The sequence below is a fragment of the Hypanus sabinus genome, chromosome 16 (assembly GCF_030144855.1).
Source record: "Hypanus sabinus isolate sHypSab1 chromosome 16, sHypSab1.hap1, whole genome shotgun sequence".
Taxonomy (NCBI): Eukaryota; Metazoa; Chordata; class Chondrichthyes; order Myliobatiformes; family Dasyatidae; genus Hypanus; species Hypanus sabinus.
In genome coordinates this window covers 43,773,350-43,845,438 of record NC_082721.1, presented here as the reverse complement: position 1 = coordinate 43,845,438, position 72,089 = coordinate 43,773,350, and the positions used below count along the sequence as shown (strand labels likewise).

The 72,089-nt window shown below is 42.5% G+C and overlaps 1 protein-coding gene and 1 pseudogene across 1 annotated transcript; both read left to right on the top strand.

Moving 5' to 3' along the window:
• The first annotated feature begins 38,599 nt into the window (after nucleotides 1–38,599).
• Nucleotides 38,600–41,003, top strand: LOC132405833 (immunoglobulin lambda-1 light chain-like). The gene is made up of 3 exons (XM_059990824.1): nucleotides 38,600–38,702; nucleotides 38,807–39,163; nucleotides 40,313–41,003. Exons 1-3 carry the CDS (start codon nucleotides 38,654–38,656, stop codon nucleotides 40,633–40,635), a joined length of 729 nt encoding a protein of 242 aa, XP_059846807.1. The 5' UTR covers nucleotides 38,600–38,653; the 3' UTR covers nucleotides 40,636–41,003.
• A 25,482-nt stretch (nucleotides 41,004–66,485) lies between these two features.
• LOC132405897 (general transcription factor II-I repeat domain-containing protein 2-like) lies at nucleotides 66,486–67,371 on the top strand (annotated as a pseudogene).
• Nucleotides 67,372–72,089: the final 4,718 nt, after the last annotated feature.

Genomic DNA, 72,089 nt, shown 5'->3' with positions numbered 1-72,089 from the left:
ACCACGCCGGCAGCAGAAGGGAGTACCCCCGCTATGGACTTCCATGGCACTGCCCGACTCAGCCTCGCTGACGCAGCACACAATGGAAGCTCCGTCGAAACCAGCCTTGCAGACGCAGCACACACCGAAAGCGACCACAGTCCGTCGAACCTCTGAGCCGACGACCATCCCCTCTGGCACAGATTCTCTGAGCACCATCCTCTGCCAAGCGTAATAAGACAGCCCCGCCAGCCATTGGCAACGCGACCCCAAGGACTGTGTGCCTGTTCTTCCCAGCTGAGTCCCGGACCTCGCAGCAGCAGCAGCAACGAAGAAGGTCTTCCTGGAATTTCCCGATGCTTCTCTGTGCTTCCACATCCGTTTTCATTCAATTATGATTGCGCACGGCACCACACTTCACAAATAACAGATAATCAGTTCTGGAGTGGCCGCTGCAAGATGCGTCGCACCGCCATCTTGGATCCTGGATCCAGGCGGCTATCCCTGCAGAAGTGAACTACAACATTGGAAACCGAGAGCTGCTTGCTGTCAAGTTTGCTCCGGAGAAATGATGACACTGGCGTGAATGGGCCAAGAATGCTTATTGTACCATCAGACCAAAGACACTAACAAATTCAAGAGGACAAGAGACTGACTTCCAGGAAGGCCAGGGGGTGTCTTTTCTGCAAATGCTTTAATTGTGTAAATTGCTTAATTAATTGAAAGGTTCTGAAATTAAAAGGTTTTAAATTGATTTTAATAAATGATGCTTACATCATGTTAAATAGTAAAGTTACTAAAGACCATAAGCTAAAACAATAGAATGAAAATATAGCATAAGACAGTTTTATTCAAGTTATTGAAAAATACATTTTCTCATAAAAGACAAGATCAGGCTGAAATATAGGCCTAGCATGTGAAACCTGTCCTTATATTCTGCACACAAATACTCAATTCTGTGTCGAACTTGAGATAAGCACACATAGATTTCACCTTGAATGGAAATGAGACAATCTCAATCCTTGTCCTTGATGCTTGACAAACAAGAAAAAGCTTGCTCATACATATAAGAAGTTGAGAACCGCAGCAAAGTGTTCATTGTTTCCCTATGGCTGCGGGATACAGTTCTTCCACTGAAATCGAGAACTTGTTCAGTGGCGGGACTGCGCAGACTGCATCTCACAAAGTTCCTCTTCTCTCAACGTCAAGCTCAAGGCTGAGCAGATGATTTAGAGGAAGGGCCTCGCACCCAGTCACACACTTGTTTTGAAAGAGAAGCAAAATTCTGTTCAGTTTTGCTCTGCAGTTCTTCCAGGTGGTTTTCAATAAGACTCGAGACTTTCTGATCCTTCCTCACGCTCAAGCCCAAGTAGCAGTGGAACCTTTTCATGATTTCCTTTTGCAACCTGATCTTCAAAGATTTACTTCCCTTTGAAATCCAAGAAACTTGTCACTTGATGTCAAACATTTTAAATAGGGCAGTGCAGAGACTTGTTCAGCTGGTTTATATGACGAAAAACATCTGATAATTAGGCTAGTTTCTGTGGCCATTCTAATTCTTTAAAGCACTCAGCAAAATCTGGCTGAATATTTTCTTGAAAATACCATTGCAGTTCACCGTTCAGATCAAACATCCTGTTGATACCTCTAAGCCACCGGATTTCTATATGTAACACGAGATTGGTCTGCTCTTTGTCCCGGTTTTCACACAGTATTTTAAACATTCTGGAGTTAATAAAGCTAACAATTTTTCCTTAATAAAGTTAACCACTTTTGGAACATCATCCAGAACTTCATTTCATCTTCAAAACTTTTTGACATCAGTACATCTTTCTGACGAAATCAGTGCATTTATTTTTGTTCATGGACAAGAAAAACGAAACTCTCAAGGCGGGAGCCATTGATGGGGCAACATCAGTACTGGCGCCAATACAGTTTCCCCAAGACAGGACATTTGTTTCCAGATATGAAGACAAAACTTTAAATATATCTTGTCCTTTGCAGCTGTTTGCAACAGCAATTATTTTCTTGAATTTCACCATCATCGGAAATCTTACAATCATTATTACATAATATTTTAGTGAAATCTGTTGGCTCATCAACCTGGATAGAGAAGCTGTTGTTTTTCAGTTTATCACACAAATCCTCTTCAGGATCATGTGACATGCAATCAATATGTCGAATTATCATGCTGCTTGAGAGTGGCGGCATTCTTGCCCGAACAAAAAAAAACATGCAGGAACCCATTTTCAAGTTACTATACAAAAGTTTGGGCACCCCTTGTCAAAATTTTCAGTTACTGTGAATAGCTAAGTGAATAAAAGATTAACTAATTTCCAAAAAGCAAAATGTTCTATTCAAAAGGTTCAAAGGAACATGTAAACAAACCTGATACATTTTGGAAACAAGTCCTGTGGACTGATGAAGTTAAAATAGAACTTTTTGGCTGCAATGAGCAAAGGTATGTTTGGAGAAAAAAGGGTGCAGAATTCCATTGAAAGAACCCTCTCCAACCGTTAAGCACAGGGTTCGATAGATCATGCTTTTGGCTTCTGTTGCAGCCAGTCGCAATCGGGACCATTTACAGGTAGAGGGAATAATGAATTCAATTAAACTCCAGAAAATTCTGGAAGCAAACATCACTCTGTGTGTAAAAAAAGCTGAAGATGAAAAGAGGTTGGTTTCTAAAACAGGATAATGATCCTGAACACACCTCACAATCCACAATGGACTACCTCAAGAGGTGCAAGTTGAAGGTTTTACCATGGCTCTCACAGTCCCAACATCATTGAGAATCTGTAGATAGAACTCAAAAGAGCAGTGCATGCAAGATGGCCCAAGAGTCTCAGACCAATAAGCCTTTTGCAAGGAAGAATGGGCTAAAGTCCCCCAAACAAGAATGACAGAATGCTTAGCTGGCTAGAAAAAGCATTTCCAATCTGTGATACTTGCCAAAAGGGTGTTACTAAGTACTGCCATGCAGGGTGTCCAAACTTTTACTTCGGGCCCTTTTCCTTTTTTGTTACTTTGCAACTGTAAAAGATGGAAATAGAAAAGTTTTCTTGCCAAAAATATTAAAGAGATGTATCATTTTTATCTTCATGCCATTTGGAAATCTGTTTATCTTTTATTTGCTCAGCTATTCACAGTAATAGAAACATTGACCAGGGATGCCCAAATGTTTCCATGCCACTGCATGCAGATTAAAGTGCTATTCTCATGCACACAAAGGACATGCTACGTAGTAGTCAACAACATTTTTAAGACCAAGATCCCCTACCTCAGCCTCAGTAAAAGGCAAGATCTAAACCGGATCAAAGAGTTACACGCAGGCTCACTGGGGCAGAGAAGACCGGAAGTAAAATCCCACAACCCGGAAGTAGAAATAATGTATAAACACCAGGGATACCCACCTTTTTTTGCACCGCGAACCGGTTTAATATTGACGATATTCTTGCGGACCGGCCGTCAGGGGGCAGGGTGGTGTTAAACACGATGGGAATACAGCGATACTCGAAGGCAGTTCCTTATGTCCAGTATATCCCGCAATTTAGTTTTCATGGCTCTCAGCACTTAGCTGCTGTCCCGCTTGCTCACGTTTTTTTCCGCTGGCAAAAAGCTCAACGGGTTTGTCTTTAAATCAGGGTGCTTGGGCTCAAGGTGCCAAAGCAGGTTTGAGGGCTTCATTGCCTCATTAGACAGTCTCCGGGCCCGAGCTCCTGCCTCCCGTCCGTCCGCCCGCCCACTGCCAGATGCCTTGGTGTTGGCCAGCTGCGGCTTGCTTTGGGTGGGGTGAGAGGAGAAGGTAAGGACCGGAGGTCCACTTTCCGGGGCCGCGGCAGTTGCAGACCGGAGTGACCGACTGAGCGAGTGAGGAGTGCGACAGGATGTACGCCTGCCCCCCTTGTAGGATCTATCGGCTAACAAAACTTTGTTTCAGTAGACCGCAGCGAGGTAGGTGCTCTGATAATTACGAAACCCTGAGCCCGAATTAGGTCGTCTGTGAATATTTTAGCATGGGGTTCCCCACAAACATTAGGTGTGGTGAATAGGTTTAGATGCAGTGCCCATCTGTCTGCGCTCCAGGCCGAGAGCAACGGCATTTTCCGCCGGCTGCGCGAGGCGGCCAGTTACCCGAGGCCACTGCGTTTAAGTGACTGATGACCTCGCGTGTTTTCAAGTTCAACAGTGGGCGTGACAGGGGATGAGGAAAGGGGCAGCTGACTCATATCGTTTCCTCGCAGCCCCGTGTTTGTGGACCATTGAAGTGCACTGTGCAGTGCAGAGGAGCTACACGCATGCGCACTGGGCAGAAAGAACAGAACTAAAACCCCGTAACCCTGAAACAATCTCTCAACTGTATTTATGTATTTCTTTTTTCTTTTTTTTTGTGATCTATCGGGAAAGTCTCAAAGATCGACCAGTGGATCGTGATCGATGGGTTGGCGATCACTACGCTACAGGCTGTAGTCCCTCAGTTCGCTAAGGCTGCAATGGCTTTCAGGTGAACAGTCAGTCTGAAGAAAACAATGATCCTCCATCAGAAGCCCCCTCATGGTATTTACAGCACATATGGGATCAACACTGAAAACCACCCTGCCTCCACGGTTGAGCAGTTCAGCTACCTGGGCAGCGACATTTCCAAGGACGCTATGGCAGGAAGGGTCAAAAACAATCGAATTGCCAGAGCTGCCAGTGCCTTTGGACACCTCCAGGAAAGTGTGTGGAGGAACCACCAGCTCCAGCTGTCCACAAAAATCCATATGTACAGGGCTGCTACACTGCTATACGGCTCCCAAACCTGGGTCTTTTATCACGAGCAAATCTGGTTGATCGAGTGCTTCCATCAGGGCTGCCTGCAATCCATCCTAAGTATCAGCTGGCAAGATCCTGTCTCCAACAACGAGGTCCTGGAGAAGGCTCAATGTCCATTTGTTGCTCAGGTAGCTGCGGTGGCCAGACTACGTGTCTCCCAAAGACAACTCCAGGTTATCTAAATCAGTACTCTGTGGAGAACTCTCTTAGGGCCAGAGTGATAATAGTGTCCCGCGTAAGAGGTACAATGAACAACTTAAGCAGCAGCTCCTTCCGGCAAATATCGAGGACAAAGAGTGACAGCAGCTGACTTGTGATAGTGTCCGCTGGAGAGCGCTGGTCCAGACAAGAATATTGCAGAATCCAGAAGTGTGGCTGTTGAAGATAAGAGGAGGCGCAGGAAGGATCCTATTACCCAAGCACCCGCATCCCAGCTGCTCTCGTGTCCCTACTGCTCCAGTCTGCAGATCCACAATTCAACAGTCAACAACGATGGTGCTGTCGCTCCTGAGGACTCTTCTTCCCTCCCGATCTTTGCAATTATCGAAATAGCCAACATCATTGAGCGTGAAACCTTTTCAATTTCTCCTACTGCACCTGGTCTAGCATTATACCCACGATAATTTTACATGCTAACATTATTAGGTTCTCAGCAACTGTGTGGCTTTTCCTTTTCCAGATATTAAGTTCTGATAATAAATAACTTGCTTCCTGACCCTTTTAATGATTGTGAATTTATTAAGAAAAGTTTTATTGTTTTTGTTCTGAGATTCCAATAACCAGCTCTTTTACATGTCATAAGGCTGTGATTCATGGTTAAGTGTCGTTTCAATGTGGCTGCAGCCATTGCTGAATTTATAAGTTGTTTGCCATAGATGAGGCACAATGGAATATGACAGCTTGGCTCACCAAGCCATGTAAAACCCATTAATAAGGAGCTTTATGGCAAAGTTGGACTTTTTTGTGTGGGTTGTTGCTCAACTGCAATGAAATTACTCAGAAGATTGTAATACAAAAATCACCAAATTGGCCCGTCAGAAATGTCTGTAAGTCAGACTGGTTAATAAGCTATAAAAATTGGCGAGTCAATTCAATTCTCGGACTACGCACTTCACGCTGCTCATTGGCCTACTGTCCTTCCCTCCGTGCAATACAATGCTCACCAATTATCAACGGCCTCCCCTATCTTGAGTGAAAAGCTGAGAATGGAGTCAACCAAATAAACATGGTCCTACTGCGTACTGCCATACTGGACTGAGAAACCTCTAATGAGATTGCAAACAGGGCTGCTCGGTCACTGCTCACCACCATAAGTGCTAGTGAGGAATTGGGGATATATAAAAAATCATTTTTAACCGATGTAACCTCTAGTTAAAAGAATAATTGGGACTGAATAGGAGTTTTTGAACTGAAGTAAGCACTCTTCAGCAATTAGCTAAAACCGGCTTATACTGATTTTCCCCTGGTTAGCAGAGAGACATAGAGAGTATGATAACATTGTACATTGTACCCTCGCTTGAGTAGGGAGAAGAGGACTCACCGATAAGGGCAGGAATGAACTTCCATCTGTAATTAAGTCAGGGCCTAGCAAAGGGAAGTCAGGGCCTAGCAAAGGGAATAACTCATAAGGACTGGACAGCACATCAATCTGTAACTAAGCCTTGATCTAGCAGACTCTCTTATCTGTAACTAAGTTTCACACCAACAGACTTGGTGGGCAAAGCATTTCAAAGGACACATTGCAACAGTAATGTATGGGGCTTACTATGTGTTAATATACAGCTGTAACTGGAGAGAGTGGGTCCACATGTCAGATGGTGGCAGTACTTATGTGCCTTCCCTTTGAAAACTGGACCTCAAACTCCTGCAGGAGGGTGCGCTATAAACTGTTGTAACTATAAGAAGGTGGTCTCCCGAGTTTTATTCAATTTCAACTTTAACACCAGCATTGCACGTCAGGCAGTTCAAAAAACGATGGTTTATTTTTCATTTATTACCATCTCTCACAGAACCTGAGTGACCTCTCATGGAACCCCGGCTGGAAAAACTTGATCTAGACCATTCTAGCAAAGTAATTCTTATTGATAGAATTCCTACCCCTCTTAAAAATGAGGTAATTTGTGGACACAACCATTGTTAGATAGGAGTCTCAATGTTGATGCGTGAAAGGAATTGCAATGCAATTTATGAATACAGAACCCAATAGTATATCTATAAAAATGAGAAGATGCTGTAGAACAAACAGTAGAGAATGAGCAAGGTTCTGTACCCAGAGAAGTGCATTATAGAAAACAGGATGGAAAGCGAAAACACGCCCTATTTGACTCACTACCATCACATAATCCAAACATTGTAACATTTCATTTCAAAGAGCCAAAGCTCCTACCTAGAGAGAACACGTTTCTGAGCAGCAAGTGAGTTTCCAAGACCAAGCTTTGGAAAGTTATTGTTTACTTAAAATCAACATAATTTTCAGAACCATCCACGATGCCGCTTGGCCAATTCTGCTTTAAGGTTAATGCCTGTCACTCTTGCCTCGACTCCAGAACTCAGTAATTAGTCCATACTTCTATCACATTTCTCATGACCACATTTGTACACAGAACACTCCAGGCACCGATACATTATTTATGGGTGTTGGTGACAAGCACTTCCATGCTTGTGCTGATAATCAGTTTCATTCTGATGGGACAGTACTCAGTATGATAGGTATCTCACCATTTTTGTGTCAGGCCAGACAGACGCAAGAAAATCTGCAGATGCTGGAAATCCAAAGCAACACACACAGAATGTTGGAGGAACTCAGCAACTCAGGCAGCATCAATGAAGAAGAGTAAATAGTCAATGTTTTCGACCGAGACCCTTCATTGGAACTAGAAGACAATGGAAGAAGTCAGAAAAAAAGATAGGGGACCAGAGGAAGAAGTTCAAGCTGACAGGTTATAGGAGAATCCGGGAGAGGAGAAGAAGGTAAAAAGCTGGAAGTTGATTGGACAAAGAGATATGGGGCTGGAGAAGGAGACATGCAGACTGTAACAAAAAAACAGCGAGCTATTGGGCTCCCTCTCTCTCTTTGTCATGAGAAGAACCTGTGGATGTTGATGCATTGGGATGAACAATAGTTTCTTGATGCACAGTGGATCATGGTCTCATTGGGGGCTTTGTGATGTTTTGCATGGCGGGTGGTGTGGGAGGGTGATGCTTTTGCTGAGGCCGGTGGGGCAAGGGTTAATGATTTTGCAGCTGCATGTGTGTGGGAGGTATGCGTGGGGTTCCAATGTTTTCCTGTCATACATTCTTTGCAGATTTTCTTTTGTTTCATGGATGTCTGCGAAGTGTAAGAATTTCAGGTTGTATATATTTTCTGATATTAAATGGAACTATTGAACCATTGATTCTGATGGGAGAGGACAAAATATCATGGAAGAGCGAGAAGGGGTGAGCACTAGAGGGTGATGATGGGGCATGTCAGTAGATGTTGAGAGCGAGAAGTAGGAATGGGCAAATGAGGAAGAGGGCAATTAGCAGAAGTTATAGAAATTGATGTTTGTTCTCTCAGATTGGAGGCTAATCAGTTGGATTAGATGAGTTGCTCTGACAACCTGAATATGGCCTCATTGTGGCAGTGGAAGAGGCCATGGACTGACAGGGTGAGAATGGGAAGGAGACTTGAAGTGGCTGGCCACTGGGAGAACAAGCATTTTGTCACAGACGGTGTAAACGTGCTTAGCGAAGCAGTATCGCAATCTACGTCGGGTCTCACTGACATGCAGGAGGCTACACTTGGAGCACTGAATACAGTGGAAGTCCACAAAAAACTTGTACATGAAGTGTTACCTCACCATTATAGATTGTTTGGGGCCTTGAAAGGCCGTGAGGGGTGATGTGTAGGGGCAGGTGTTCCACTTGTTCCACTTGCAAGAGTAAGTTCCAGGAGGGAGATCAGTAGTGATAAAATGAGTAGATAAAGGAGTCATGCAGGGAGCAATTTCTGTGGAAAGTGGAAAGTTGAGTGGGGGTGCATGCGAAGGGAAACATCTGCTCAGTGGTTTAATCACACTGGATATGGTGTAATTTACGGTGAATTATGTGCTGGACATGGAGGTTTGGAGGGCACAGATAAGAGGAACTGCATCCCTGCTGTGGAGGTGGGTAGACAGTGTACTCAGAGCCATAGAGCTTAATGTCATTGCGAAGATCAAGAGCATGTGATGTTCCAGTAATGTAGGTATATATGCACTGAACTACGGGGCAGAAAAGAGAGTTGCGAGATGTAAACACAAGTTCAGTGAGCATGAGTAGGCAGAAACAATGGGTCTACCTCGAGAGTCAGATTTATGGAACTCAGGAAAAAGTTACAAACTGTAGGTGCGGGGTAAGGCAATTATGAGAATGGTGGCAGTGGATGGGTGATCCCTGGAGTAAATAAGGACGGTGTGGGAGACAATGGCCTGGTGCTCTGTAGCGTGGTCCAGTTTGAAGGATAAGTAAAAGGAAGTGTCTGAGAGTGGTGACTGAACTAAGGGGGGTGGGGTGTAGTGATCAGTTGGCCAGACCTCTACAGCACTGCCCTCCCACCATTTATCTACCAGTGTGATGATGTTGGGATTTGTGTGGAGAGAATGGAGAGCCGTGCATTGAAAGGGAGTGAGGTGAGAATTGGGCAGAGGAGTGTTAAATACAAATTGGTTAATGTCCAATCAGCAGTTAGTAATAACAGGATCCAGAGCAGGTGGAAGACCAGAGTGGGGTGTTCAGGAAGAAGATGTGTGTTGGAGTTGGAAGAAGGGTGTGATTAGTGCGGGCTGTCAAACAAGAAGACACGGAGGCCGAGGCGATGGCGATGGAAGAAAAGCTCGATATCGTGGAGGTGTGGAACTCACTGATGTGCGGGTGCAGGGATACTGAGGCAAGGCCCTTACTGAGGACAGAAAGTTCTGCTTCAGAGAGGAGAAGGTTGGAGGGAATTGTGAAGAACCGGCAGTGATTAAAGCTGAAACCGGGCAAAAGGTGCATAGAAAGATGAGCACTTGAGTTGAAAGTATTTCTTTGCCTGGTCAAAATCGAGGAATTTTTTACTCAGACACATCTTCTCGTACTCGAAAAGGACTGCAGTGGTTTAAGGAGGTGCCTCACTACCTGACCAGCATTCATCTTCCACTGCTTGGTATATGTGGAATCCGCTGGTGCAACTTACTGAATTGGAGCCTTAGCTTCAGGAGTGCTTGGAGTTAATCCAGACAAATGGATTGGACCAGAATGTTCCTTGGGTAAATGGGGAACTATCAGGAAGGACATGGCAAATGTAAGGAAGATTTCTCAGAACAATTACTGACACATTTCACCCCACCTGAGCGTGCAGATGGAACATTTGTACAGGAAGTGATTCACCGTTCATCTCTGTTTTCGTCACCATTTCACACCTCACCCACTGCACCCACCAGTTTAAAATTCACGTGATGCAGATGCAGGAAATTTGTAATAAAAACTGAAAATGCTGGAGAGTATTCTTTCACCATTTTCAGACATTTTTATTCCTTTTCCCTTCAGGGATCATTAAAAAAAAGCTAACTCTTTCTGATTACACTGATATGAAATAAATTCCTGAGTATTAACATCACTTTCGTTTTATTTCATCTATCAAGTTTCCAGTGACTACAAATGGTTCGCTTTACTATTAAGTTTAAATTGCTCCTTCCGTGGTTGTTATTTTGTATGGCAAGTCTCTCTGTTCATGAGCCAGGGAGGTATCAATTTTCGCCCAGCATCCATTGCAACATTGGTGTCCCTGAGTTGGCATCACCTGGTGCCGTCCTGGAAGTATGCAAGTCACCAGAGTGCTTTAACGGTTTTATCCAGGTTACAGAGACATTCTAAGGTTATAGGTATGAAGTGGAAAGCTTTTTATTTGTTTGCTATATACTGTGTTCAAGTTGAGTTCAGGTTGTGATTAGTTGTAGGTGAGTGCAATAAAATGGAGAAGCAATGTGAAGAGAGTTATGTAATGGATGTATACATCTGAAGTTACAGATAATATCGTTACTATTTATTGGTTTATTTGGGGAGCACTGGAAAATGAGCCAGACAGCCATAAATTTGTGCATCAACTCCATTATCACATTTCAGTGTCAACAGTATGTGGCGTACAATGCTTATTGGTTTATCATGTGGCAAAGTTTCTGTTTCTGAGAAAACTAGAGAACGTGGTGTACATTTACTTGGAAGTCTGCCACCAATAGCAGTATTCATCATCAAAGATGTGGACCGTTCAAGTTCTGCCTTTTTTTTTTGATGACTACCATCAGGCAGGAAGTAGAAATCCAACACCACCATTCTCAAGAACCCTACTGATTCACTGATTTAAAAACTCACTTTCAAGGACGCTTAAAAACTCATATTCTCAATTTTATTTACATTTTCATTGCTTATCCTCCTTTGTGCAACTGTTGTTTGTACGTTTTTGTTTAAGTAATTTTCATAAACTCTCCTGTATTTGTTTTTTTTTCCCAATGAACACCTGCAAGGAAATGAAGTTAAGGTAGTCTTAGTTTTGTGTACATATTTTACTAATAAGTGAACTTTGAACTTTATGTGGTAACATATACATACTTTGAAATTAAATGTACTTTCAAATATGGATCTAGTGTTCAATAACACAGAAGAGTGGTGGACATTGGATGGTATGCAACAGCACCTCATCTTTATCTCGCAATGACGATATTCCGAACTTTAATCACTTCATTTCATATAATCATCTGCTCCAATCTGGCCAAATCACCTGGTGTCTTGATTTGACTCTCACACCAACCAGAATATATATTGTCACTTTCTGTATCATACAGATTAGCTTGGCTCTGCATGTCCTACAGCCACAATAGAAGTGGTGGTTAACCCAAGTACCAGTTTCACAGAGGACAAGTCGGTACATGAGGCATTGGGATGTGTCTTTGAAGGAGCAGTATGCAGATCTTTGTTGATCAGATTAGAACTTAAGATGCTTGGTATGGAGGTCGGTGTATGAGCTGTGTGCATATGTCAAAAAAATATCGAAAAATCCACTTGTCACTCCAGACATATCTTTGTGGCGTCTGAACCATGTCCATTCCAGGATGGATGTTGAATAGCTTGATTTCAACAACAATGGATTAGATGGCTCCTATTGCATTCTTCATTGAAGCACATGCAGAATCCACAAAGTGGGTGGGGGTGGTGGTGCTATAGTTGATGATCAGACTTGTGCTGTGTAAGCTTGTTAGTCTGTATATCAGTGGTCATAGTACTTCAATAAACTCTCATTCAGATCTATATAGTCACTTCCCAAACTGATACGTTTCAAGGAATTATGTCCCAGTCCTACGCATCCTGTCCTAATAAATTGAAAACTAGAGTCCCAGTTGTATCCTTATAAATATTCTCTGCACACTTTCCAATTTGATGCTGTCTCTTCTATAACAATGAACATAACTGCACACAACACTCCAAGTGCAGTTTCAAAAATCTCTTTCACTAATGCAACATAATATTCAAACTACTATACAGTGTCCTGATTAATTTAGGCCAGCGTGCCAAATGCTTTCCAACACCACCTTGTCCACGTGTAATGTAGGTTTCAGTAAACTATGTCCAGATCCTCTTTCAGATCTCTGAAGTGTCTGACCATTCACTGTATCAGTTCTACCTGTTTTGAAATCCCTAAATTCGACACTTCACACTTACCAGAATTAAAAGACATTTGCTGATCCTTAGTCACAGTGGAAACCATGTACTACTGGTCCGACCAATCAGATTGCATGTTACTGGATTGCTTTGATGACGTTGTGTACCAAGTTGAGGATGTCTCCAAGTGGAAATGGTCACAGGTTTCATCCGGAAGTCCATTGTGGATGTTGTTCCCCAAAATTCGCTATGGGCCTACCCAAACCGTTAACCTTGGATTAATAGTTATGTGTGCACTACACTATCACATGAGGCAAAGCCTTTGTCTCCAAAAATCATCAGGGGCTCAAGAAATGTCACTATGACTTACCAACAGCCATCAAGACAGCACAACGTCAATACAGGGAGAAAATCCAGATGCAACTCTGCACCAACGACACATGGAGCATATGGGAGGATAAGTCCCTATTCAGACTTAAAGGGAAACACAACAATGCAGCCAACATTGCAGCCTCTCTTCTGGACAAGCTAAATCTTGTTTATGCTTGTTTCAAGGTGGTCAACATAGAACCCCCATGAAGAGACGCCAGCACATATTGCACCTAGTTTATCTCCGAGGCTGTCTCTTGAATTGACTGAAACACAGTTTCATCTAATGGTCTTTCCTTTTTCCTTTATTGTTTCCCTAGCTATCCTGATCACTAAAATTTATCTCATTACCTACAGTATTTTCTTTGACTTCTCATCTGCCTCTTTGCTGCTCAGGTGTCCCACTCCCCTGTTGATCGAGTTGAAATCAAGTAGTTCTCTGCCAGAATATTGTTGATCCTCCAGATCAGGTAGATCTGATCGATCTTCTACAGGTCACTTTTGTCCCAGAAAGGATCCCAATGAATCCCCATGCGCTTCGCCAGTTCCTCAGCTATACATGTATATGGCCAATCGTTGAATCCCTGCTCTCTCTAGCACCTGCATTAGGTCCAATCCAGAGATGACTACCCAGGAGGTCATGCTTTGTAAATTATTTCCCAACTCCCAAAACTCACTGTGAAGTACCTCATGCCATTTTGTATCCATCGTGTTTGTACCAATGTGCCCAGTGACTCTGCCCTTTCTCTTTACTCCAACTGAAGGTTCTGCAACTGCTGTTAGGTGCTAACACCTGAGGGGTAACACGCCATCCCGTTGTCTCCTCTAGAGTTACCAAAGCCACAGTCTGCCACAAACTAACAAATCTCCTATCACAGTCACTCAAACAGACTGCATCCTTTCTCCCTGATACTGTAAACTGGTTACAGTGCCAGTAACTGTTGCTGTCACCCACTGAATAGTATTCAAGGAGGCATGTGTGTCACTGATTGAATGGCCACAGGCCACCTAATTCCCTTATCTTCCTGTCTCTCTTTTTGCTTTCTCAGTTTCCTGCTGCCACCTCTTTCACTGCGAGCAGCTCAGCAAAACTCCTATCTTTGAAGTTCTCATTACTGCAATAGGACTTCTCATCCTTCTTTCCTGATATTCGGTGTCCAAAACTGCCAGAGTGAAGCAATTTGCTCTCACTTCACAGGAAACAGGAGTGCATCAATACAGAGAGCTGACTCTCATCACTCATCCCTCATCCCTCATCCATAGTCTCTCAACAATCATTCCTCACCCCATCCCTTCTGCCACCTGCTACTTGGTGTCAAAATGGGAAGAACAGCTAAATTAAGGAATCCTCCATGTGCAAATCCTACATGAAATGATCACTGTTATTGTTTGTCAGTCACCATTACCATCTGTCAATGCAATACTGATGATGAATCATAAAAATTTTATCAATTATTTAATTATATCAACCCCAAAGCCAGAGAAAAGCATTTTTCAGCTGCAATTTCTAATGAAGGCAGCTAATTGGTCACTTAAACCCTGTGTAGCCTCTCAGTGGGAGAAACAGAACAGGATCAGCCTCGGGTACAAATACTACAGACAATAGTGGAAGCCAAGAGTGGACCAGAAATGCAACGTCAGTGAAGAGAGAGAGAGAGCACGGAGTGGTCGAGGAAGTAAACAAGATGAAGCCACTCTCTGTTTAACAGCTGGATTGTGCAACTGCGCAGATGTTGTCGAGGCTGCTCCATGTTGAGCTCACCAGCTACCTCACAGTGCCCGGCAGAGGCTGGAGTAGAGGGAAGGTGCACTCCTTCTAAATGTTCCACTCTATATTGGGCAACATGATTTAGCTGCTGAAACTGAAGGGTTTGTCTGAGTTCCCCTCGACCACTTTACTTTGTACCTCACTGCACGTTGGCCACTCAACCACTGACAAAAGACAAGCTCACCGACAGTTACTGACCAGGCAAACTAAAGTGCCCAATGCTTTAGCAGAGATTTCCTGAACTGATGACTCAGGCCGCTTTATTGCATGGTCCGGAATCTGGAACGGGAACAAAAGAAGATGTCCGGTATCCAACACCCTTTCCCCATTCCCATTTTCCTCTCTCACTTTATTTCCTTACCTGCCCATCAGCTCCCTCTGGTGCTCCTCTCCCTTTTCTTTCTTCCAGGCCTTCTTTCCTCTCCCAGCTGATGCCCCCTTCTCCAGCCCTGTATAAGACCATAAGACTATAAGACATATGAGCAGAATCAGGCCAATCAGCCCAGAAGGTCCGCTCCACCATTCCATTATGGCTGAACCTGGATCCTACTCAAAGCAAAACACCTGCCTTCTTGCCATAATCTTTGCACTCTGACCAATAAGGAAACTAATAATTTTTGCTGAAATATACCCATGGTCTTGGCCTCCACTGAAGTCTGTGGCAGAGTATTCCACAATTTCACTACTGTCTGGCTAAAAAAAATGCTCCTTACCTCTGTTCAAAAGGGTTACCCCTCACCTTTGAGGCTTTGCCCTCTAATTCAGGACAACCCAACCATTGGAAATATCCCCTGCATATCCACCTTATCTGGTCCTTTCAACATTCAGCAGCTTTCACTGAGATCCCCACCCACCCTACCCACACAAATTTGTTGAAATTTAGTGAGTACACATCCAACTATCTTTTTCACTGATCCTCCTTCCAGCTCTTCACTTCACCCCTCCCTGGTTTCACCCATCAGCTTGTGATTTGTCCTCCACTCCCACCCTCCAACCTTCTTACCTGACTCTTCAACGTTTCTCTCTGGTCTTAATTAAGGCTCTTAGCCCGATACTTCAACTGTACTCCTTTCCATAGATGCTGCCTCACCTGCTGAGTCCCTCCAGCAATTTGTGTGTGTTGACAAGAGAAGAGATATGCAAGAGTTCGTTTGATTTCTCAGTTTGACGTCACCATCACATTCAGGTATGGGCTGGTAAATTTCAAGTAATGTTCAGATTTCAAAAATATCATGCATGTCCATGCAGAATGTTTTGAACTATGAACCGTAGCATTTTGTGCCATCACCATCACGAAAACTCTGCAATGGATGATTCTAAGCCCAGCTGTGATTGGAATAGGATTGGGCATGGGGCTAGCAACATCATCCTGTGAAAATACAGAGCTACCGAAACACCAACAGAAGCTCCAGAATTCTCATCCCTGAGAGAGGAAGGACCTTCGATGGTGGGTTACTCCTGGGGACAAATTAAATAACTGGCACAGGACAGAGGACTCCGATGAGATGCTGTCATCAGTCTCTGCCCCTGTAGATGTGATGGGATTAAGTAAGTAACCATCAGACTGCATTTCTGCTATTTCTGAGCTCGAAGACATGAATATAGTGGAGTTCTGTCTGTTTAAGGAGATGAGTCCCCATCCACCGTCATGAAATTTCATTCCCTCCACTACTGGTGTATGATGGATTCAGTGTGATCCATTTACAAATTATCCAGCTGTTACTTCTTCAGGATACTCCAAGTACACCTCCCAAATCTGTGACTTTTACTAACAAGATAATCAAGTTAGAATATACCAGAGAGTACTACCATGGGCAGGTTCACTTCCAAATTTCGCAACAGCCTGACAGGAAATAAATTTATGGATCTTAAGTAAACCTAATTCCTGGATCTCCCCATTCACTAGTACTGTGGGAATAGCTTCTCAGAATAATTGCAGAGTTTCAAGAAGGCAGATCATCACCACCTTCTCAAGAGCAGTTAATTCAATCATGTCCCAGATTCTTACTTAATTCCCCTCCCGAACTAACCCACTGTTTGCATCACCTGGTTTCATATGTCACCTGTCAGTTTATGTTTCAACCCACCTCCCATTTTCTTATTTTGGCCTCTGCTAACTTCATTTCCATTCCTAATGAATGGACTTGACTCAAAACTTGGACCACTTATCCCTCCCCATACATATGGAATGACTTGGTGAATTCCTCCAGTGTTTTCTCTTGTTCAAGAAAAATCCCTTTATTGGCAGGAGTTCCCCAGAGTAGGAAACTGAGACATGATCTTTGCAACAGAAACCTCTTGGAAACACATCTCATATTTAGACTTGAACCAACATATAAGGGAACCATCATTTATTGTCAAGGCAACACTGTTGTGTGCTTATTTCTATTGTTTTATCTGTGAATCAAATTGCTCCACTGGATAGTGCTGTGGTGTTACATTCATTCCACACAGATCGAATGTTGGACAATATGGCTATTTTCAGGAGCTGCAGAAATATGGTTTTTCACAAGAATGAACTTAAATATCATGGAACACAGATTAGCAAATTAGTGCTGCAAAAAGCAGGAATAAGAACAGAGCTGATAACATCAATCCAGAAATGGCAGCTGTAATTTCTGGGACAAGTACTGAGGCAAGGGAAGCTTAAAGATCTTGCAGTGATGGGAAGATATGATGGAAGAAAAAGTCAGAGTCGACAGCACATGGCATTCATTAGTGACGTCAATGGATGGACAGGCAAAAGTTTTCAGACAGAACCAGGTTTAATGTCATGAAATTTGTTAGTAAGTTTGCAGTAGTACAATGCAAGTCATGATAAATTTAGGAAACAAAAAAATTAATATACAATACAATCAACATACATGTGTGTATTAAATAGTTAAATTAAAAACAGTGCAAAAACAGAAATAATTTAACAAGTCAGGATATTGTCTCAATGTCCCTTTAGAAATTTGAAATTCAGAGGGAAAGAAGCTGTTCAAGAATGTGTGTGTGTGTGTGTGTGTGTGTGTGTGTGTGTGTGTACACGCGTGCACGTGCCCTTAGGCTTCTGTACCTCCTTTCTGATGGTAAGAATGAGAGGAGGGCATGTACTGGGTGATGTGAATGCCGCCTTTCAGAGGCATCGCTCCTTGAAGGTGTTTTGTATACTGTGAAGGCTAGACCGCATGGTGGAACTGACAACGTACACAAATTTCTGTAACTTATTTTGATCCTGTGCAGTAGAACTCTCCCACACCCATAGCAGACAGTGATGCAGCCTCAGAATCCTCTCCACAGTACAGCTGTAGAAGTTTTCAAGTGTTTTAGGTGACAAACCAAATCTCTGCAAACTCCTAATAAAATATTACCACTGTCTTTCTTTCTTTATAGATGAATCAAACTGTTCGGACCAGGATAGATACTGGGAGATCTTGATACCCAGGAACTTGATATTGCTTACTCTCTCCACTGACAATCAGCGCTATCATCTTACAAGCATTGAGTGCAAGGTGGTTGCTGCAATATCACTCATCTAGCTGGTATATCTTATTCTTGTACGCCCTCTCATCTCCATCTGAAATTCTGCCAGCAATGGTTGTATCATCAGCAAATGTATAGATGGCAGTTGAGCTATGCCAACCCAGACAGTCTGGGAGTCTAGAGAGGGAAGAGCAGTAGGCTAAGCAAATATCCTTGAGGTGTACCAGAGCTGATTGTCAATGATGAAGAGATGTTAGTACCAATCTGCACAGATTGTGGTTTTCCAGTTAGAAAGTCAAGGATCCAATTGCAGAGAGAGGTACATGGTCCCAGGTTCTGTAGCTTTTTGATCAGGACAATTAGAATGATAGTGTTAAACACCGAGCGACAATGAACAGCTGTCAATAAATGCTGTCAATGAACAGCATCCTGACTTAGATGTTTGTATTTTCCGGGTGATCTGAGGCTGCATGCAGAGTCATTGAGTCTGCACCAGCCACAGCCTATTGTGGTGATAGCCGAATTGCAATGGGTCCAGGTCCTTGCTGAGCAGAAATTGATTCTGGCCAAGATCAACTTCTTAAAGCATTTCATCAGGTAGATGTGAGTGCTTCTGGCAGAGATCATTAGAACATATCAGATTAAAGACAGATGGAAGACCATGATCATCTATGTCATACGACACAGCACCTAATGACGATGATGACACTAGAGAGAAATGGACATTGCAATAAGTACTGATGTATCATATGATGACTATCATATACCAACTTGCTATCAATAAACAATAGTCAATTTAGACCTTTATTTTATATTCATTGACATGATTTATTATGAGATTGTTTGATTCCTCATATAAAACATGGACACTGAAAGGCAACAGAATTGTTTTTAAAGCAGAAAGCTGATTGGTTGAGGAAAGGATGCTGTGAGCTGGTCCTGCACCAATGAGTTTATTGTAATATAAATTAGCTAGGACTAAGTTATGAATGGAAGGGGAGAGTTATCTAATACAGTGCAAACAAATTGGCCATTATAAGCCATGTTAAAATGTTGGAAATAAACCATTTTTATAATCTAACTTTAAATGTAAAAATTGCTTTATCATTTAAAAAAAGTAGCTTTGGTGCAGCTCAGATCTGCAGCCATCTGGTTGAGAAAATAACAAACATCTGCTGCCCCAGGAGGAAATGAAGTGTTATTTTATGGAGAGGGACGGCCCAGAGCTGAGTCAGGATGATTACACCTGCTTTTTATACCACACTATGCAAACTTCACTGTTTCTGTTCTACCTAATTTTACTTTAAATATCTGTCAGACACTTGACTGCTTAAAGGGGCATTATCTCATGTATTCTTCTCTTGTGGCAGCCAAAATACAAATTGTCTCACAAATTGGGTGATGTTTAGTTTTCGGAGTCACCTCACCCCACAGAATTTTTATTGAATTCTGAGAAAAGGAAATGTTAAATAATCTGATGGTTTCACTGGGTGACAGTGAATCCGCCCCCTCTCACTCACTTACTTTGTCAAAGCTTGGTTTCCTTTCCATTGAAATCAAAGGAACAGAAAATTAAGGTGAGATGTGTGATTTCAGTTCAAAGTAATTTAGCAAATTAGTAAAAATATACTTATATAAGAACGCTCTCCACTTACCTGAATACTCTCCACTTCAGTTGCGACAACTCTCAAGGAGTTTAACGTCATCCTTGACACAACAATCCTCCTGATTACTATCATCCGGAATAATTCCTCTATTATTCCCTCCACAGCCACCTCAGTGTGGAATATCTTCAAAATGCACTTCAGTTTATTTACTCACCTCTTCTGACTGCATCTCCAAAACCACCACCTCGATCACTAAAGCCAGGATTCCGAACCTGCAGTCGATGTGCTTCTCGATTAATGGTAGGGGACCTTGGCATTCTGCGAAAAAGGTTGGGACAGGTGTAAAAGATTCAGAGGAACATCACCACCAGCAGATTCCCCTTGAACTGGCAAAATTTCGAGACCTGAAAATGTATCGCTGATCCTTCACCTAAATTCAGGAACAACCTCAAGAACATCACTGTGGGAGCACCTTCCCCAGAAGGACAAGAGTAATGCAAGACCACAGTTCACCATCACTCCCTCAGGGGATGAGTAATTGATACTGTACCTACCAGCAATGCCCAGATGCCAGAAATCATTTTTAAAGAATCAGCAAAACTACTTAAATTTGTTTTGAACATGTACTGAATCGCCTTCTTTACTAAGTGTATACCATTAAAGTAAAATATTGACAGACTGACTTGCAAATCTTGTACGTACTTTTTACATAGAACTTAAGGAATAGAACATGACAGCACAGTACAGGCATAAAAGCAAAAGAGAGGGCAAGTAATATTGCAAACATTAGTGGGAAATTAAAAGATTTGGAAGCTTTTAAAAATGAATAGCAGTTAATTAAAACATAAACATTTCAAAGTACATTTATGTTCAAAGTATGTATATACGAGGGGTGATTGATAAGTTCATAGCCTATGGTTAAAGTAGAAGCAGTCAATTTTAGAAAACCTAGCAGATTTATTTTTCGACATTGTCCCCTCCTACATTTACACACTTAGTCCAGCGGTCACGGAGCATGCGGATCTGGGGCCTCCAGAATGTGTCCACAGTATGGATGATTGATAAGTTCATGCCCTAAGGTAGAAGGAGATGAGTTATACAGATCTCGTTACCTGCACATGCAGTTCAACTCTTTAAGTGATTGTGTAGAAAGCTTGAGGTTAATAACTCATTTGGGTTGTTTGATACGTTTGTGGCCTAAAGGAGAAGGAGATGAGTTATTAAATTCAAACTTTCTGCATTCTCGCTCAGAGCTAACCTGCATTATACAGTTGAACTGTGTCTGCTTCGAGGCAGTCACAAAGCAATGAACCCAAAAGGACTCAGTGAAAAAATGTAACAAACACTCAATATTCAGAGAGAAATAGAAGTAAATTGTACAAACAATTAAAGCAAGTAAACAGCATTAAGAAGGAAAGTGAGTTCATAGACACAACTCCCACAGCCACAGGCTCAGTTCAGCACCTGCCAAAGCAAAACATCATGGGGCCTGCAGACATGAAGGCTGGAGCATCTGTACAGGCCCATACCCTCAGCCTTGGAGCAGCAAAAAGCACAGCAGCAATCAGAACAGACCCGTCCCATACCTCCAGTTTGATGATGAAATCATCCAAACATCGGGGCATTCCTTCCTCTAGGACCCAAGCCCTGTAACAAAAACTCCCTCTGGGCCTGGACCCTGCTGCAATATTCCAATCTGTACCCAACCTTTCCATCGATTACTCTTCAGCGTCAATTTAGTTGGACAGGCTCGGAAACACCTCTGCATGGATTTTTATCCACTCCACTCACTCCAGCTCCCTCTCCGTCTCCAACCACTTCTCTTGAACATGACTTGATCCTTGAGTCATCTTCAGCTTTGCTCGCCTCTTTGCTGTTTGCGGAGATTGTTTACCATAATTTGTTACAGATAAACTGGTATTAATGAATTATTTAGTTGTAATTCTTTCGTTGAGAACTATCAGTAAGTTGTCACCCACCTTCAGATTCTCCATCTTAAACCGAAAGTATTTATGTTGGAGCAAAAGGTTAACATATGAATGTAAGCGAGCCAATAATATAAAAGTGGATACAAAAAGTTTTTCAGATATGTAAAGAGTAAAAAAGAGGTGAAACTGCATCTCCATAAGAACGTAAGACCATAAAACATAGAAGCATCATCATGGCTGATCCATTTCTCTCTCAAGCCCATTCTCCTGCATTCTCCTCATAACCTTTCCTGCTTCAACTATTCAACAAATTCCGCACATTCAAAACCCTCTGGCAAATGAAAATCCACTTCATGTCCATTCTAAATGAGCATCTCTCTATTCTCAGGCAGAGCCCTCTAGCTCAAAACACCATCACCATAGGAAACATCATCAACACATCCACTCTTTCTAGGAACTTCAACATTCAATGGGTTTCTATGAATCCTACCCCTCATTCTCTAAATTTAAGCAAGTAAAAAAGGCTCTGAGTCATTAAACACTCCTCATCTGATAAGCTTTTCATTCCTGGAATCTTTCCAACCAACCTCCTCTGGATCAGTGACTCCCAAGTCACATTGCACTTTGGATTTCTGAATTTTCTCCCTGTTTAGAATATAGACTGTGCTTTTATTCCTTCTACCAAAGTGTATGACCATGCAATTACTGATGCTCTACTCCATCTGCCATTTCTTGGTCCATTTCCCTAATCTGTCTAAGTCCTTCGGCAGTGGTACTGCATCCATCTGCCTATCTTTGTATTGTTCACAAACTTAGGCATAAAACCATCAATTCCATCATCCAAGCCATTGACATACAATGTTAAAAGAAACAGTCCCAACACTGACCCCTGCGGAATTCCATGAGTCACTGGTAGCCAATCAGAAGAGGTTCCGTTTATCCCCATTCTTTTCCACTTGCCAATCCGCTGGTGTTCCATCAATGTTAATATCTTTTCTGTAATACCACGGGACCTTATCCTGTTATGCAGCCTCATGTAGCACCTTGTCAAAGACAGTCTGAAGATCCAAGTGCCAACCATCCACTGATTTTCCTTTGTCCATCCTGCTTTTTATTTCCTCAAAGAATTCCAATAGATTTGTGAGGCAAAACTTTGCCTTAAGGAAACAATGCTCACTTTGACCTATTTTCTTATGTGACTCCAAGTACCTGAGTCTATATCCTTAAAAATCAACTTCAATCAACTTCCCAAACACCGAGGTAGGGCTAACTGGTCTGTAATTTCCTTTCTTTTGCCTCCCACCCTTCTTGAAGAGTGGAGTAACATTTGCAACTTTGCAGACCTACAAAAGCATGTAAAATGTGTTCTTTCGTTTGCCTCTCCTTCCTGACAGTCTTACTACACACTAGTGTTGCTTGTAAAACAACAGTCAATATCACTCTTGTTCCCTTACCCCTATTAAATTGGCTTAAACACAAATCAACAACGCTACCAAGCATGTCAGGAAGGATATTGGTCCATCTGAGCTTCAGTGGTAACCCATCTGTTTTGTACAGGTCATGTATTCCCCAGAAGAGATCCCAGTCATCTAGAAATCTGAAACCTGCCCCCACACTAGTTTTGCAGCCATACATTCATCTGCCAAATCATCCTATTTTTACCCGCAAGGATATGTGGCACAGGCAGCAATCTAGAGATGTCTACCCTGGATGTCCTACATTTCAGCTTTCATCTGAGCTCTCTAAATTCTCTCCTCAGGATCTTCTCACTTTTCCTACCTATGTCATTGGTGCCAATATGTACCAAGACTTATGGCTGCTCACCTTCCCTTCTTAGAATGTCATGGACCGAACCTAAGATATACCTGACCCTGGCAACCGGGAGCAAGATACCATATGGTTGTCTCTATCGCAGGCACAAAATCTTGTGTCTAATCGTCTAACTAAGGAATCCCCTGTCGCTACTGTGGTCTGCCTCTCCCCTCATTAGTGTTTGGACCACTTCCTTTCACATTATATGTCAATGATTTGGATGGGCAATCGATAGTTGTATGGTCAAATTTGTGGATGATAATATAAGTAGAAGGGCAGGTCATGTTAAAGAAGCAGGGAGTCTACAGATGAACATAGACAGATTAGGAGAATGGGCAAACAATTGGCAGATAGTGTAGTTAAGTGTATGGTCATGCTCTTTGCTTGAAGAAGTAAAGGTGTAGACTATTTTGTAAATGGGGATACTAATCAAAAATCAGAGGTGCAAAAGGACTTGGGAGTCCTCGTGCTGGATTCTGTGAAGGTAAACTTGCAGGCTGAGTCAGTGCTATTTAAGGTAAATGTGAAGTTGGCATTCATTTTGAGAGGACTAGAATATAAACACAAGTATGCAATGCTGAGGTTTACAAGGCTTTGGTCAGATTGCATTTAGAGTACTAGTAGCTGTTTTGGGCCACATATCTAAGAAAAGATGTGCTGTCATTGGAGAGTGTCCAGAGGATGCTCATAGTTGTAGGTGTCATGTATCTGTTTACCGACTGCCTGTAGTGTATTTGTGTTGTGCATCCTCACTCTGGGTTAAGGTACTTTGTCACGTGGATTTGGGTAGCAGTAGAAAGAAATAAACAGAGATACCTGTTCACCAACGTGGCAGCAGAGTGAGGGATTGAGTTGGGAGTGCATATTTTTTTCTTGATCACTCATCTTCCTTTGATTTGTTCCAATTACGCTCACCTTGCTTGTCTTTGATTGAATTTGATATAACTACACTTGTTTTGTTCGGCTCTGTTTTACATAAATTAAGGAAAAGTCAAATGTATTTATTTTGGTTTGTCATAAAGGATTAAGCATACCTTTTTGAGGTGGAATGCGGTACAATAATCCCTCATGTAGCCTCTCAGCAACTTTCAAGTTTGTTTTTAAGCAGTCATAACAATGAAAATGATTCCAGGAATGAAAGAGTTAACATTTAAGGAGTGCTTGATGGCTCTAAGCCTGTACTTGACGGAGTATCGACAAGGAGTGATGATCTCATTGAAATCTTCAAATATACAAAGGATTAGAAAGAGTGGATGTGTAGACAATAATTCCTAAATTGGAGGAGTCAATGACCAGATGGCATAGACTCAGAATAGAGGAAAATCCATACAGGGCAGAAATGAATAGGAATTTGCTTAGCCAGAGGTTGATGAATCTGTGGAATCATTGAAACAGAGTGCTTTGAAGGACTGCTCATTAGGTATATTTAAAACAGTGGTAGATCGATTCTTGATTGGTTAGAGCATAAACAGTTGAAGGGACAAGGCAGGGCTAATTCTGCTTCAGTGTCTTATTTTGGCTTACAATGTTCTGCAAACCTTTTAAATTCACCTTCCAAAGTGAATTGCCTCACATCTACTGGATTGAACTCCATCTGTCAATTCTCAGCCCAGTTCTGCATCCTGTCTATGTCCTATTGCCAACCATGACAAATTTCCACACTCTCCACAACTTCACCACCCTTTTCATCATCAACAATCTTACCAGCCCACCCTTTCACTTCCTGATCCAAGTCATTTATAACAATCACAAGGGGTAAGAACCTCTGAACAGATCCCGTGGACCAAAATTGTCACCTACATTCAGGCAGAAAACTCTCCTTCTAAAACAACCTTCGGCATTCTTTGGGCAAGTCAATTCTATATACACATGGCCAGGTTTCCTTAGATCCTAAACCTCCTGACTTCTGAATGAGGCTACCATGGAGAACATCAACAAACACTTTACTAAACTAAAAAAAGTCAATCTACACCACATTCATTACTCTAACTTCAACAATGTGCTTTGTCACATCCTCAAACAATTCATCCAAGCTGATGAGAACCTGATCCTCACAAAGCCATGCAGACTATCCACAATCATACTATGCTTTTCCAAATGCTGTCTTCAATGCTCAAAAATCCTCCCTCCAATTATCTGTACAACTTGCAGAGTTCCTCCTAATATAGAGCAAAGTGCAGAAATGCAGACACAAAAACTGATTTAATGACACCAAATCTAAGTAACTTTACTATTCAGAATTTAATTTTATGAATACTCGGTGAAAATTCTAGTTTTAAATTCATTCAGTTTCAAATTATCCATTGGAATACAAACTCTGAATGGCTTACACAAGCATGGAAGAACATCTTTTAGTCAATATTACATGTTGCATTGAATTCCAGTCACTGAAAACCTATCAATCCTTTATTCATTTGGTTGTAATCAAATAACTTTCTAAAACTGGATAACCCATTAGAAGTCCAAACACAAACAAGAGAAAATCTGCAAGTGAATGAGTGAAGTGATTCAGCCAACTGACATGGAACAACTTGTGAGGCAATTGATGTTCTGACAAGCATCTCTGGAAAGAGCTAGAGATATTATCCCTTTAACATCCAAGTACCATCAGCTAGAACAGATACTGTGATATTTGAGTCGACAGACAGCTGTAAGTGTCTTGTCTCATTTCTGGGCCATCCCTCTCCTTAAAATAACATCTCATTTCCTGTTGTTGCCACAGATGTTTGTTAATGTCACACCCTGAACAACCAAAAAGGTACTTTTTCTATTTTTGTTTTAAAACGAGAAAATTTAGGTTACTTGCTTCTCCTATTTTAACACAGCTTAATAATGTCCAATTTGAGATAGCGCTCTTTCTCACTGGATTCATGTTTTGCCCTTCTCTATTCATAATTCAATCCAAATTGATTAAGTTGATTTTTATACTGTCAATTGATTGGTGCAGGAACAACTCTCTGCAGCCATGCCTTAAAAAATCTTTTTTCTGTACTATAATGAATGCACCTGACCCCACCCCCCACTAAAGTCCTTGTTTTATTTGAAGTAGTCAATAATCTCATGATAAATTTTGTCTATGGATAGAATATGAGCATATTAGTATTCTACTGTTTATTGATACCAAGTTTGAATGTAATAGTCAATGGCATCACGATATCAATACTACTGATAATGTCATACCCAAGACTGTGAGTAGCTTAATTCACAGCTGAAATACTGGAAATAAACACACAGTAATTTTGTATAAAGTATAATTGAAATGTTCACTGGTATTTTTGCATCAGGTTTCAGTTTTAAATATTTTGCAGACAGCACTCTGATGTGAAGGCTATTTTTCAGCTCTTCTGGTGAGAAGGTGTCAATACTGGGACTTCTCATGTGTGTTATTCTACTCAGGCTTGAAAGGATTCGATACATCTACAGAGTCACAGGATAAGGGTACTGGATCCCACTGTAGTGTAACAAAGGGAGTGGTTCACTGATATTGGGAGGTCCCATATAATCCCAGTGACTCTACAGAACTAAAGCAAATGAGGATACTGGGAAATATTAGACAATTATCTACCTTATTAACTACTTCAAATTAAGGAGTGTTTCACTTGGAAGGGAGTTGCCAGGTTTGAGTTCACCCTCTGAATCAGACGTTGACATTAGGGGTACCGAAACAATTCAGTGTCACAGAATGAGTACCTGAGGAAATGAAGCCATTTGGCCTGTAGACCTCAGACCAGCTTGATGTAAGAACACTCCAGCAAATCCAATCCCTCTGCCCTCCTTCCATAACCGTCGAAATATAGACAACTATCTTATTGCACTTTAAGGATTCTAAGTGAATCTTTCTGCCAATACTGGCAATGCATTCTGTTGTCACTCACTGTGTGAGGAAGATTATCTTCATGTCACTTTTGCCATTCCCTGTCATTTCATATCCCCTAGTTCTTGCATGTCTTCTCATGAGAACAACCACTCCCTTTCTAATCTGTTTGTTATTCTGTTATTTTAATTTCTACTGTCAAATATTACCAGCCTTGCCTGTACATCCGTACATCTAGAGCTCCACACAGTTTAGTTAATCATTCATTTCTCCATCAGTCCTTAATTGTCTGACCTGTCCCTGAGAAAGTGGTGATAATTTGCCTTCGTCAACTTCTGTTGTGCTTCTATTGTTGTGCCCCCATGGTGGTGTTGGATGGGGAGACCCACTGACAATGAAGGTCCAACAATATATTTTAATGTCAGGATGGTGGGTGACTTGGAAGTGAACCTGCATGTGCTGGTGCTCCCTGGCACATTCTGCCCTTGTTATCATGGTAGTACAGCTCACAAATTTGGCAAATGATTTTGGAGTAATCTGAGTAAGTAACGACAGGACATTTTGTAAATGGATGACATTGGTGACAAGTAGAGTGCCAATTAATTGGTCTCCCCTATCTTGTACAGAGTTGAGATTTTGGAATGTGGTTGTAGCTATATGCATCTCCATAAGAGGAGAATATTGCATCCTTCTTTTCTTTTAGGCCTTAGAAAAGGTGAAAAAGCAGGTGAATTAGTTTTTGCTTTGCTCTTGTAACATCCATATTCATTTCACTGATCCTTTTGAATTGATAATCAATGGTGATCCCCAAGACATTGGGTGTAGTTGGCTTAGAGATGTTGATGGCAATAAATGCCGAGGACAGGATGTCATACATACATTTGTTGGACACGATCCCAGTCCAGCACCTCTGTGATGTGAATATTACTTGGCATTTATCAGCCCATGCCAGATTTCTGTGTGAACCCAGAGGGTGAATGTAATCCTTGCTCAGATTCTCTCTTAGTATCTTACCTCTTACCTTATTCTAATGTCTTCTCATTGTAGGCACTCATTCAATTGGAAAAATATTCTTAATATCCATCCATCTATCATACGGATAATTATGTACACCTCTGTTGGTTAAGACTTCAGTCCCTCCTATTCTGCATTTAAAAATAAAACTATTAAAAGCTACAAATAAAATTATGTGGATTCCAGTTAATTAACCCATTGGTTAATTAGGGTAGCTGCTTGTTTGGGATTACTTTTGAAAAACATAAACCAAACTTTTAAAAAATAGCATAGATACCCTTGGTTTTAGTTGGGACAGTATTCGACTTAATTGGGATAAGACACTGCTTTGAACTATTTTTAACCTGCATCAGTCACATGCATGTCTTGTGGCCATTAAGTACTAAATTGTGGTGAGAGTGAACAGATTTAAAGTAGCGTCACCTGCCTGTGTTTATTTTCAAAATATAGTGATTTTTGTCACTGATAACTGGTGAGTAGTAAGCAGTAAAGCAATCCATTACTGTTTTGCTTAATTGGCTTGGAGGTGCCAAATGCAACCAGGAGTGACAAAGGAACAACGTCATTACTTCAACAAGTTAGTGCCTACAAAGAATGTGAAGATATAAACAGATAGATTGAACCTTGAAATGAAAATAAATATTTGTTGGATGTAATCATTAAAGCATTATATGAAGACAGTCCATTATCTGTATTAGGTGTCAGCACTGATTTTGCTCATTTATAGTTAATCAAAAGAACATGGCAGCATACACTGGATTATTTCCTCCATCAATAAATATTAGAAACTAATATTTATTTAATACAGCTAAAGTAGTTTTGAATGTCTTCAAATTTGTTCTGCATTTCATTTAAATTCATTACCTATTATACAGATAAATGATATTTGAATTTTTAAACATTTTTATGATTTCCATGAAACATCCGCTAATTGGTCCACCATGTGCTGTTCTTGATGCATCCCAATTAACTGGTACCCAATGTATTTCTTTATTTTCAGTAATTAGAGTAAAAAAATTCATCAATAAGTTCAGAGAGACACTAACAGTGCAACTATTCAGTACTTCAGAGCTTTTTCACCTTTCAGTGGGATGGATGAGCAGAGCAGTGATTATCAGTTTCTCAACATTAGGCTCAATGTCACTCAGAAGCAGACTCAGAAACCCATGTTCAGTAATTTGCAGTCTGTTTCACTGCTTTGAAAGACATTGAGCGACTGCACTGAAACTGCACATCAATTAATGTGATGTTGTAAAGGTAATAAAGAACATCTTGACCTTTTTCAACAGTGCAGGATCGTATTCAGTGATCTTTTTCTGCAGCCAAAACTCTTGCTATGAACCTCAGCTTCAGATCAAAATTTTATAGTGAGATCAATTCTCCCTTCATCCTTCCTGTTAATTGCTAGTGTTCAGGACTGGGCAATAAATCCAATTGGGATTTAGGGTGGGGAGAATATATTGAAATCTCTGTGATATGTCTTCATGTAGCTCACCCAGGTTGGCACAGTATACTTGAAATTCATCATCTGGCATTCTTTCTTTCTCTTCCACACAGAGAGGCTTGGAAATTGGAAAAGGTCATGATGGTCAATGTTGAACTTAAATTAGATTAATGGAGAAAAATGTGATGATGAATAATTTCACTTTGTTCAGATTCACATCATTTTCTTGAAAATGAAGACTGATTTCATTAATTTACTTCCTGATATACTGCCTGTTATGTTGCTAGTGCTGTGGGCAATGAAGGTCTTCAGTCTCTGTGTATCATTGACCACATTCTCTACTGTGTCCCAGGTGTGGTTCAGGGTCCTCATTTCTGCCTCTAGGGTACAGCATCAAGTTGTCTATAGTCTCTTGGATTCCACCACATTTCAGGGATCCAATGAAGTTCTGTCTTGATGATGGAGTTGGCCTCTAATCTCATCACATGTCCAATTCATCTCCAGTTTCCTCATGAAGATGGTGGCCATGCCCTCCTGATGACATTGAATGAATAGGGTGTGGTTGGAGATCTTTCTTGGCCAGAAGATATGCAGGATGATGCAGAGACCAGATGCCTTGATACGAGGAAGAGATTCTACATTGAGGGATATGGTCTCAGTATTTTTCTGGCTGACTCTAAGTCTAACCTGTCCACCAAAGGTACACTGCGGTCTGAGTTTTTTCTTGCAGTTTCTGGTGCGTATGTGATAGTAATGTCTGGTTATCCGCAAAACAAAAGTCTTCTAAAGTAGAGAATAATGTCCACCTGATGCCTCTCTGCTTATCTTTCATTGTTTGCCTCATAGACCAGCCAATCACCAGGTTAAAGAATATTTCGAACATCACACAGACTTGCCTGTCTTGATTTAAATGCTCAAATGCAGTCCCAAAATGTGTAGCTGAAATTAGCATTGACATTCTGGATAAACTGGATAACTTTGGAAGGGATCCGGTATGATCTGAAAATTAGCCAGAGTCTCTACTAGCAGATGTTATCAAAAGCCTTTTCAACGTCACAAACTTCTCACACATTTGTTTCTGCCACTATTCTATGATAATATGTAGCATGAAGATCTGGTTGACACAGCATCTGTTCTTACTGAAAACAGATTGCTCCTTCCTCAGACACACGACGACTGCATGTGTAATCCATTGGACAATGATTCCGGTGAGTATCTTGCTGGGCACTAACAAATTTGTGGTGCCATGCCAGTTGTTGCAATTATTTAGCGTTCCTTTCTTGGGGATCGTAATAATACTCCTTTTGTCTATTTCTTGGGTACATGTCCCAAAGTCCAGATTATAGCAAAGAGCGATTGTAGGATTGCTGCTGCAACTTTAGATTTTGTTTGAACAGTTCAGATTTCAAATTGTGATGTCCTGGAGCTTTGCTATTCTTTATTAATTTAATTGCAGCAACAATCTCTTCTTTCTTGTGCAGATCTGTGTTGATGTCAAGGCCCACTGCTGCCTCTTTTATGTCAGGTTCCTCATTTAGAGGTGATCTATTCAGTAATTCTCTGAAATTCTCTTCCCATCGTGCTTCTTGCTCTTTCCCAGTTGTGAAAAGCAGACTATTCTTATCTCTCCTGGGATCACTGGATCTGACCTGGAACCTACCAATTTTTAAATCTTGTCTATATTTCCCTGATCGCATTGATTGGCTACTGCTTTGGATTCCTCTGCAGGGGCTTCCACTTGGAATCTTTTATTCTTTCTTACAAGACTCCTAACTTTCTTATTAGATTATGTGTATGCTAGTTGAAGTTTCAGATAAATCAGCAATTTATTTAAATCTAACATATACTTCTTTATTTTCTATTTTTCTTCTCAGGCTGTCTGTGTTTACAGCCGTATCAATTCTTTGTTCTTCTTTCCAGCTCTGTATCCTAGAGAAGCCACACTGTGCTCTTTGAAGACTGGAACAATCCAGTTCCATACTGCTTCAATGTTTTCTATTGACACATCCACATTAAGGTCTTGTAAGACCTGGAAGTTGTTCATGAACTGAATGGTGAAGGCAGATCTCACATTAATCACCATAACATCTTTGTATATGAGTTCTTGTCCCAGTGCTTCTCAGTTTGACTTTCATCACTGCTACAACAAAGTGGCAATCACTTCCTGTATCTGCTCCTTTCTTCGCCTTTAGATCCTGCAAGGATCATCTCCACATACCATTGATTATCAAATGGTCAATCTGGTTCCTGTCATGTCTACTAGATGAGCACCATGTCAGTTTGTGGATTTCATGGTGTGGAAAGAAGGTCCTTCCTATGAGCAGATTGTTTATGGTACAGCGTTCCACCAGTCTTTCACCATTGTTATTCATTGTTCCATATCCATACGTGTCCATGGCCCAAATGATGTGTGAGGTATATTTCTGACTTTGGCTTTCAGATCCCCCATGATGATGATTCTACCTCTAATTGCAGCGGTTTGTAGAAAACATCATTTTCTTCAATGTCACTATAGCTGGTTGGAGCATAGCATTGGATCACAGTTACATTCACATGCTTCCCTTTCAGTCTGACTCTAGTCAGCCTACTGTCGATTTGTTGTCACTCCTGCAAGCACTTCCCAATGTTTTTTTTTTCAAAATGACAGCTACACCAAAATGATGCTGAATGTCATCCTGTCCTGAGCCTAAAACTGTTTGTCCAGTTGCTGCCATGAGTTAGCCAGACCCTGTCCATTACACCCAGTATATGTAGATTGTAACAATGCATTTCTGCAGATATTTGTTCCAGCTTGCCAGTATTGTGCATGCTTTGTACATTCCAGAAAGTAATATTGGTCTTTGTGATGTTCAGTGTTTCATTCATTGTGCCACTGGGTTCCTCCCAGTTTTCATTACTTCCAGACATAGAAATCACAGGTGGTGACTCAGGAATACTGTCACCACAGAGATGTAGAAGGATTCTTCATTGTTGTTTCCATAACAATTTTTTGACCAGTCGTGTTTGTAGGCACTGAGCAGAACCACTGAAACTGGAGAAGTAGACCACTATTACTCTACCCTCTACTCTTTGATCTGTTTGGCATGGATGCCCCAGCAAGAGCCAAAGCCCAAAGCTCCAGCCAACATAGATGTCCAGGTCATTGAAGCAAACAAGCTTCCAAACCCCATAATCTACTGAGTACCTCCTGGATTTTGTATGTGTATTGCTCAAACAAAGATTTGGTCTTTTGAGAACACTTTACTCACCTCAGATGCTTAAAAAGATAATTTGAAATGTTCGGAACAATATAACCCCTTAGGGATCAATAACTTTGTTGGATAAGATTCAAATGTTTAGGTACACTAATCATGTATTGTGGAGCTTCATGCACTTCCCCATAATCTGCCTTTTGCAAAAAATGTTATTTCTGCTCTCCTGATTCAGTTTTTTGTGCAACTTTTACTCTCCTGTACACTGGTTTTGTTTGCTCTCCCTTACACTGTATTCTCTTTCTTTTCTTCCTCTGGAAAATTCCCATGAGGACACTGGACCCAACTCTGGTTCTTCTGTCTGGCCTAGACGGACTGCACCTCCCCATGATCTGTAGTCAATCACTTATGTTTCTACAGTCTCCCTCCTGATCTATTTATTCAGACAAGTATTTAGCTCCTCTATCCTGCATTTTTGAATCCTATAGAGTAAAGCAAAGGAAGTAATCCTGGGATCACCACAACTGATTTCATGCTTCCTATACTAACATTCAATTCCATAAGAACATAATATATAGAAGCAAAATTAGACCATTGGCCCATCAAATCTACTCCACCATTTCATCGTGGCTGATCCAATTTTGTTCTCAGACCAATCTTTTGCCTTCTCTCCATATCCTTCATGCCCTCACTAATTAAGATTCAACCAACCTATGCCTTAAATATATATAATGACGTCCTCCACAGCTGCCTGTGGCAAAAAATCCCACAGATTCACCAATGTCTGGCTAAAGAAATTCCTTCTTATCTCCGTGCCAAAAGGACACACTTCTATTCTGAGGCAGTGTCCTCTGGTCTTTGACTCTCTCATACACTATCAAGGTCTTTCATCATTTAATAGATTTCAATAAGGTCACCCCTCATTCTTCTGAATTCCTGTGAATGCAGGGACTGAGACATCAAATTATCTGTATATGACCTGATATCATTTTTGTGAACCTCCTTTGAACCTTCTCTAGTTTCAACACATCCTTTCTAAGATTAGGGGTGCCACACTGCTCACAATATGCTAAATGAGGCCTCATCAGTGCTTTATAAAGTATCAAATTTACTTCCCAGCTTTTAAATTGTAGTCCTTTTGGAATGAATGCTAATATTAATTGGCCTTCCTCACCAAAGATGCTACCTGCAAATTAACCTTCAGGGAATCTTGCTCAATGTTTTCCAAGGCCCTTTACAGCTCGGTTCCATGGTATTTTCTCTCCGTTTAGAAAATAGTCAACTGTTGCATTGCTTCTACCAAAGTGCAGGACCATACAGTACCTAACACTTTATTCCAACTGCTATTTCTTTACCCATTCTCTGAATAAGTCTAAGTCATTCTCTAGCTTTTGTATTTGCTTAAATCTACCTGCTACTCCACCTATCTTCATACTGTATGCAAACTTTAGAACAACACCATCAATTCCATCAGCCAAATCATTGACATATATTATAAAAAGAATCGGTCCCAGCAGAGACCTCTGTGGAACACCAGTAGTCCCAGTAGCCAGCCAGTAAAGGTCCATTTAATGCCACTCTTTACCTCCTCCCAACCTGCCTCAGGTTTATCGATGTTACCATCTTTCCTGGAATACAATGACCTCATAGCTTTTTAAGAGCTGCATGTGAGGCACCTTGTTTAAGGCCTTCTGAAAATCAAAGCACACAGCATCAACTGATTTTCCATTCTCTATCCTACTTGTTATTTCTTCAAAGAATTCCAATGGATTTGTCCGGCAAGACTTCCCCTTAATGAAACCATTCTGTTTTATCATGTGCCTCCAAGTACCCCAAAACCACTTCCTTATCAATTGACTCCAACATCTTCCCAACCTCTGAGGTGAGACAAACAGGCCTATAATTTCTCTTCTTCTGCCTCTCTCCCTCCTTGAAGAACAGAGTGACATTAGCAATATTCTGGTCTTCCAGAACCATTCTAAAATCTAAATTTTCTTGAAAGATCATTACAAATGCCTCCCCTTTCAGAACTATTGATTGTACACCATCTGGTCTCCGTGACATATATCTACCTTCAGACCTTTCAGTTTCTCAAGAGCCTACTCTAGAGTTATGGTAACTTCAGACCCTTCATGAGCCCTGACACCTGGAACTTTTATCATTCTGCTAGTGCCTTCCAAAGGGAACACTGATGCAAAACACTTATTCTGTTCCTCCCCCATTTTATTGTTTCCTATTACAACCTCTCTAGCACTATCTTCGAGTGAACTGATGTCCACAGTTACCTCTCTTTTGCACGTTATGTATCAGCTGAAAATTTGGAATCCTCTTTAATATTCTTGGCTAGCTTAATTTCATACGCTATCTTTACCGTCTTTGTCACATTTGTGGTTGCCTTCTGTTGAATTTTAAAAGCTTCCCAATCCTCTGACATCCCACTAACTTTTGCTTTATTGTATACCCAATCTTTAGCTTTTATATCAGCTGTGACCTCTCCTGTTAGCCACAGTTGTTTCATTTTTCGTTTTGAATAAATCTTCCTCTCTGGGATATACAATTCCTATGCCTCTGAAACTGTTTTCAGAAATTACGGCCATTGCTGCTCTGCCATCATCTCCGCCAGGATTCTTTTTCAATGAATTCTGGCCTGCTTCTCTCTCATTCCTCTGTAATTTATTTTAATCCACTGTAATACTGACATATCTGACATTAGCTTCTCCTTTTCAAAATTCAGGGTGAATTTGATCATATTATGATCACTTTCCCTTCAGTCTTGTTTTATCTTAAACTCTCTAATCAATTCCAGTTCACCGTACAACACCCAATCCAGGATAACTGATCCTTCGGTTTACCAAGGAGCTGCTCTAAAGAGCCATCTTGTAGGCACTATAGAAATTCCTCCTCCTAGAATCCTGCACCAACATAATTTTCCCAATACGCCTGAATATTAAATTTCCCCATGACTATTGTTACATTTCCTATGTTGAATGCGTTTTCTATCTCCCACTATAATTTGTAAGCCACATTGTTACTGTTGTTTGGGGTTCTGTACACAACTCCCAGCAGAGTCTTTTAAACCTTACAGTTCCTGAGCTCTGTCCACAGTGATTCAATACCTTCCAACCCCATGTCACCTCTTCCTGATGATTTGATTTCATTTTTAATCAGCAGAACAAAGCCTTCCAGCCTTTCCTTTTGATACAATGTAGTTATTAAGCTCCCAGCAGTGACATTTTTTCAACCATAATTCAGTGATGCCCTCAACATCATCCTTGTCAATCTGCAACTGTGCTGCAAGTTTGTCTACCTTATTCTGCATTCAAATACAACATGTTCAGTCCTGTATTCACACTTCTCAATTCTGTCTGTCTTTTTTTTTGTTGCGACTCATTCTCTTGATGCTAATTTTGCCACATCAACATCCTCTCCTCACTACACATGGCCTCTATCTGTAAACCTGTTACCTCATCTCCAGCACGAGTATCCATCTTTCCTAGGGAACCTATAGCATAGAAATATACACAGCTCAGGACATCCCTTGCACCATGCTCAACATTTTGATTCGAAACGTTGTCTGAGTGTTCACCAATATCTGCCTCCAGAACCTCTCCACTTACTGTTCTGGCACTCTGGTTCCATTCCAACTGGCCTCAATTCTAACTGCATTTAGTCATAAAGCATGGAAAGAGGCTCTGCAGCATACGGCGCCTGTGCTTTCCATCAGACCCCAATTTACACCAACTCCGCACTAATCCCTTTTCATTGTCCTTTATTCCCTTCAAATCCTGACACTCATCAGCAACCCTGGGTCAATTTACACTGGCGAATTACACCACAAAGCTAAATATCTTGGAAATGGTTGAAGAAATTGGTACCCCTTCATTCTCCCCATCCAGGATTTTCCAGTTAAATCACTGAACAGGGTATTGTGACCGGGACACCATTGAGACAACATACATGCCCTGAATCATGGCTGTGCCACAGTAAACTCAAGTGACCACTAACTTTAAGAATCTTCTCTCTTGTTCCTCTGCAGATAATTTTACTCTGTCTCTGCACAATGGACCCACTTGCCCAACGGGAACAAAAGACCATATGTTCATCCTCTACCCAGGAGAAGACTCCCAATCAGTATTCTGAATATCATGCAGTCAGGGAGCAGTGTGTTATTAGGGGACTCCTGGGGCCAATCGGTCTGCTCGTCTGGCTGTATGGCGATCACACAGTCTCCCACTATCTTCATTAACTTTAGCCGAAGGATGAGCACCTCCAACAACCTGCTGCACATGAAACATTCAGCCTTGGGCAAGGACTATTGTTGCTCGAACACTAAACACCAGAGACCCAGCTGCTCCAGCTGGCAACACCTCCTGTTCCTTTTATCAGATTATCTCAAGGATCAGGTGAAGACGACACTCAAAACAAAATTACTATGCAATAATCTGTTGCCTGAATCCCCCCTCCCCAACTCCACCCACCCAAAAATGTTGTTGATTCCCTTGGATATTTGTTGATCACACGTGCGTATAGAAACTCAATGAGACCCGTCAGCCGAGTGTATGCTGTGAGATTGAAGACTGACATAGATGGGTAATGATTTATTTGTTTAGTTATTTAGAGAGATAAGGGAATAGGCCCTTCCTGCCCAAGCAACCTATTTAACACTAGCCTAATCAAAGGAACATCTAGAATGACCAGTAAACCTACCAACCTGTGCGTCCTTGGAATGTGGGAGGAAACCGGAGCACCCGAAGGAAATGTACGCACTCACGAAGAGAACGTAGAATCTCCTTACAGCCAGTGCCAGAATTAAACGTTTTACACAAGATGGCCACAAGCTTTAATTACGTCGTGTTAACCACTACGCTACCACCGTGCCTGTGATGCGAGCATCCCTCTCCCAAAGGATTAATAACGATTACTTTTTATCTCAACTCCAGGGAAGAAACTGTGTAAATATTGTGAGATTGTGATATTCAGTGAGATAAACTTTAAAATGTAAACAAAAATATGGCACGATATCCACTCATGTGGCTCCCTCTGGAGATTCCTCTTTAATTGATCAAGAGACTTTCCAGCCTGTGCAGTTTTAACTTAGGCTGCACCGACTAAAATGCACGTACTGCTGGACTGCGCAGTCGGCAGCGTTCATCAGTCTTCCACCGAGCTTCCAGCAGCACTTCGTGTGTGTCCGCAACCTGTAGATCTGAGGGTTGTCTGTTGCACATTTGCTGGGAACAAATGAGGACACCGACCTTTGTATCAGCCGCTTTCTGTACAAATGTGGGAGATATCGGACACAGAACAATCTGTTCATACACTTTAGTTTTATCAACTGATCTGCTCTTTGCCGCCTTGGCACTGCCTCATGCTGATAGTGTGAGACGGTGAATAGGAAGGTTTCAAATCCTTTGTTCTAGTTGATCAGAAACAAGAGAAAATCTGCAGATGCTGAAAATCCGAGCAATACCGGAGGAACTCAACAGGAAAGGCAGCATCTTGGGAAAGAGTGAATAGAGATCGAAAGCGTGAATCCGGAGTAGGATAGAGAATTACCAAAGGGTTTCGGCCCGAAACGGCGATGGTACTCTTTCCCTAGATCCTGCCGAGCCTGCTGAGTTCCTCGGGAATTTTGTGTGTATTGCTCTGGTTGGTCAGTGTGAGTCACCCTGATTTGCATGGGTTTCCTCCCTGGTATGAACGCCTCTATAAATAGGTACCATTGGCGACGGCGGCCACAGTCTGTCACAGATCCATCGGCTGAAGGGACGTAGGAAGCTGACGGACAGCAATGATACGGACGTTGTGCTTTTTCTTGTTTCTGGCAATGTGGCTGGGCTGTAAGTACAGGCAGCACGACTGCACCGCCAGCGTTTGTTGATGTGGGCTTTAGGGGACACATTCAAGAGTCAATGGATAATGTTGAATTCCTGTTTTTTTACAGCCGGAGAATCCGAGACTCTGGCTCAGCCTCCGACCGTGTCGGTGAGACCAGGAGCCACGGCCGCGCTGGAATGTAACATCGGAACAAAGGATAGCTATTACGTAGCTTGGTACAAGCAGACACCAGGAACAACCCCACAATGGATCCTGTACTACCATCAATCGCACAGCGCCCCGACTTATGGGCCTGGCTTTAGCAGCGACCGTTTCACGTCGACAGCCAACAGCGCCGGCACCGTTTACCAGTTAAACATAAAAAATGTGGGGCTGACTGACGCTGCCGTCTATTACTGCGCAAAGTGGGTTTCATCGGGAACTTATGTCTTGTTCGGCCCAGGGTCCAAGCTCTTTGTCACAGGTAAGTGACAGTGAAATCCCTCCTGCAATTACTAGCTGCATGAATATGGTCACCCGGCAATTAATAACTTATACATTATTATTAATTCGCGAATTTGATAATGAAAACGCAAATTTAGGATCCAGTCATGCCACGTACCGCGGGTCGATGAAGTTGTGTTAAGTGAATATAGAGTACTGTGTGAATCATCTTTAAACAAGCTCTCTTTTCAGTTGTGTTTACTCTCTGGTGCTGTATGTTGTGTCCCTGGCATCTGCACTTTCTGAAATTGTCCGCCCGACTCTATGTTTTCCCGGTTTCAATCCTATCAACTTGGCCGCTTTTGCTCTGGTTTGTTGGAAGTCAGCGTGAGGAGCTTCAGCTTCTCAGAATGAGGCCCGAGTTATCACTGGGGATATGATGTAGCCCACGGTTGTCAAGAAAACAGAACTACAAGTTTCAAGTTATTGTATGAGGATGTTCTCGTGAAACCTCCCTCCAACTTTCACTGAACTTCCAATTCTCACGGTTAGGGTAGAAAACTCCTGCAGATGCCCATCCAATTGCCTCGTCCTTCCCTCCTCTCTCCCGACCCCTTTTCAACTGAGCACTGTTCCATTTGGGATACGGCCTCTCAGTGATTCTGGTCGTTACACAGACTCAGGCCAAAGGTTCGGATCTGGGGAGAATCCCACCTTCCTTCGCCCACAGTAATTGCTTCCGCATCGTGACAGTGTGACTTCCCTAAACCAGCTCTGTGAAAGTCAGGACCACGCACATGTTGCCCTGCACTCTGGGTAAGCGCAGAAATAGGTTTACTCACATTAATAGTTGTGGGTGATGCGGGTGGGAGGGCCCGCATTGCTGATGAGTGGATGGAGCAAAGGGAAGGAACGTGTCACTGCTGGCACAGGCCGAGATAGATCCCAAGAGCTAGAAGTGAGGTCACCGAGCTGGTGATGCTGTAATCCAGCGACTCTGCAGGATTGGGTCACAAACTTCCAGTCCTTCAGTATTGTCTAAAATGCACTGCCCTCCATCGGCACTGACTTCCACCCTAGCGATACCCTGGGCACCGTTCTTGAAAGCTGAAATCTTTTTCTAGCACTAGCATCCAACTGTGAAAATCTTCATTGACCTGAAACATGTCTCCTCTTGTTCCTGATCTAGATCAGCAGCTCCCCGACCCTTCAGTGAAACTGCTGGGGCCGTCAGCCGAGGAGATCTCCGCTAAAGGAACCGGCACCTTAGTTTGCCTGGTCAGTAAGCTGTCGGTGGGCTTCCCTGTCGTCAGCTGGACAGTGGACGGGAGTCCGACCAGCCGTGAGGTGAAAACCAGCTCAGTGAGGCAGAACACGGACAGAACTTTCAGTCTCAGCAGCTACCTGACGGTGCCCGGCACAGACTGGAGTAGCGGCAAGGTATACTCCTGCGTGGTTAATCTCGGAGCGGCTTCGACAACTTCCGCAACAGTCACACAGTCCAACTGTTAAAACAGAGCATGGCCTCGTACTTGTTTGCTCCGAACAGATTTTTTTTTTGCATCTTTTACCTCCCTCTACCACCCTATTCACTGTACTCCGAACTCTGACCAGAGCTCTGTGGTTTCCATTGTGTTGTTATAATATTTGCACCCGAGGCTGATATTGCTCCGTTTCATTATCCGAGAAGCTACGTGGGGTAAAAGTGGCCTGTAACTTTGTCATCATTAGAAACATCAGCTAGTGAATTGTTTTCTCTGTTACCAGGGATGGATCTGATTGAAATTATTCATGAGTCTGCTAATGATTTCTCAGCAGTATCAGACTGACAGGTGGCAACGGCCATAAATTGCTAATAAAGATGTTCAGTGCAGGAATGATTTCCGTGTCTGAGTCTTTTACTCTTGTATGCGCTTAACATTCTCATTTGGGTGGGAGGAGGGAGGAGACTCGTGCGGGCTGAACGGCTCCTACAAAGGAAGTCCGGCAATCTAAAATGCCACAGTCTTGCAGTTGGTGGAGAAGGGAAGGAGGGGGCGAGGGAGCGAGGGAGGGAAGGAAGGGGTGGTGGAGAGAGGAAGAGAGTGTGAGACTTCGACAGAGAAACAGACAGCCATGGGGGTAGACGGAATTGTTGAGGTGAGAAAAAGAAATTTCTAAGCAAACAGAAAGAAGGTCGGTGTGGGGTGGGATGGCTCTTCCTCAGTGTCCTGGTACCTATTTCCAACTCCGGCACTAGTCGTGACCCAGCATAAGAAAAGATCCCAAGGTACAAAACATTCGTGCCGATTTGGATGAAGGCATAGAAAATAACATCAGCAAATTTGCTGATGATCCTATGCTGGGTGGCAGTGTGACATGTGATGAGGATGTTAGGAGAATTCAGGGTGACTTGGATAGGCTGGGTGAATGGGCAGATACGTGGCAGATGGTGTTTAATGTGAATAAGTGTGAGGTTATCACTTTGGGAGAAATAACAGGAAGGCAGATTATTATCTGAACGGTGTAGAGTTGGGTAAGGGAGAAATACAAAGATCTCGGAGTCCTTGTTCATCAGTCCACTGAAGGTGAGTGAGCAAATGCAGCAGGCAGTGAAAAGGGGAAGGGAATGTTGACCGTTATTACAGAGGGAATTGAGTACAAGAGCAAGGAAATCCTCTTGCATTTGTATAGTGCCCTGGTGAGACCACTCCTGGAGTATTGTGTACAGTTTTGGTCTCCAGGGTTAAGGAAAGACATCCTGGCTGTAGAGGAAGTGCAGCGTAGATTCATGAGGTTAATTCCTGGGATGTCTGGACTGTCTTACGCAGAGAGGTTAGAGGCGCTGGGCTTGTACACGCTGGAATTAAGGAGATTGAGAGGGGATCTGATTGAAACATATAAGATTATTAAAGGATTGGAGAAGATAGAGACAGGAAATATGTTCCAGATGCTGGGAGAGTCCAGTAGCAGAGGGCATGATTTGAGAATAAGGGGTAGGTCATTTAGGACAGAGTTAAGGAAAAACTTCCTCTCCCAGAGAGTTGTGGGTGTCTGAAATGCACTGGCTCGGAAGGCCAATTCTCTGGATGCTTTCAAGAAGGAGCTAGATAAGTATCTTATGGATAGGGGAATCAAGGGATATGGGGACAAGGCAGTAACCGGGTATTGATAGTAATTGTTCAGCCATGATCTCAAAATGGCGGTGCAGGCTCGAAGGGCCGAATGGTCTACTTCTGCGTCTATTGTTTAATGTTAATACCCTTCAAGTCCCCTTGGCCGAATAATTTCCCATGGGACAGTTCCAGGCTGCGGTATCATTTTGTTTTCACAGACCATTAACTAGTCTCGGGGATGTAGACTAGTATTCACACTCATTTCTCCAAACATTGTTGTGGATAGGTCCCTTTGTCCTTTCTCAAATCATTCGCACATTACAGACCAATATCTCACAAACCCCCATTGTGTGTTACGCATTTGGCATATACTAAAAAGGAATCTATTTTAAACTTTTCCCTACACTCCAGCCATTGATTCCTTTGGTAGATTATACAAGAGCAAAATACAGACTAAACACAGGTAGCAACTATAATATAATCATTTAAACAGTTAAATTAACATACCGTAATAGGCTTAATAAGGGTATTCGGTTAAATGAACTGCTAAGCAAGCACAACATATAGTACTACTATAGAAATTTATCTTGGGAAGGTAAGCCAAAAGTGTATTTAAAGTTTGTAAGTCAGTTTCCACAAAAGTGTCAGGGCGACCATCAACAGGGGATCCATTTCGTACAGCAACTCTGCACCATTCATGAGGGGTGGAGCTTCACAGTGGACAAACATTTTAATTCTGATACTCGTTCCTTTTCGCGTTCCAACGTGACCACCCATGGTCTCCTCCTGAGCCAAGATGAGGCCACCCTGAGTGTGAAGGAGCAACACCTCATATTCTGTCTGAGTACCCTCCAACTTGATGACATCAATATCGATTTCTGCTTCCGTTAAACAAAAAAATGTCCCCTCTCCTTTATTCATCATTCTAAGCCTTTACCTCTCTATTACTTCACTCTGGGTCCCACCAACCACTCCTTTCTCCCATTGTCCACTCTTCTCTGCTGTCAGATTCTTATTTCCCTATCCGTTGACCTTTCCCATCTGCCTGGTTTCAGCTATCACTTTCCAGCTAGCCTCCTTTCCATCCCCCAATCCCACCATTTAATTCAGGCATAACGCTCCTTCTCTCTCAGAGCTAAAGAATACTCACGTTCCGATTTTTATCATGTTTGCACTTTCCCTCCCCTCTCTATGAGGCCAGTTTGTGCCCACAGCTTCCTCCTGTTCTGAAGTACAACTGCGATCTTGGTGTAAGGATGCTTTGTTCAGGTTGTATGAGGCTTGGGATAGTGTTATCAGCAAGGTTGATGTTAATAGATGAAGGGTTCCTTCATCTCTTAATGCCTGAGGGTAATAGGAAGTATGCTACACCCAATGAATGCCTTCGTTGGCAGTCCAGTCTTCCAGTGCTTGCCCTGAAAAATGAGGCCAATTGTACGATTGTATTTATTACAGGTTCCCATAACAAATAATTAACTCTGCAATCCCTTCACTGTATAATCTGGTCAGCCAATATGCATGGAATTGCCTTTATAATACTAGAATGGCCATCAACCATACTGTGCAAATATTGAATCATAGATGCCATGGAGTGATTCTGATGGAATCAATCTGACATATATGGACAGGCCATCCTCCTTTCTAATATGGGCAACTGGTTTCTCCAAAAGCTTTGCTTTTTGAGCTGTTCCTGTGAAGATGTCCTGCAGCCGAGTTAAATGCATCAAAATTTTGCTCTGGTAACTCAGCCTGGAGGGTCCCAAACAGGGCTGAGACAAGGGGATGACAACCACATTCCGGGGAAAAAAAACAGAACTGCAGAAACGCCTACAGAAGCTCCAAAGAATCTATCCCCAGGGAGAGGAAAGATCTTCCAAGATGGGCTACTACTTGAAATACTGGCTCAAAATAAAGGATTCTGTCAGTGGCCTTTTCCTAAGGAATGCTTAACTAACCCTGTACCAACCCTGTATATCGGCGTTTCCGGGGCGTAAAGAGATTGAAAGTTCCATAAACCAGATGTGTCTTTTTCTTAATCTGACTATGCCATTGTAATTGGTGGTGCCGGTGGGATGTTCGGGATGAAGGAGGGTGACACCGAGTCCGGAGGATCGATGCCCTCTGTGCATCCATCCACGGGCATGCAACATGCTGACACCCTACAAGTCTTCACTTGTTGGTTCTGCAATGTATCACTTCCGCTTTACAACTGAGAGTTGCCGTTTTGTTCGTGGAGACCTCCATGACCACCCATGCCATGGTGAGCAGGTAGGGTTTCAAAATGACATCACTTCCCTCTGTAACGACTTCTGTGTCCCCTAAAGTCAATATGTTCAGGAAAGCAGCAGCTAACGCAGGATTATGTTTATCTAGTGCATACACACAAAAGCTGGAGCAACTCCAGCAGGCCAGACAGCATGAAGATGAAAATGAATAAACTGTCGATGTTTTGGGATGACACCCTTCATCAGGATGGAAATGGAATAGGGAACATACTAGAATGAATGAGGTGAGGAGGGAGGAGAAGGACAAGTGTGTCCCATGTCAGAAATATAGAAAACCTACAGCACAATACTGGTCCTTGGGCCCACAAAGCTGTGCCGAACATGTCCTCACTGTAGAACTACCTTGGCTTACCCATAGCCCTCTATTTTTCAAACCTTCATGTATCCATCCAGGTGTCTCTTGAAAGATCTATCATTTCCACCTCCAGCATTGCTGCCGGCAGCCCATTCCACGCACTCACCATTCTCTGCATAAAAAAACCTCATCCCTGACATCTCCTTTGTACCTACTTCCAAGCACCTTAACCCATACATATTTTCCGGGTCAAATTTGACCAGTTTTGACATTGGACAGCAGTACAAACACCCTAAATGCTATTTTTTTTTAGCCGAAATTTGACAACTTTTCCTAAAGTGACCCAAAATGCACATAAATGAATATATTTAAAAATGTTATACTTTTGTACAGGTGCTACAAATTTTTTTACGTTGGGGCTGCTCCAGGTCAAATTTGACCCGTATCTATTGAAATGGATTTGAGATCTCTGAAACATTAATTAGGGGTTAGTGACCCCTTTATTAATGTCAGATAGGCCATTTATACATTCTAAATAGATCTGTGGCTCTAAATTTGATATTTATGAGGGGATTCAGTGGCCGGATCAAAATTGACCCGGACCATACTGTGAAGGTATAGATTATGAACTGTAAGTAAGGGTTAAAACATTGTCCTCTCGTCCTAGCCATTTCAGACTTGGTAAAAAGCTTCAATCTGCATGATCAATGCTTCTCATTATCTTGTACACCGCTATTAGGTCACCTCTCATCCTCTGTCACTCGAAGGAGAAAAGGCTGAGTTTACTCAACCTATTCTCATAAGGCATATTAGCCAATTCAGGCAACATCTTTGTAGATCTCCTCTGCACCTTTTTTAAGGCTTGCACGTCCTTCCTGTAGTGAGATAACCAGAACTAAGCACAGCACTCCAAGTGGAGTCTGACCAAGGTCCTATAAAGCTATAATATTATCTCTCAGTTCTTAAACTCAATCCCAATATTGATGTAGCCCAATGCACCGTATTCCTTTTTAACCACAGAGTCAACTTGTATAGCAGCTTTGAGTGTCCTATGGCCTCGGACTCCAAGATCCCTCTGATCCTCCACACTGCTAACAGTCTTGCCATTAATGCCTTCCACACTATCCATAACACCCACAACCTTTGTGTCATCAAGAAATTTAGTAACCCATTCCTCCTCTTCCTCATCCAGGTCATTTATAAAAATCACGAAGAGTACAGGGTCTGAGAACATAACCTTGAGGCACACCACTGGTCACCGACCTCCATGCAGACTTTGCCTTCTGTGGGCAAGCCAGATCTGGATCCACAAAGTAATATCCCCTTGGATCCCATGCCTCATTACTTTTTCAATAATCCTTGCATGAGGTACCTTATCAAATACCTTGTGAAATCCATATACACTATGTCTATGGCTCTAGTTGTATTGATGTGTTCCGTCACATGCTCAAAAAACACAATCAGGCCCGTAAGGCTTGACCTGCCTTTCACAAAGTCATGCTTCCTATTCTTAATCTTATTATGCCTCTTGAAATGTTCATAAATCCTGCCTCTTAGCATCCTCTCCATCAACTTAGTGACCACCGTAGTATGACTTAATGGTCTATAATTTCCTGGGCTATCTTTATTCCCTTTCACATGCAATCCTCCAATCCTCTGGAACCTCTCCCATCCCCATTGATGATGCGAAGATCATTGACAGAGGCTCAGCAATCTCCTTCCCACAGTAGTCCGGGGTGCCTCCCTTCCAGTCCCGGTGACATATACATCTTGATGGTTTACAAAAGCACCAGCACCTCCTCTTCCTTAATATCCTTAACATGCTCAAGCGTTTCAGTCTACTGTAAGTCATTCCTACAATCACACAAATCCTTTTCCTTAGTGAATACCAAAGCAAAGTATTCATTAAGTACCTCTGTTACCTCCTCCGGTTCCAGGCACATTTTAGCACTGTCACACTTGATTGATTCTATTCTCTCATGTCTCATCCTCTTGCACTTCACATACTTGTAGAATACCTTGGTGTTTTCTTTAATTCTGTCCATCAAGGCCTTCTCATGACCCCTTCTGGCTCTCATAATTTCATTCTTAAGCTTCTTCCTGCGAGCCATATAATCTTCTAGATCTCTATATTTACCTAGCTTTTGAACCTTTCGTAAGCTCTTCTTTTCTTCTTGACTAGATTTACAACAGCCTTTGTACACCACAGTTCCTGAACCTTGCCATCCTTTCCCTGTCTCATTGGAATATACCTATGCAGAACCCCATGCGAATATCCACTGAATATTTGCCACATTTTTTTCCATATGTTTCCCTGAGAACATCTGTTTCCAATTTATGCTTGCAAGTTCCTGCCTGATAGCCTCATATTTCCCCTTACTCAAATTGAAAGTTTCCATAACTTTTCTGTTCATATCCCTCTCCAATGCTATGATAAAGGAATAGAATTGTGTTCAATATCTCCAAAATGCTCTCCCACTGAGAGATCTGACACTTGACCAGGTTCATTTCCGGATACCAGATCAAGTACAGCCTCTCCTCTTTTAGGCCTATCTACATATTGTGTAAAGAAACCTTCATTAACAAACCTAACAGACTCCACCCCATCTAAACCCTTCACTTTAGGGAGATGCCAATCAATAATTCGGAAATTGATATCTCCCAGCACAGCAAACATGTTATTATTACACCTTTGCAGAATCTGTCTCCCTATCTGCTCCTCGATGTCCTTGTTACTATTGGCTGGTCTATAAAAACACTCAGTAGAGTCATTGACACCTTCCTATTCCTTACTGCCATTACAGGGACTCCGTGGGGAACCCCAAAACAACCTCCTCCTTTTCTGCAGCCATGACATTATCTCTGATCAACAGTGCCACTCCACCTCTTTTGCCTCCCTCCCTGGCCCTTCTGAAACACCCAAGGCCTGGCACTTGGAATAGCCTTTCCTGCCCCTGCACCATCCAAGTCTCTGTAATGGCCACAACAACATAGCTCTTTTTTTTTTTATTTTTATACATGTAAAAGTACTGTTTCTCAGATCTTACATTCTTGCCGCATCTGTTCTCAGACTTTCCATTCCAGAACATAGGAGATGTGAGACGTTCTCATTTATTCAGAGAAAGGAGAATCTCAACTATCATGATGCTCCCCTCACCCACATCTCCACCACTTTACACACACCTGCCCGTGGCCCATTGTAACAGGGATAGGTCATTCTATCTGCACTCTACATCCAGCTTATAATTTTTCACAAATGCCAACTTGTTCAATTTCCCATCACCAGACACATCTCAGCGCTTTCCTTGGAGATTGCTCCTACACTTTTCTCTTATCCACCCATCCTTCACCACTAATCCTCCTCTTAGCACTTATCCCTGCCACTGTCTCAAGTGCTACTCCTCCATCACCTTTCAGGTCCTCAAACAGTCCTTCAAGTTAAGGAAATGTTTCATCTGCGAAATTATCTGTATCATGTATTGCTCTCGGTCCTGACTTCTCCATGTTGGTGAGACACTTCATCAAGCACCTTCTCCCTGCTCTCCATTAAAGCCAAGTTCTCGCTGTAGCTACAATTTCAATTCAACTGCTCTGCAGCCATGATGAGGCCAAGCTCAGTTTAAAGGTGCAGCACCTCATTTTCCGTTTGGTTATCCTCGAACCTCAAGGCATGAACAAAAATTGCTCTAACTTGCAGTATCTTCTGATCCCTCCTATTCTTCTCCCCTTCTCTTTTTCCCTTTCCTTTTTCAGGTTACCCTTTCACCCTTTCCCTTCTCCTCCACTCTCATGACTATTATCTACCTTTCTGACTTATGCCCTTTGATCTTTCATCCAATGTCACCTTCTATAAGTCTCCTACCTCATTAACCCTTTGCCCAATCCACATATCAACCACCTCTCCCCCAATTTACCACCTCACTTGGTTTCACTTATCAGCTGTCGGCTTGTCCTCCTGGTAATCACTCCCACCCTATTTTTCTATTCTGGCAGCTTCTGCTGAAGTCTCCTGGCCTGTAACATCGACTGTTTATTTCCTTGTATACATTCTGCCTGAGGATGCACAGTGTTTTTTTGTTTGCTTGCATGTCCAGTTCACAAAGACATGAAGTGTGTGTTTATTTCAATAAGACTTCTTTTGAAAAAGGAGGATACTGATTATTTTGTGTATGGACCCAGGAAGCAATGATATGGATTACAGAAACAATGGAAGCAATGTTTACCTCTCAGTTGGAAGTAAACATCTCCCAGCTGAATATATGAGAAGTAAAGCATTTCAAAGTCAAACTCGCACACTCTCTCTGCACTACATTGACATTAGCTCTTTTCTCCTTTGCTGATGAGTGTGAGAAGACAGATTAGACACAAATTAGCTGGATAACATTTATCTGTTTTTTGGTGAACAGAACAAACCTGAACATTACCATGTAGGCAAAAGTTATGCATTTATCCCTGAGCCTCGTATGCCTGCTCCCATATACATTCACAATCGATCTGTTATAGATTCAGTGTGGCAGATTTGTCACTCAGAAGATAAACAGCTTGTAGTGAAGGGACTCCAAGCCTGCCTGGGTATCCTTAAAGTCTATTATCATCATCCTCTAAATTTATTGTGCCAGCTGTAAGTCTGAATGTTGTGCACTCTACAAGTTATTAACATGGATGAAGGACTGATATCATACCGACACCTGAGTACTCACTCACACTTCCATCCAGACTGATCAGTTACTCTGTCTTTATTTTATTACTGTATCAATGAAGAAAGATATCATCAGGCTTCCACCTTTTCGAACTTCCAACAAATATTAAAATTGTATCCCTGTGCTTATTTTCCACAACATGTATCACCTGCCCAATCCAATTATGATATCGATACCCATGAGTTGTTGACTGTGAAACTAACCTTAGAAGAGTGGCAGTACTGGTTTGAAGGAGCTGAACATTGTTTGTTGTATGTACGGCTCTGGAGAATTGAGCTTGTGAGCTGAATGCATTGCTTTTAGCTGATTTAATAATGTCATTACTGATGGTCCGGGTTGCAAGAACCTTAAGCCTGATGCCTTATCTAGGCAATTTGATTCCCAGAACCTCCGAAACCCTGTTTCAATAGATAGGCCGGAGTCAATACTTTCAGAAAATAAACGTTTGTCTCATGTCTGTTCTAATATTTTTTCCAAAGTAGAAACATACTCAAGAGCAGTAATCTAGTTTCCAGCAATGTTCTCCTTGGTAACCTTTTCGTGCCACCCGAACGTCGGGCAGATGTGTTCAAACGTGTCCAGGATAATAGCCCACTCTGGAATTCATGTAAAAGACAATATTAGTGGTCTGGTATTAATCGGGATGTCAGGTCATTTTTCCAACACTTTGACATTTGTACCCATTCCAAAATTTCCAATTCTCCTCTCCCATGGTCTTGTCCATTCCCACCCCACTGCATTGCCCACAGCCCGTGAAACTGCGGATTTTTATTGCAGGGCCTGTTCAGGCCACATAGATTTATTTCTGATAGGGTGTCTTACGGGCGTTCACAAATTAATTCAATAGGCTCACTGGCTACATTTAATGTCAGAGAAACGTATACAATATGCATCCTAAAATTCCTTTTCTTCGCAAACAACCAGGAAAACAGAGGAGTGCCCCAAAGATGGAATGACAGTAAAATAATTAAGACACCAGAAACCCCTAACACATGCAGCAAGGCAACAGCCCGCCACACCACCGAACCAGCAAAAAGTCATCAGTGCCCTCCACTCAGCACTCGAGCAAACAGCAAGAAAGACAAAAGAGACAGACCTGCAGTATCCCAAAGTCCACTGCTTCACTCAATAATTTTACATATCACATGCGCTCTCTCTTCCTAAAAAGGGACAAATAGGTGCTCAAATTTTAGAAGCATTTTGTAAACTTATTCAAGCTACTTCTAGTCTTTCTTTCAATTTTCATCCATAGATGAATGGTCAGACTGAGAGGACTAACCAAGACTTGGGATTGACCATTTGTTGCCTTCTTTCTGGAGACCAATCCTCTGGAAGTGAACGGTTAATTTGAGAAGAGACAGCTCTTTCAAAACTTCATCATTCTTTGCCTAATATGTGCCCTTCCAAAAGTCAGTTTGGGTTTAAGTGTCCTCTCTTTTCTGAGCAGGAAGTGGATGTACTCTTCAATTTGCTAAACTCTTTTTCCAGTGCTGTAAACCGTGATGGCTTAAAGCCAAGGGGACTTTGGCTCACTTCAATAGGGCAGCAATTCCATGGAAACAAGAGGAAATTACCGGATCCTTCTTTTGTGTGGGTCAACCCAAGCTGTCACCCTTCAACTAGAATCCTAGAAGCAAGCTCTTGGCTTCATTATGCCCTGTTAAGAGGGTTGTTAAGAGAAACAATCCTGTAATATGTAGATTACAACTTCCCAGGTATCGACGAAACAATCCCACTTTTCACATCTCAGAATTTAAATGCTGAATCGGTCGTACTTTGGCCCGTATACCGAAGCCTCTGCTCCTCCCAGAATCATAAATGGATCACCTGTTTACACTGTCCAGAGATTGTTTGACTCCTTTCAAGTTAATGGGCACTTCCGGCGTTTAGTTGAATGGGAGGGTTGCGACCTGGTGGAGAGGAGTTAGGTTCCAGTCTGGAGTATTTTACATCCTGATTTTCATTGGCTTCACCCCAATTTCTCTAAACTTCCAGGAGACAGACTTGGAAGGGGAGTTCTGTCACACCAACAGTCATTTGATTTTTTTTTCCACATAGGATGTGGATTCTATTTTCAGTGTAACTTCATGAGAATGCAATGATCCTTGGATTGTTTACCCTACATTTCTACTTGTTTGTTATTTGAGTACTTCTGGGCTTTCACTTTGTGATACGCATGTCCCAGTTGGCATCTATCGTGGGGATTGTTACACACTCTTTGTATTTTTCATTTTTGTTCAATTTGCACTGTTTCTATAACCATTGCATTTTTAATTTGTTGCATTGAAATTGTTGTCTAATCTACAACCTATTAATTTTATATACCTCCATCAAGTATTCTAGATATCATGAATGATGCAGATCTTCAAGATCCTGTGTAGTTTGTCTGAGTTCTTCTTGCTTAGTTTCTGTATTATTTTTGGTCTTGCTTGAACTGCCAAACTTTCTGGGATTCCTGAAGTTGCAAGTTAACCTGACACAGGTTCCTTCTGTTTCTTTCTTTCATCTTAAACCTACACCCTCTAGTTCTTAATTCACTTTCCCTTGGTAAGGAACTGTGTGTACTCACCCAGTGTATGCCCCACTACATTTTGTTCTAGTCTCTTGCTATTCAAGGAAAAGGTCATTGCATGTCCAGCACAGACTCTCAGTCATAGCAATATTCTGAAAAATCACTCTTTATGCTCTCTTTCCAGCTTAATGACCTTGTTCCTTCAACAGAGGGACGAAAACTGTACAAATGGCACAGGTGTTGCCACATTATTATCTCATACAACTGCAGTAGAATGTTTTGACACCTATACGCATATTCTGACTGATAAAGGATGACGTGCCAAATGATTTTGTTACCATACTCTCCATCTGTGACAATAAATTCAGGGAACAATATACTGGCACTCCTATATCCCTTTGTTTTACAAAGGACCCCAGGGACTTAATATTTGCTATGATGCTATGAAGTGTTGCCTCCTCAAACATCAACCCATTGAACTTAGTTAGATGGAATGCCATTTGCCATTGCTTTGACCACTTACCTCACTGCTCTGGTTCCCCTTGGAATTCTTAATAAACACAATGATATTCAGTCCTGCATTGTCCAAGGACATCCACACCAGCAGTATAATAGGTTCATTAATCTGTTAATGTACACCAGTGGTTCCCAACCTTTTCCATGCCCCACATCCCTAGGAAAAGTTTGATTAATATTCGCACCCCCTACAAAAGTAATACCACATTTGAAGATGAAGAAGTCTAATTTCTAATTTTTGAACCACAAATTGAACCACATACAATACTGTGGGTGACCAACTTGAACTTAAAAATATTAGCATTTAACTCAGTGCATAAATGCAAATATAAATTGAGCAATCAGATTCTAATTTATTCAGAAAAAAATGTAAACAGTAAAATCAATCCCAATTGTGGATGTAAAATTCAATGACTTCTTTGCTCTTGCTTCTCATTCATGATTTTGTCAAAACGTGGAACTTCCATGCTGATTGCGATTCGCAGGTCTGCTTGTGGATTGAGGCGATTCCTAGATTTTGCCTTGATTGGGAAAAGACAACTGAATACAGATTCACATAACTATGTTGTTGCAAATGGAATGAGGACACTGAGTGCTTTTCCAACAAGTATTGGGAACATATCCTGTGCTGCTGTTGTGGTTTCTCGTGCCCCACAAACGATCAGGAGACGCAGAAGATTCTTCAAGAAGTATTAATCTTTAATTTGCAAATCAAAGCTGAGACCGTCATTGAGCTAGTCGCTGATTGCCCACTGATCCTTGTACACAGCATTTTTTATAGCAATCTCCTGGTTTTGTTGTATTAGCCTATTCAATCGGTCTATAGTTGAGTATCACAAGTACATCCGCCGTTTCAGATTTGAATGTGTATACCACCCTCAGTGGCAGAGCATGGTAGAGAGAATTAATGGAACCATGAAAGCCAAACTAAAAAAAAATTGTGCAGACACTAAACTTAATTGTGTCGATGCTTTACCGTTATCATTGATGAGTTACCGCATGCAAACTAATCGAATGACATGCCTGACTCCGCATGAGATGCTCACTGGGAAGCTATCATACCTGTGATAGGGGTAAGCAAAGATGTTGAATGCATAAACTCCATATAGTACAATCAATAGAGATTCATCAACTACATCGATGATGCACTGGAAGCCTTAGGGCAACAGCTGGATGCAACTAGCAGGATGGTGTGGCAAAACAGACAGGTACTGGAATGGCTTTTGGCAGAAAAAGGGGCTGTGTGTGTAATGTTTGGAGAACAATGCTGCACTTTCATACCGAACAGAAGGGTCTGTTCATACTGAACAGAAGGAACCGAATACTAGTCCAGAAGGGTCTTTCACCAGAGCAATGAATAAATTAAAGAATCTGCGGACGGAGGTTAAACAGAACGCAGGATTTGAACATCAGTTCTTTGATTGGTTGGAAACTAGACTCGGAGGATGGGGAGCATGGCTGACTAAAATGGCAATAACTGTCAGTATTATATTGTTGATCTGTGCGCTTGTGCTGTGCTGTTTTCTTCCTTGTCTCAAATCCCTTGTAGTGTGTGCTGCAACCAAACAATTTCCAATGCTCGTGGCAATTACTGAAGCAAGCTTAGTGGAGAAAGAAACACCGAAAATGTATCATTACACCATACAACACCTGCAGGATGAACAAGAGCAAAACGACAATGTGGGAGTACATTGAAAGGGCTTCTGAGTCTTTTTCCCTGTCTCAGGTACAAAGGGACAGGTTTTTGGCTCAGCGGCCCAGGGTCACAGGGAGAGAATGTTTTGAGGACTTGGCGCAGAAAATTATAGTTTAATTCGAGATTTGGGAATAAGTGCTGGAGTTTATTGGGGCTTTTGTGCGCAGACTCTTAGTCTTCTTTCTCTGTGTAAGACTCTCTGGGTCTCAAAGGGGGATATATTGGAGTATAAAAGTTGAAATTGTTTGCTGTGTAAACAAAACTATGTAGTCAGCTTTGAACTTGCTATTTGCTAGAGAATGAAATCTTAAGAATGTAGAAGACAATGGTGTGTCAATGAGAGGTAGCTATGAGATGCAGGTTAGAACATGATTAATTCAATGGGTAGAAACAATAGCGGTGGATGTACTGGTGATACACAACTATAGACCGATTGGATATGCTTATGCAACTAAACCAGGAGATTGCTATAAAAAATGCTATGTCCAAGGATCGGTGGGCAATCAGCGACTAGCTCACTGACTGTCTCAGCTTGGATTTGCAAATTAAAGTTTAATACTTCTTGTGGAATCTTCTGCATCTCCTGGTCGTTTGTGGGGCACGAGAAACCACGACAGTTGCAGCACGGACTACAAGAGATTTGAGAGAAGGAAGAAAACAGCACAGCACAAGCGCACAGCTCAACAATACAATACTGACAGTTATTTCCATTTTAGTCAGCCATGCTCCCCATCCTCCGAGTCTACTTTCTAACTAGTCAAAGAACTGATGTTCAAATCTTGCATTCTGTTTGACCTCCGTCCGCAGATTCTTTAATTTATTCATTGCTCTGGTGAAAAACCCTTCTTGGTTAGTATTGTTCGGTATGAAAGTGCAGCATTGTTCTGCAAACATTACACACACAGCCCCTTTTTCTGCCAAAAGCCAATCCAGTACCTGCCTGTTTTGCCACACCATCCTGCTAGTTGTATCCAGCTGTTGCCCTAAGGCCTCCAGTGCATCATCGGTGTAGTTGATGTATCTCTGCTGATTGCAGTATATATAGTTTATCCATTCAACATTTTTGCTTACCCCTATCACAGGTATGATAGCTTCCCAGCCTGCAGCAATCTCATTCGGCTGTCCTGCACTGTCAAACCGGATTGTCAGGTCAGGGTCATATTTTCTCTTCTGTCGTAGCAGTGTCCGCTGCTCAGGGAAGTTAGCGTTGGTCTGTACTTCAGGGGGCATTATAACTTCCTGAAGCAGCATGACACGCGTACATGTTCCTGCCCAATTGAGGGGGAGCGTAGATCTCAGACCTCCTTCCTGTCCACACAGCCACCAAGTGTCTGCTAATGGGATAGTCTGAGAGTCCATTGCACGGTCAGGAGTATGGGAACCCATCATGTGTCTTTTACCTGGGGTTACATCCGACGTCTGAGTGCAGTTGCCTCGAAAGTGGCCAACCGGGTGAGTGCCCACCCACATGAAACATTCATAATTCAGATGGTCCTGCATTATAAGCTGTTGCAGTGTAGGTGTCTGGCTTCGTTTACTTATAGCCCATGGTCTGCTATAATTGCATTCAGAGGCAAGCTTGCTTTGATCAAACTGCGAGGAAGCCTGATATAGCATACACCAATAGGGGCACATTGGTGCATTGTTCATACAGTTTTGATAGCAGGGATCTGCACTAACGCAAATCCTCATGACACAAGCCCTAACCGGACCAGGACACAGTCGTTCGCATTGTTGCCTGTGCTCTCTTCGCCACCGCTTGCGGGTGGAGGAGTTATAAGGCATGGGAACTACATGCTGAGTGGGGCTTTCCTTTGAGCACAGTTAACAATTCTGTCTCTTCAACATTCCTGCCGTGTAAGTTGCCCATTGATACCACTGATTAGTACGTGTCTGTAACCATGGCGAGGAGTTAAGTGTTGTGCTCCTCTTACTTCTTTTCTGTAGTTTACCAGCCCCATTCCATATCTGCCACACTAATGGTTCCCAATTCTGCACTGGAGTATGTGGGTGCTTTGTCCCCAGGGGAACGACTGGTCGTTCCCAGCTCATCCCCATTATCTGAAGAAGCCCTACTCTCCACCACCACATCCTGAGGGTCTTCAGGCCCGTCCTCAGAATCAAAAATTTCCTTTACCACTTGATCAAACTCCTGAGATGCAGTGTCTTCTTGTTCCTCCTGTTTGTGTCCTGCTAACTGCTCTTCCGCATCACTTACCTCGGACACCTCACCTGATTGCCCTTGCAGGACTGCCCTCATGCAATGGTTCAGATGGTACCAGGTGGAGCGTTCTTCTACCTGAACTGTGGTGGGTGATGCCTTGGTCACCGTAAAGGATGCTTCCCTTCTTGGTTCGTTCCACTTTCTCCGAAAAACTCGCACGTAAACCTGGTCTCCTGGTTTAATCGGTCCTTCCCCTTGTACGGTTTTCAGCTCTTCCTGTTTTTCCTGTGCATAAATAGACCTATGTATCATAGTTAACTGCTGCATGTATTGTTTCAATTCTATTTCCCATTGTTCCAAACTAGGTCCTTTATACGGCCCTCTCCACTGGGGCACTGGCATGGGTGTCCCAGTGAGCATCTCATGCGGTGTCAGGCATGTCATTCGATTAGTTTGCATGCGGTAGGTCATCAATGCTAACGGTAAAGCATCGACCCAATTAAGTTTAGTGTCTGCACAAATTTTGTTTAGTTTGGCTTTCATGGTTCCATTAACTCTCTCTACCATGCCCTGCGAGTGAGGGTGGTATACACATCCAAATCTTTGCTTTATCCTCAGCGCCTGTAGTACCAATTTGACCACTTTCTGGATAAAAGCTGAACCATTGTCTGAGCTAACTTCTGTAGGTATTCCAAACCTTGGGATCACTTCATTTGTCAGAAATTTTACCACTGTCTTTGCCCCTTGATCTCTTGAAGGTACCGCCTCCACCCATCTGCTAAATAGATCAATTACTACCAGCATGTATCTTTTCCCTCTCACTGTCTTTATCATGTCTATGTAATCGATCACTAGATGTTTAAATGATCCTTCAGGTACAGGAATGTGACCTATTGGGGTTGTAATTCCCTTCCAAACATTATTCTGTGTGCATACCTCGCACTGTGACAAGACAAAGTCCATTGAAGCCTGTAAATAAGGGGAACAAAAACCATCCTTCTTTATTTGCTTTATCACTTCCCCCCTTGCACAATGGTCAGTCCCATGTGCTTCTGAAATCAGAATCGTCAGTAGAGGGGTGGGCGCTACCAACAAACCGTCTTCCATGCTCCACAAGCATTCCGGGTTCTGCTTGGCCCCCCTTCATCTCCACATTGTCTGTTCTGCCAAAGTTGCCTTACCTTGTATTTCAATTAGGTCTTCTACCTCAGTTTCTGGCGTTAGGCTTAACGGGGGGGGGGAATGACAGCTGATGTACATCCGGACGCTTCTTCTGGCTGCCTCGTCCGCAGCTTCATTTCCCTTTATTATTACATCATTTCCCTTTATATGTGCCTGGCATTTTACTATAGCCAATGCTTTAGGTTTCATTATGGCTTTTATTAAGTCTAGAATTTGCTGGCAATGTTGTATGGGATCTCCACTACTTTTTTTAAAAACCTCTCTGCTTCCACACTGCCCTGAACAGATGGCATACTCAATAAGCATATGCCGAATCAGTATAGATGTCTACTTTCTCACCTTCCATCATTTCACACGCAGCTGTCAGGGCTTTGATTTCTGCTCGTTGGGCAGAACACGGTTGGGGACAGGACTCTTATAATCTTATAGCTCGACTGATCCTGCTGCACTACTGAGAACCCTGCATGATTTCCATCATAGTCCCTATAACAAGAGCCATCTACGAACAGAACTTTTTCATCTGCATTCTCTAGTTGTTCTAACCGTAAATCTGCTCTCAAGTTGACAAATGTCATCGTCTTCCCTACACAATCATGGGGTTCTCCCTCATAGCCCAAAGGGACAAAATCGGCTATATTACTGGTAGTGCATCTCTGTATAGTTATGTCAGGAAATGTCACTAGCATCTGATACGCTGGTATCCTGGCTGGCGTCAACACAAATTTCCCTCTTTCCAGCAATTCTGCTACTTTGTGGTGTGTGTGTACAGAGTCACAGGATAGCCTAGGGTTACAGATGATGCCTTTTCAGATGCATAGTACAGTGCCTCCAATCCCTGAGCCACCTCATCTAGTCTCGTACTGTAGTATGGTATTGGCTGATTTGCTTTTCCTGTGCCTGTCTCCTGTGTTAGAACCGCTGTGACATAACCCTCCTGTCGGTTGGATACATACAAATGAGAAAAACCCTCTCGTAGTCAGGCAAAGCTAATGTTGGTGCTGACTGCAATTCCTGCTTAATAGTATTGAAAGCTATCTCCGCCTCTCCATTCCACTGTAAGCCATTCTTCAAATTTGTATGTCCTGCTTCTTTCATTATCTTTCTCAAAGGTGCCACAATCTCAGCATATCCTCCTATGCAATCCGAGCTGTACCCTGCCATTCCCAAAAACGTCAACATCTGCCCTACAGTCTGGGGTTTTGGGGCCTTAGTTATTTCCTCAATCTGATCTGGTGCTATCGCCTTCACTCCCTTGGATATTACCCTGCCTAAGTATTCCACTTGCTGCGTGCAAAATTGCAGTTTCTTTTTGGATACTTTATGTCCTCCGTGCGCCAGCTTCTCTAACAGAGTTATAGTGTCCTGCTCACACTGTTCCTTACTGTGGGAGCAAATCAACAGGTCATCCACATACTGTAACGAAGTACTTTCTAATGGCATGCCATCTAGGTCTGCCTTCAACACCTGATTAAAAACGGGTGGTGAATGTTTAAACCCTTGCGGCATTCTGGTATAGGTATACTGAGCACGTCTGTAAGTAAATGCAAACACAGGTCGGCTAGAGGAATGCCGAAGAAAGCCGAACACAAATCAATCACTGAAAAGTAACTTGCTTCTGGTGGAACATTAGTCAAAAGCGTGTGTGGGTTGGGGATTACCGCTGTCCAGTCCTCTACCATATCATTTACCGCTCGCAAATCATGCACTAGTCTAGACTTAGATTTATCTGCTTTTAAGACCGGCCGCAATGGGGTATTGCATGGACTGTTTGTTCTTTTAAGCACTCCTATTTCAAGTAACCCCTGCACTGTTGATGCTATTCCCTCTTCTGCTTCTGGTCTTAGAGGGTATTGTGGTTTCATGGGTGGAATTGCTCCCTTTTTCAGCCTTACTTCCACCGGACTAGCAGTTTTTATTTTCCCTACGTCCGTGTCATGTTGTGACCGCAGAATAGACGGCAACTAACCTTCTATCTATCTGCTGGCCGCTTTCCTTTCCCAGCAAGGGCAGGTGTGGTTGGGGAGTTATTTCCACCTCTCTCACTGTCCCTACCATATCTACACTTACCATTATCTTAATGCAATTGTTGTCTTCTGATATCCACACCTCTGGCGTGATTTTCCTCCACACTGTACAATGTAGCTCAGATTTGGGCATTACAGCCCTGGGTAATATAGCCTGCACGCCGTTTTTCGATTTTTCCCAGGTTTCCTGAATCTGATCTGCGATGTCTCCTATCCAAAAGACATTAGACTTCTTGTCTTCTCGCACTATCAATTGAGCCCCTGCTCTTTCCACAATCAGCCCATTTCTGGTGCATTCTAATTTTAATTCCAGTTTCAATAAGGCATCTCTGCCTAACAAATTAATCGGAGTTCCTTTAAATACTAGCACCGGCAAAACAATTCCTTTATTTCCCATCCTCAACTGCACTGGAGCCGTGCACTGTGTCAACTGTGTTTTCCCCGAGAACCCTACCATCTTAATAAACTTCCCTGACATTGGAAGGTGAAGGGCATACTGTGGCTGTACAGAAGTGTATGTGGCTCCAGTATCTATCATCATTGGTGTCAGTTGCCCTCCTAACATAACCTGAACAATGGGTTCCTCGTCTGCCTCCCTTGTTATCATTGAGTAATATCCCTTCCCACTCGAGTTCCCGGGGCACCCCTAATACCTCGCATAGGGGTTCACAGGTCTGCTTGGGCCTGTGGGGGCTGGTCCTTGGCTAAACTTTAGTTCCCTTCTTATCGGTTCCTGCTGGTGTGTGACAGGCCATGGTGTAAACAGACAATCTTTTCTCATGTGACCTGGCTGATTACATCCCCAGCACAATCTCTCTACCTCTCTTTCCCCCTGTTTCCTCATTGGTTCCCTCTGCCCATAGCTCCTCTGTCCCCCTCCTTGGGACTTCCAGTCCTGCCTGGGCTGCTTGAATTCTCCCTCATTATCCCAAATGTTCCTGATAGGGCATTTGTGGGAATGCTCCTCCAAAGACGATTATTGGCATGGGGTTTTCCGGCCCTTGTCTTTACAGTATGATCGGTTCCTCCATATAGTAGTGCTTCATCCAGTTCGATGGCTGTACTCGGACCGGTGGTTGCTGGCAGCATCTTTTTGCTTTTCTCTTTTTCCTTCTTTTTGAGCTCTTCGAGCTCAATTTGTATTAACTTTCTTTGCACCTCTTCCTGCTGCTCAGCCAACCTTCGTTTGTCTTTCCAGAATTTCTCAACCACATGGACTACGTGGTCTCTAAATTCTTGTGGTGTCTTTGACTTCAGCCCAACCGCTTCCTCCAGTTTGGATTTTACTTGCGGAGGCATTGCATCCAAAATGCTATGTCGGAACAATGTGGTGAAAAAATTAGCTATTTTCCACCTCTTGCTCTGTCTCCAGTCTCTACCTTTTCAACTGGCTTTCTATGTAGGCTGCTGGGTTTTCAGTGTCTCCCAGTCGATCCTCTTTTAAGGCTTTGGGGTCCACTTTGGGTTGGTAAAGCTTCCTGAGGGCCTGCCATACCCTCTGCCTCACTCTGTCAAACCCGTCTCCATCAGTTCTCGGTTCGTTCGAGTTTACTATGCCAGCCGTTTCCATGAGTTCGTTAAATTTGGAGGTTCCCATCAACCTTATCAATAGTGCCTTCAAATCTCCCATAGCCAATAATCGTCCTGCCATTTCTTCTTCAAAGGCTCTAATCCATTTCCCTGCTCCTTCATGTTGATTGGACAGAGTGTTTTTCAGTCCTTCTATGTCCTGGGATCCCCAAGGGATATACTGCACTTGTCCTGATCCTTTAACTAACAACGGCATCATTCTTCCTCCTTCTTCCCACCTGCCCTGGCTCTCCTCCTCACCTGACTCCCCATCTGTCTCAAGGTATGACTTTACTGCCTCCCACACAAATTTCCCCGGGGTCCTCTTCTTCCCTCCGTCTCCCTGTGGAGCCCTTCCTTTCTGTCCTGATTCAAGACTTGGTTGGCCCCTGGAGTATTTATGGCATCTCCTCTGGCAAACCCCTCTCAGTAACTTATCTGGCTCTCTCTCTACTTCCGCAAGTCACTCCCCGACCGCCTCCTTCTGCTCTTCTAGGCTTCTGCCTCCAACCTCTTCCCCACAAATTCTCACATCCTCCCTCTCTCCACTTAACTCTTGCTCCTCCAATGAGTCACCTTCTCCTTCTTCCTGTCCGTGTCTGTACACCTGTGGCAGGGACTCGTCATGATCCTTACTCGTGCTTGATTCCCTTCTCTATTGTGTTTCTCCACGACTCTCATCTCTTATCCTTTATCCTCTTCTTCTTGAATGCCTCATCTCTTCCTGTCCTGATGTGCCACTTTCTTTTCTAGTCTGTCTTTTTTCTATAGTATAGCCGATACTCCTCATACTTCTTTTCCTCTCTCAAGTATTTCATCCATTCAATCGCTTCTTCCATTTCTCTCTTTGCCTGTTCCACCTTTATCCTTTCTGCCTGTATCTCCTTCCAAATCGCTGCTTTTTCCTTCTCATATTGTCTTTTATCCTCCTCATTATCCCAAACTTGTACTCCCTGCATTTTTACTGTTCCTGTCAGCAGGGGGCACTGCTTAGAGGTTCCTTCCTCATTATAGGGAGTGGGCTTTTCTGTTTCTTTCGCATCCGGGTTTGGAGCTGAAGTCAGCTTCTCACTGTACTTTCCTCTCTCTATAACAGGCTGTTTCTCCAGCACCTTAGTGTCTTTCTCGCTTGTAATCAATATTCTACCTGGCCTCCTCAGCCTTTCTCCCTCCGTTCTGAAGAGTTTTAGCACTTCCATTTCTCGTTCTCTTTTTGCCCTCTTTTCTTAGATTTATCTTTTGGTTTGTAATTTTTAATTAGTGCCTCCATTTCTTCACACAAGCTTACATCATACGTTCCTTCTCTTGGCCACTTTGTGACCAGGTTTTTGGTTCTTCTTTCCCATTTTTCTGAAGTTTTATTTACCGGGAATTTTTTGCTCAGAATCTCTACTGCCATTCCTTTACCTGTCATGTTGTTCTCTCTTTTTAAGGTATTTCAGAGATTCACAGTTCGTTTACTAGATAATATTATTTACTCTAATTCTATGCCTAGTGTATCGTCTATCTACTAGCGCTTTAAACTATATATTGGTCTATCCTTGTTTCCTATTCTGTTCTGCCTGTACAGACCTCTATTCAGGGTGGTATCCACAGAACTTTCTCTTTGCACCTCGTCTATTCAGACCCTTATCTCTTAAGTCGGTATCCATGAGGATTTTCTCTATTTTCCCTTTCCCTGCCTGTTCAGACCTTCGTTTTATACGAAGCGGTATCCAGAGTGATTTACCAACACCACGTGGAATTTTTCTTAACTTAACTTCTTATTAACTTTCTTGTACTACCCTCACTGCAGTGTTCTTGATCAATCCTCTGAGCCTCCTGTTAAGCCCCAATTCTGCCAGATTCTTTGGACCGGAGAGACCCTTCGGCAGTGGTTCCACACTTCTGAGACTCCAAGACCTCCCCAAAACCAACAGAATTCTTAGTCCAAGTTGTCGCAAAAACCGCTTACCTTTTCTTTGTGTGCACCCTTAATTCTGTCAGCCTTGTGGGGGTCCCTAGAGGACTGGGTACCGTCCCCAATCTGCCGTTACCTTTCCGCGGGTCTCTTTCTGGTCCCATCTGGGTCGCCAATTTTGTTGTGGTTTCTCGTGTCCCACAAACGACCAGGAGATGCAGAAGATTATTCAAGAAGTATAAAACTTTAATTTGCAAATCAAAGCTGAGACAGTCAGTGAGCTAGTCGCTGATTGCCCACCGATCCTTTGAGATAGCATTTTTATAGCAATCTCCTGGTTTAGTTGCATTACCATATCCAATCGGTCTACAGTTGCGAATCGCAAGTACATCCGCCACTATTGTTTCTACCTATTGACTTAATCATGTTCTAATCTACATCTCTTAGTTACCTCTCATTAACACACCATTGTCTTCTACATTCTTAAGATTTCATTCTCCTACTAAATTGGGTACATGCATAGCAAATAGTAAGTTCAAACTACATAATCTACATCAAAGCTGACTACATAGATTTGGTTACACAGCAAACAATTTCAAAGCAAAACATCTCTTAGCTACCGCTCATTAACACACCATTGTCTTCTATATTCAATTGGATACATGCATGGCAAATAGCAAACTCAGAAAACATAATCCACATCTCTTAGCTTCCTCTTATTAACACACCATTGTCTTCTACATGCAATTGGATACGTGCATAGCAAATAGCAAACTCGGGCTACATATAGCAAATAGCAAACTCAGACTACATAATCCACATCTCTTAACTACCTCTTATTAATACACCATTGTCTTCTACATTTTTAAGATTTCATTCTCTTGCAAATAGCAAGTTCAAAGCTGACTACATAGTTTTGGTTACACAGCAAACATTGCAACTTTTATACTCCAATGCTACACACCATAACTCTTCCAAAGTCTTACTTTTAAATTGCATTTCAAGAGCTCGATTTCTCTGCAAATCAATAAGATCTTCCTTCAGCTCTTCATCATCTAACATCTTCTCCAAGTTGTAGGAACACGGTCTCATGATCCATTCATCTGAAATCTTCAGGTCTCTAGCAGCGAAATATCCATCAAACGGTTCTGACAGCATTTCCAAATGAGCCAAAATTTCTTCACGCACAGTAGGAGTTATGGATCCAGTATCATCAACGATCTCTTTTAGTGAAGGAAATTTTGAGAGACTGCCTCTTTTGATCCTTCAACGCCAAAGACGTAACTTTTCTTTGAAGGCATTCAACTTTTCATAAGCCTTCAATATGTTTATCACTTTTTCTTGAAGAGAAACACTAAGCTGACATTTTCACTCATATGAATGACCTAAGTAAGCCAGCATTTGGGCAAATTCTTGTGATTCCATTGCCCCAACCAGATCACATTCACGCTCCTCCAGAAAAACTTGGATTTCGTCTCGCAGTTCAAAGAAGCAGGTTAAAACCTGTCCTCGTGACAACCAAGGGACTTCTGCATGGAAAAGGAAAACTGAGTGCTCACTTCCCAGATCCTCACAAAATGATTTGAAGATGCTAGATTCAAAACATGCCCCCTTATCCAGTTGATGATCTTCACACAATTATCAAGGACTTTCTTCAATCTTGGAGGCAATATTTTTGATGCCAAAGCATGCCGATGAAGAAAACAATGGGTATCTTGCACATCTGGAATGTCCTTTTTCATCAATGCAGAAAAAGCCAGATTTATTTCCAAGCATTGTGGTGCCCCGTCAGTGCACACAGAACCAATGACTTTGATACCTAAATCATGTTTGGCAAAGAAGTCTTTCACCAGCTGCATCACATCCTTTGCAGTTGTGTTTGCTTCCAGTTCTTTACAGAACAGGAGATCTTCCTTCACAGCACCATCATTGACATACCTCACTAATGTGATGAGTTAACTACAACTGGAGACATCAGTTGACTCATCCAACTGAATAGAGATTTTAAGACGACTAGCTCTGACATCTGAGATGACTTGGTCCAAAATATCTTCACTCAAATCACTGATTCAGTTGTGAAGGACATTACTTGATAGGGGCACCTGTTCAAATATTTTTCTTGCTTCTTTGCCCAGGATAATTGTTGCCATTTCCAGTGCACATGGCTTGATGAGATCTTCCGCAATTGTGTGGGGTTTCTTTGATTTGGCCACTTTATATGCCACTTGGTATGAAGCAAGAAGTAGTGTTTCTTTAACAGAAATGAAAACTAATTTTTGAAGAGTTCCTTGTGAATCAAAACTAGCTCTTTTGATTTTCAATGACCCAACATCAGGTCCTTCAACATCAGCTCCGCCATGCTTGTTCTTGAAGTGCTCTTGAAGCTTGGATGGCTTCAGATTTGTGTTGGAAAACACGCTACAAAGAATGCACTGGGGTTTTTGCAAGTAATCATTTCCTGTTGTGCAAGTAAAACCAAAACACACATAGTCATCATTCCATTTCCTTCTTTTTGACATGATGAAGGGTTAATGAAGGGTTAAGGGTAAAGAGAAAAATATGAGCTAACACAGGCATGGGCAAACTACTGCCCGCGAGCCATATGCGGCCCGTTAAGCTTTTTAATCCGGCCCGTAGAACTTGATGAAATTATATTAATAAACTTTGTTAACGTTTTTTCCTCGCAATTCTGGCGTTTTCCCAATAGATGACGCACTCTATATACATTGACCTTTGTTGAGGTGCAGCGTATTACTCCACATTTGCGGTTTACTCTGTGACCTTGTGCCGACCCATTTCCTGGCACATCCGAACCGGCTCACAATTAGCCAGCGTTCCGGCTACGGGAGATAGCCTGCGGGGATTTGCAAGCACAGAGCTTTGGAGCCTTTGCTCCACGGGGGGGGGGGGGGGCAGGTTGAGGGAGGCTTAAAAGTGAGGCTGGGGATTTCGAATAAAGTTTTTTCCTTCGACTGCAGTTACCGACTCGTGTCGTAATTTTAGCGCTGCGTGTAGCACACCGCTACAACCTCTCACCCCTTCTGTAAAGATGAGTGGAGCTAAGAAAAGAAAAGTGGATAGAGAATGTCGGGTGTTTAATAAGGAGTGGACAACTAAATATCTTTTTACCGAACACCGATCAACTGTTGTATGCCAGATATGCCAAGAGACTGTGGCGGTTTTTAAAGAATATAATATCAGCCGTCACTTTGCCACAAAACATGTCAACTATGCTAGCGACCAGTCAACGAAAGTACGGGAAGCTAATGCTCAGAGGTTGGCAGCTAATTTACAGGCTCAACAAAATTTTTTTCACCGTCAAACTGCCATTCATGACTCAAGTACCAAGGCGAGTTTTATGCTGTCATTCAAATTAGCAAAGGCCAGCAAGCCTCTGTCTGAAGGTGAGTTTTTAAAAGAATGTATGGTGGAGGCAGCAGGTGTATTGTGTCCGGAGAGCAAAGACAAATTTGGAAAAATCAGTTTATCACGCAGGACAGTGACTCGCCGTGAGGAACTGATAGATGAAGATATAACCAGCGACTTAAATAAAAAGGCAGAGTCGTTCACGTTATATTCATTAGCACTGGATGAAAGCAACGATGTAAAAGACACTGCTCAGCTCCTCATTTTTATCCGAGGAATTAACAATACTTTTGAAATAACGGAGGAGTTTTTGACAATGGAGTCTCTGAAAGGAAAAACACGGGGAGAGGACTTGTATGACCGGGTGTCTGCTGTCATCGAAAATATGAAGCTCCCTTGGAGTAAACTTATCAACGTCACCACAGATGGATCTCCTAATTTGACGGGGAAAAATGTCGGCCTGCTGAGGAGAATACAGAATAAAGTGAAAGATGAAAATCCTGACCAGGATGTTATTTTCCTTCACTGCATCATCCACCAGGAATCTCTATGTAAATCGGTATTACAGCTGAATCATGTTGTGAATCCTGTCGTAAAACTTGTCAACTTTATACGTGCAAGGGGACTTCAGCACCGTCAGTTCATCACGTTCCTGGAGGAAACTGATGCGGATCACCAGGACCTACTTTATCACTCCTGTGTCCGCTGGTTAAGTTTGGGCAAAGTGTTTCAACGAGTATGGGAGCTCAAAGAGGAGACAGTGAGGTGCATTTTTGGAGTTACTGAGGAAGGCCGGCGAATTTCCTGAGCTGAGCAACAAGAGCTGGCTTTGTGATTTTGCGTTTGCTGTGGATATATTTTCACACATGAATGAACTGAACGTGAAGCTACAGGGGAAGGATCAGTTTGTGCATGACATGTACACAAACGTGAAAGCCTTTTAATCCAAGCTGGCTTTTTTCTCCAGGCAAATTTCGAATAAGTTATTCACTCATTTTCCCACACTAGCCACGCTGGAAGAGGCTGGCGCAAATGTGAAAAAATACAGCGAGTCACTGGATGCGCTGCACAGAGAACTCTGCCGTCGCTTTTCTGATTTTGAAAAAATTGACAAGTCACTTCAGTTGGTGGCCTGTCCCCTGTCACAAGATCCTGAAACAGCACCAGAGGAGCTACAACTGGAACTGATCGACCTTCAGTCTGACCCCGTCTTAAAAGAGAAGTTCAACTCTCTTAAACTGAATGGCTTTTATGCTTCACTTGGTAAAGACGTGTTTCCAAACCTCCGGAGGACGGCAAAGAAGATGCTGGCGTTGTTCGGCTCGACCTATTTGTGTGAACAGGCGTTCAGCGTCATGAACATCAACAAAGCCAGCCACAGATCCAGGTTAACTGACCAACACCTCAGATCGATCCTGAGAATCGCCACAACAAAACTAAATCCAGACTTTGATGTACTGGCTAAAAAGGGAGACCAACAACACTGTTCCCACTGAAATTGAAAATAAGTTTCTTCATTGTGTTATGTAAAAAATGCATTTCAAAATATTTTTTTCAATAAGCCTTACATGTTACATGTCATTTCTGTTAAGTGATGGACATGAGTAGTGCGCAGGTGCACGTACTTTCTCAAATAAAAAATGCGCTCCAGATCAAATAACGCCTCCGCATACTGGCGTGCTCTCACTGTTCTGTCATTCTGCGGGTCGTTGTTGAGTTTTGGCACAGGGGACAATTGAATAAGAAGGAGCAGGACAAGTAGACCTGCATCTCCTACCGTTTTTGAAATAAAGACAGTCAGGAGGAGAGTGATGATGATAATATCTTGAAGGATAACAGAATTTTCAGTGCTTTAAAATAATAACTGTTGCTATTAAAAAGCTGTATTTTATTCATTTAATTTTCAGTGTTTTAAAAGTCATTTCAATAAATAGCTAAATACCATGGGACTTCAAAGACAGATATTTTGTTGTAATGCATTTGTTCATTTTCAATTGAAATTAAAGCACATGTTTTCTACATATCCCATGATATTTTATTTTCTCTTATGAGGTGTATTACCAGAACACTCCATCCATCTGCTCCTGGTCCGGCCCCCCTGTCAAATTTTAGAACCCTTTGTGGCCCTCAAGTCAAAAAGTTTGCCCACCCCTGAGCCAGACAGATCATTCATGTCCAACCCTGGACCTTCTAACAGCCTTAACTGTTTCTCATTTTTACTCCGTGCCTCTATAAATTTCCTCCTGGCTAAGGGTAGGTGTATCTCCTCTCCTTTACTCTCTTTCACCTCCCTATTCTCTGTTTTACCACCCTCTAACCCCTCTTGGTACAGGGTCGTTAAAAATATCTCAGCCAAATTGATACTGGCATGGTTTAATCTGGTCTCTTTCTCAGCTGCCTTTCTCGACATGCTGCGAGTGATCACGCATGCGGGATAGATCTTGGAATCTAGGGGCGTGTCCTCAACACTTACAGGCTAGCTCCTCAGCTTCATTGCTGACCAAACCTCACCACCAACTAAATCGTTACCCAGAAGGACGTCCGCGTCGGTTCTCGGAAATTCTGATCGCACCCCTATTTCAACTGGTCCAAATATCAGCTCACAATTTATAATGATCCTATACAAAGGCACAGCTTCTTTCCCTTTTCCTATGCCTCTCAAAGCTACCTCTCCCATCTCAGGACCAAAATCTAGTACTTTACTGAGAATCAATGACTGCTCAGCTCCAGTGTCTCTCCAGATCCGCACTGGAACTGGTTTTTCTCCCTCTTTCACCTACACGGTCCCTTCTGAAATAAATTTCTCACGCCCCTTTCATATTCTATCTACCTGGGGCTTTCTCGTCGATTTACTGATCAACACAATACACCTTGTAGGGACTGCTGCTTTCCCCTTTCCTGTCTCCTTCCTCGGAGCAAAGCACATAGATGCAATATGACCTACCTTTCCACAATTAAAACAGGTCAAGCCAGGACCCCTCCTGCCATCTTGCCTTTTTTCCTCCTTATTTTTACCACTAGCTCCGGCTGAATCACTGCCTCAGCCGGCGGGCTTTCTCTACCATTCCTACTGTCTTTCTGGTAACTCTTAATCGATGAAAATTTTGTCTTGTGGGTTCGGGCATATTCATCTGCGAACCTGGCAAATTCGGATATGGACTTATTCGGCTTCTCGTTTACATACATCCGGATATCATCCAAAACACAACCTTTAAATTCCTCAATAAGAATTAACTCCCTTAAACGCCGAAAATCTTCTTCCACCATTTCTGCTCCACACCAACGATCCAAGAGCACTTCCTTCTCATAGGCAAACTCTGCATACGTCTCATTCCACACTCTTTAAATTTCTGAACTTTTGTCTATAGGCCTCAGGTACCAATTCTTAGGCCCGAAGAATGGCCTGTTTTACTTCCTCGTAATTCTCATACTCCTCCTTCTCCACAGACAACGCCGCATATGCCCGTTGTGCCTTCCCTTTTAACACACTTTGTAACAACACCACCCACTGATCTCTGGGCCACTTCTGATTCACTGCCACCTTTTCAAAATGCAAGAAATAACTATCAACATCCGTCTCCTCGAACGGAGGTACTAACCTAAACTCCCTACTAACATTGAACCTCTCATCTCAGTCTGGCCCTTGAGCTCTTCGCTCTTGCCTTAACTTCTCCATGTCCAACTCATGTTTCCTCTGTTTCTCCTTCTCCTCATAGTCCTTCTGCTTTTCAGCTCTTTCCTTCTCCCTTTTCACCTCTAACTCCTTTAGCTCGAGCTGATACTCCCTCTGCTTTTCGGCTCTTTCCTTCTCCTTTTCAGCTGCTTCCAGCTGTTTTAACTTAATTTCATGTTCCAAACAATTTTTCCAACTCTAACTGAGCCGTCCCAATAGCTGGTACCTTTTCAGGGATATTTTCCAATACCTCAGCCGAAAACACATTCTTCTCAACATAATACTGAGTTATGACCCTCCACATTTCCCACTTTTTCATTGACGACCTCATCTCTGTGAGATTTAGTCCTTTTGCAATATTTACCAAGTCCGCCTTTGTGGCCCCCTCTAGCGCCTTCAAAGTCGGGTTTTGTGTAAATTCGTCTACGTCCATCTTTGCTGGTTTCCCGTCTGGCTACCCGCACAACCAAATCTAAGTCTGGACTTAAAAGCCCGATTTACTGGCCCTCCAATTTGGTATGAAATCTCGAGACGAGGCCCCAAGTTGTTACGAATCCCGTAACTGGGTCACTTACCAGCAAAGATAGAGACATCCGTTGGAGTCTGGTGATACTATTTTAACAGTATTTATTAGTAAAAAATACACAAAAATAATATCAATGCAAATATACAGATAATATACGTCGGCAATACTAAAACTAAAAGTGCAGGTATAATAATAATCAATAAGAAAGAAGCTCTATCGTTGTCTAATGGATAATGAATTGTCCGATGGAAATCTAAAGTTCATTTCAGTTCATACAGGCTGCAGCCGTTGTCTGTTTATTGCTGTGTTGCAATTGATGGAGAGAGAGAGAGAAATAGAAGAATAACTTGCCGACATTCCTTGGTATGATCTTGATCCGTATCAGTCCTTTAGCTACACCGTTCCTTGGAGGACTCGCCAGCCAGGCAAGGATGGACACACACACAAGCCCCCCACCGGTCTCATACATTTCTCCTGGTGTGTCTGAGGGGTGTTTCCGAGACCCATCTTTTAACCTCACTCACAGGGTCTCAGTTGTCAATCACTTTGGGATGATGCAATCCCTCAACCAGACCACTCTGGTTATCCCCTGAGGGGTTTCAATGACCAGTACAGTACTCAATACACAATTCCTTCTCCAAGAGACAATAGCAGTAATCAGTGGTTCCTTTCCGCATTGTTATGAGACATTCCACCTAGTTGTGTATTCTGCGTTGTCTATAACAACTGCCTTTGATGTGATCCTGAGTCTCTCTCTCTCTCTCTCTCTCTCTCTCTCTCTCACACACACACATTTCCTGACATGCTGTGTACCTCTCTCATTTCCTGGGTCTCAGACCCGAAATAATAGCGATTTTGCGATTCTTAAAAAGACGGGGGGGGGGCGACTTTGCTCCCTTCATTCGTAACACCTGTCTTTCATTAAAAGCTCAAACTGTAGTCCCAAACTATGTGGGTGAAATTAGCATACAAACCCTGGATCAGGTGGACAATTTTAAAAGGGGTCCAGTATGATCTGCGAATTTGCCCAAATCTCCCCCACAGATGCTATCAAAAGCCTTTTCAGAGGCTACAAAATTCACCTAAAGTTGTCTCTGCCACTATTCACAGCCTCCATCTTACTTTAGCCAGCTTGCTCCTACTTCAAGTACACATCAATATCATCTGTAATCCATTGGACAATGATTTTGGTGAGCATCTTGCTGGCCACTGACAAACGTGATGACATTCCGGTTGTTGCAATCACTTAGCACTTCTGTTTTGGGAATCCTAGCATTGACTCTTTTTGTCCATTTCTTGAGTACTTTCCCCCATTCCCAGATTATGGTACGTAATGCTTGCAAGATGGCTGCTGCAACTTTTGGTTCAGATTTTAACAGTTCTCCATTCAAATAGTCATATCCTGGAGCTTTGCTATTCCTTAATGATTTACTTTCAGCCACAATCTCTTCTTTCTTTGGTAG

What these genes read in the sequence shown, in the direction of transcription:
- LOC132405833 (XM_059990824.1), top strand. Translation starts at nt 38,654, where the DNA reads ATGATACGGACGTTGTGCTTTTTCTTGTTTCTGGCAATGTGGCTGGGC. An exon ending in TCTGGCAATGTGGCTGGGCT is followed by an intron (nt 38,703 to 38,806) that starts GTAAGTACAGGC and finishes GTTTTTTTACAG; the next exon opens with CCGGAGAATCCGAGACTCTG. An exon ending in GTCCAAGCTCTTTGTCACAG is followed by an intron (nt 39,164 to 40,312) that starts GTAAGTGACAGT and finishes TTCCTGATCTAG; the next exon opens with ATCAGCAGCTCCCCGACCCT.